General features: G+C 36.7%; 1 protein-coding gene across 2 annotated transcripts; it reads right to left on the minus strand.

Annotated features, from left to right (window-relative positions):
* Positions 1–529: 529 nt before the first annotated feature.
* LOC148657404 (coagulation factor XIII A chain-like) lies at positions 530–58,124 on the minus strand. Of its 2 annotated transcripts, none has more exons than XM_088643644.1 (15): positions 57,984–58,124; positions 49,794–49,978; positions 46,094–46,282; positions 38,578–38,829; positions 33,302–33,420; positions 30,571–30,678; positions 29,211–29,385; positions 23,074–23,212; positions 21,497–21,600; positions 19,691–19,779; positions 18,717–18,870; positions 11,183–11,458; positions 9,192–9,352; positions 5,834–5,970; positions 530–2,402 (listed from the first exon to the last, which is right to left on the minus strand). In XM_088643644.1, exons 2-15 carry the CDS (start codon positions 49,942–49,944, stop codon positions 2,261–2,263), a joined length of 2,196 nt encoding a protein of 731 aa, XP_088499770.1. In that variant the 5' UTR covers positions 49,945–49,978; positions 57,984–58,124; the 3' UTR covers positions 530–2,260. The 2 variants fall into 2 exon arrangements, with proteins under 2 accessions (XP_088499770.1, XP_088499771.1); XM_088643645.1 differs by having other exon boundaries at positions 11,183–11,454; positions 18,713–18,870.
* Between the last annotated feature and the right edge of the window lie 13,965 nt (positions 58,125–72,089).

Genomic DNA, 72,089 nt, shown 5'->3' on the forward strand with positions numbered 1-72,089 from the left:
ATGGCAGTGTGTGTCGGACCGTTTGGTGATTGGGGATTTGTGAGGCATAATAAGTTAATTTATAAGAGCCTTTGATCACTTTTGCTTGAGCAAAGAAAAAAAATAAAAAACTTAAAATTAAATAAATAACTCCTTTAACTCTAGGCTCTAGGAAATGTAACATCCATCCATTTTCTAACTGCTTTATCCAATACTGAGATATGGTGGAGCCAGAGCCTAACCAGGCAAGCAATGGGCACAAGATAGGATACAGCCTGGACACGAGTCCATCGCTCAGGGCAGGAAATGTAACATGTAACACCAAGAATCATTTTCTGTTAACTGACATTTTGAATAGTTTACCTTGTTGTATCTTAGTGGTACTGATAAAATGAACACATTTTATTAATACATAAATATGATTAAATCATATTGTATCGTATCACTTTAGAATTCCAAATAAAACTTAAGAGTTAATGTTCCAATATCCAATATACAGTATATGTTCCACATATGAAAACCACTTCAAACAATAATACAAAAAACAGTGTCATTTGAAAGTTTATGATTTATTCTATTTTGTTTTACAAATAACAGTCAAAAGCAGTTAATTGAATATGTTCTGCACTTTCAGTAATAAATTCTAAGGTTAAAAATTAGCTGTGTAAGTCTTGAGGAAAACATTCCTAGACAATTTATCAAGCATTAGTCGACTAAAATAAAATTGCTAAATATGTTATGTCTGCTGATTGTATTGTGGAAATTATCACTTCTAGATCCTCAGGTATGATTTCCCCTATTTTCTTCCTTTGTAGGACTAAGCAGAATGTCAGAGCACATGTTGAATTTTGCCTGATCAACTCACATCATTGTACTGTATGTAATGTCAAAACTACCGTATTAAAAGATTTCAAGTGGGATGGGTGTGGGACATTTATGATAATGGAAGTGCTATAAACTAGCAATTGAAAGTAAAAACAATCCACAAATTAAACATGACCTAATTTCAGCAATCATTTATACTGTATACAGTATTTCTCACTACAGGTAAAAATGAACAATATATGCTGTATTTTTTAATTTTCTTAAAGACATAAAGACAAATATAAGAATATGTTCATGGAAAAACAATAGAGAATAACTCTTCATTGGAGGCTCTTACATCTTCTGAGCAGAAAACTTTTTGTGTTCAGAGACATCAATGCGTGCTATGTAAGTATGTACCCAAAGTTGATTCATCAGGAAAAACACATTCTTTAAACCTGCAGAGCTTTAAAGGAGAGGAGACCATATTGAACTGCCTTACTCTCATGGGAGGACCTCTTCATCAATATCATGTATTTTAAAAAGCATACAACCATCTGCTTGTGAATAGTGAGGAATATTGGGACTCGGGGTGATAAATATATTACCCATTCTTACTCTCCTAGAATTCTGAAGATAATTTGTTGATTCTAAGCATTTAACCTATATTATATATCAAATAAAATGACTTTCCCCATTCTTGAAACCATAACTTCTATTACATATTTGTTATCATTCTCATCGTTCACAACAGTTCTGAAAGATATGGTTGATAAAGGACTGTACTTAAATCTCACAACAGTGTTGCTTTCTCTTAGCTACTGTATGATAGTTTACTCCTCTTCATTCCTGGTTTATAATGAAATACTGCAGGAAATACCATGGATTATATTTAGCACTGAGCTCAATTCCCAATGCTAATACAAAAGCATAATTCACAATTCACTTTAAGGCATACAAAATGATATGATTTGTTGTGTTTCTGTAACTGCCACTTTGTCCATATTTACCGTTGCACACTAGCAGAGAACTGTACAGGAATTGCAAAACATTATTCAAAAGCTGTAACAAAATACAGTACATACAGTATATTGTGAAAGATGTAAAGGGGAAATTTGGATATACTGTATGTTTTCTAGGACAAATTGAAGCATTCATTACGATTCACTCATCATTATTTGTTGTTATAGGCTTTAAGATTGAAAAGTTATTCAGTGACTGTTTTGGATATGACATGAATAATGTTATTTAACATGATACATCATTACTTTACTCATTTAATATGAAGAACTACAGTATATGAGAAGTAAAACAACAACATTTTGTTTTTACTAATGATTGGCAGTATTCCTAAAAAATTATGTTTTTCTTATAATTTCTTATCATTGTTTTCTATGGTATAAAATCAAGAGGGAATGAATCACTTTTTTAAAAAAAGAGCTAAATCTTTTTCGTATAGGTTCATTGTGTATTATCTTCAGGGATCAATGCTGAGTTCAGCTTGCCCATACACTTGACGAAGAGTATTACAATCCAGGCTAACGATAATCTTGCTTCGGCCTGGTCTGCTTGGAACGAAGGACTCTGTCCACGTCAGTGAGGAATTTGGAGGGATTATGCTGAAAACAAAAAACATTCTTATTACTTAAATAATGCACTGACATACTGTTCTTAAATATTGTGATATCTTCTTTTTTCTAAACCTGTTTTGCTACAATGAAATCAACTTACATACAGTAAAGGACATACAGTATAGCAGAAGTGCAGCATAGTTTCTTATTTGATATAACTTGGATCTTTATGTTTTTGTCTTATCTGCGGGGATTGCATTGACTTTCAAAAAATGTGAAGCATATTTCCACTAAAGCAAAAAGCTTTATAAATAAAGTGCCCAGTTTAATATGCATATGTATTTTCCACACAATTGTATTATAATGAAATACCTGTGACATTAATCATTATCACTATATAGATGTCCTGTCTGCATTGTGGTTCTTACAGTAATAACTGCAGCAAGCAGAGCAGCGAGAAAAAGGATCAGTGTGTAAATTCCTCAAAAAAGACAAAAAAACAATAACAGAAACCTCTGCACAGAAGAGGTCTTATATTTGAAATATAAATACTTTTAATCAAGAAACAAGATATGAACAGGTTACTTGTATTTAGTCTTTGTGGTACCCAGTCATGTTATTGAAGCTGATACCCCGGAGTCTATTCAATTACATGTGCAATTTTATGTTCCTAATATGACATGGCAAGCAAAAACACTGTTTTATTGTCTCAGGTACGTGTTCATAAAAATTGAAAAGTTAAATGTCCACACCTCTCAAATTGTTCCTTTATTTGGCACAGATTTTCTTTGCTTTTAGATTTTGCACTGTGTGCTCACTGATTTACATTTTAGAGCTTTTTATTGATTCTGAAATATGCAAATGAATGTTTTCCAGTACCCTCTTGGAAAACAGCAAAACCCTGGACTAAGTGTTACTTTTTCTTTATCTCAATATAAGGTTGTCTCAGTTGGAGTAGGGAAACATCAAGATTTTCTGCATTACAGGATGAGGGAGATTCGAGAGACATTTAAAATATGGTTTGCATTTTTCTAAATCTTTCAGATAGCTGAAAAACAAGAACAACGCAATCATGCTAAAATCCTTAGTTCTTATTGCAAGTTTTATTGCTTATAAAGAGAGGTCAAAGGTTACAAGGAAGGTTTCCACTTATTTTCCATAGCAAAAGTGACCCTATTTGCACTCATCATGGATTTCTAAGGGCAATGAGCAAATCATGTGATCACTGTCAGCATTGCTTTCTATAGTCATGGACTATAATTCCTGTAGGCCTTACATTCCTCTGTTATTATTTAGGAGCCTAATTTAGAGTCATTAAGTATCATTCAGTATCTGCTCAATCCATGATTCTCTCTTCTTTAACTCACTTGCCATTTTTCATGTTATTGCTAATACCCCTAATTTTGTATCTTCTGCAAATCAAACTAGTTTGCTAACTATATCAGAATTCGAACCAGTGATATAGATCAGGAAAAGCAATGAGCCAAAAACAGTTCCCTGCAGTACACCAGTAGTTACAATTGTCGAAGTAAAGGTTATGATCATTAAAATGATATGCAACGGTTAAAAAGTTCTTAGTCCAGTTTCCTGGTTCATTTTTTCAGTTTATTTAGTATTTTCACGTCTCCAATATGTAGGTACAGTTCTCATCATGAGTGAAAAATGAAATATCATTAGAGCTCTATGGTTAACATGCTTCATTTGTTTAAATAAAGATGCTTCTATAGTCATGAAGCAGCTTGTGTAACGAGACAAAGTTATTGACATATTCTATTATGAAATGTGTGCAATATTTGTTCAGCATATTTCATATTTTTACCTTCTTTTTATCTATTAATCCTTTATTATCTCCTAAACTACTTACTTCAGTGTTTGCAATTCCCTTATGTTGTAGTGCTGAAACTTACTGTACGCTTTGCAGTATTTTTGTCTCTGTTGCAATATTCTTTTCCATCTATCTCTTGGTGATTCTAATATCTTTTTTTGACTGTGCTTGTACTGTAGCTCAATATCCTCTTTGATTACCTTTGTTTCATGGGGCCTTTTATAGTCAGTGAAGTGCTGTCCACCTTCTGATTTTTTAATGGTCCTATTAAACCATTTAGGCCATATTTTCCTAAACCTGGAATTACTTGTTTTGGGGATACATTTGTTTTGAGGCTTTAACATTGTATAGTACAACCAGTGTAGTTCACATTGAGCAGTTGTGATTTTGAAGATTCCAATTGTGAATTTAATATTTCTAAGTGAAAAGCTTGGTTTCTTCTCATCCAACTGAAGTTGCTTTCATAACTGTCAAATCTCTTATAATAGTAGAAAACAGTACTCTGGAGGCACTGAATAATTTGTTGATACTGTTACCACACATTTTCTAACTCTACATTACACGGAACTGATCTTGCCTAGGATGTCTGGGACATTTTGTGTATAGATAAGGTGTTGAGTCACAATATGCTCATGTTTACCTCTAAGTAACTGCTAAATAAATAAAAAAACAGAAAGGACTGGGCTGATAATAGATACTGTATCATCAGATTTCTTCAGCATCAGCAAGCATTCTGTTGTTGTAACACTCTTGGTGCAACTGGTGTAATTCAGTAAGATTGTAGCACAGATACTGCATCCCAACATGGCTATTATACATTCTGTATGTTTTCCTTTTGTTTTTTTTTTCTGGAGATGGCTGAGTCCCTGACAAAATGAATACATAGCATAAGCATGCAATAACCTCTCAATTTAATAAGAGGTAAGTCTGGGGTGTTAGAGACCGTAGACAGAGCAAGAGATCATCTAGAAACGGCTGTTTTAAGAAGTATTGCTTTACTTAAGAAAGCTATATCTTCTGTATCTTGCTTGCTGCATCGCTGCATCACTGTTTCGAACTACAGTAATTCCTTGGTTTAACACAGAAATGGGGGAAGGGGTGTCTTTTATTGCTGAATGTCGGTTAAATCATGACTCACAAAATCATGAAACATGTTTTTTAAGCCCAAACATATAACATGAGAAAAATATACATATTATATGTTTGTTTTCTGGAACTCATAGCTTATTTTTTAACTAACTGCAATTAACACAATCAATTACTATTGTTTTTGTGCCTTTTTTAACATAAATAATTGAGCTCTTTATTTCATCTGTCGAAATAATACAGTCTGAAATTTCCTAAAGTGTACAAAACACAAACAACTCCCATAGTAAGGAATTGACATAACCCAACAGGAAACCATTGACATCCCTGAATTTTAAACCTGTATAGTGTGAAGTTATTTTTACCTTGTTTTATTATTTGTGATAACATTTCCCCCTTATTGCTGGGAATTGCTGTATTTCTGATTTTACACACAAAATTCCCCTTAAGCAGATTTTGTCCATGAAATCCAAATTCTGTTAAACCAACTGGACAGAATCCTTGAATTATCCCTCGAACCCATTTATAAACAGTCATATTATTATTATTAGACTTTTTTATTTCCTACCTGTAGTTCTTCACTTTGGTTCTCAGAAGTCCGGCTCCCTCCATGCGCATATTCACATTGTCCAAGTTGAACTTCACGGGATTTGTGAATTCCACAGTGACAAACATCTGCTCATTCACTCTGGGTATGCCAGATACCTTTGAAATTAGTAGGATACTCATTAGTTAAAGCACATATTGGAAGAAGTAAATGAAAGTAAGTATGAATATGGTAAAAGCATTTCATGTGTCCCTGGCAAAACTTGGCCCAGATGGGAAATTTACAATGCAGGCTGGTAAAGACATAACACATTACACAATACATTTACCTGATAAATATTATATGAAAGGAAATAAATGTACTGTACCTGGATAAAGTTAATAAATAGTTAAGAAAAAAATAAATAGAATGATAAAAGATGATAGTTCTATTGCTCTTGAATCTAGGCAGTCTAAATCAACGCCCAGATGTAAAGAGGACACATTCACTGTGCAAGGGGTGGTCATGATAGTCAATGATTATATTTTCCTTCCACGTTGCTTGATCGACGTAGATGCCTAAAAGCTGTAGTTATTTTGCTCCAATAATTGTTCTAGGTGCCTTCAGAATCCTGCTCAGTCTGTTTTAATAGTGTGTATTAAGGTTACCAAAACAGGCTAACACAGTGAATGTAAGGACTGATTCAATGAAAGTTCTATAAAATAAAGTCATTGTTTTAACACACAAATTAAAAGAGTGGAATTTTCTTAGGAAGACCAATTGCTTTTGGCTCTTCACAGATACGGCATTTGTATTTTCTTCAATGGTTTGTTATCAACAACATTGCCAAGATATTCATAACTGTCCAAAAATTCAATTTCGTGCTCCTCAGTGACTGTTAATTGTGCAGCTGGTGGTTGCTTTCTATAATCAGTGATCAAGATTTGTGATACATTAGGCTGAAGGAAGGAGTTGTTACACAAAGCAATCCACTACAGGCCCATGATTAGTGTCTACACCTCTGAGGAGACTGACGACAGTCATCAACAAGCTTAATGATGTGTCTTGTCTTCAAAAGGGCTTCTACAGCTGTCTGTATGCAGAATATATAGGATGAAGGACTGTACACAGCCCTTAGGAGACCCAGTGGAAGAACAAAGCAGCTCTGCTGTAAGACTGTTTACCCCCATACTTTATCTGTTGATCTGTTGGTCAAGAAATCTAACATCCAGCCTATAATATAAAAATCCAGATTAATATTTGAGAGTAATCTCTCCACTAATAAGTGCAGTTGAATGCTGCTAAAGGCTGATGAGAAATGTAAAAATAATATATATGTAATATAATATATGAGATTCAGTAGTGCAAGGGTAGCATCTCTGACTCCTCTTTTAGCCCTGTAGGCAAACTGCAAGGAATCCAGTAGGTGTTCTACTTGGTGAAGCACAAGCCTGTTAACATTTTTTCTCAGATGAATTCATAACTAAAGAAGTCCATGCCGCTGGTCCGAAATCATTTAGTATCGTGTGGGATTTGTGTTTTGCAATTGGTATGATTGTTGCCTGTTTCCAAATTCTAGGTATGTTCTGCTGATTCAGAGACATGTTGAAAACATAATGAAGTATAGAACCAAGCTGCCCAGCACATGCCCTCAGTACCTGCCCACTGATGTTATCAGGTCATCAGAAATCCTGACTTGTTTTCTTGAAAATGTTTGAAACACTTTGTGTATCAAATTCAGCTTGGTGAGAGCAGTGAGCTTTTCTTTAAGTTCCCTGATTTTTCCACTAAAATCGTGCTTGTCAAATCTAAAGTAAAAATGATTAAGCTAATCAGACAGTTCTTTGTTAGTGTTAAACCCATCAATATTCACTGTGTTTTTGGAGAGATTACTTTTATCCTGATGCCCCACCATACTGTAGTTTGCATTCCGATTCATGCAATTCTAAAATTATTAGAATGAAGCTCACCTTCGATTTTTTCCTTGTACTTCAATTTTGCCTTTCTAATTTTCATTCTAAGTTCAGATCTGATTTAGCTCTTAATAGATGTGTGGCCCTAATGTGAAGTTTATCGGAATAAACTTTAACAGGTGTCAGGGGAGTCAGCATTTCTTCACAGAAATATACTGTATATAACTGCAAACCACATCCGCGAGTTTGTCTGAATTGTCAGAAACGTCTAAAAAGACAGACCAGTCTGTGCAATCAAAACAGCCCTGCAGGCTCTGTGTGCTGTCTTCTGACCAGACCTTTCCTTGCTGCTCTTGAACTCTCTCCCTCTTCAGTGCAGTCTTGTAGGTTGGCATTGAGAACACAGTGCTGTGTTCGGATTAACCAAGTGGAAGTAACCTTCTGCACCTCTCTGATCAATCCACAGCACAGTTCCAGGGTTCTACTGTATGTTGCAAATTGGGCAGTCAACTAATTGGTAGAAACTGTTCAAAGACTTTCTCGGGCTGCAGTGGTTAAAATCGCCTTAAATCAAATTAGGTGCACTAGGAGATAGGGATTGCAGAGAGTGAATGACATTACAAATGCTGTTTACTGCAATTGTTTCATGTGTGTGGCAGAATGGAAAAGAGAATCAAGAGTGTGAGAGTAATGAATAGTGATGACGAGATATGAATTCTTGATTAGTAAGAAGACTGTAAAGAGAAAGAGAATTGGGCAGCTTGATATAATATGAATTTGAATACTCCTATGCCTAACAACGGGTTAGTGATTTTAGAGAAAGCGTGATTAGTTAGCAGAAGGATCTGTGAGAGACAACACCAGGGAAGATCTGAAGGTGCAAGGGTCTGCTCAATTGTTACTGGAAGGGGAACCTCATTACAGAGCTTGGATTCTGGAGGACCAAAAGCATAGTGTGCAGGGACAGGTCACTTAAAACACATTTAATATGTCATTTGACATGCCAGAGGTGAATAGGAAATGTCTTACACTTCAGACAAATTAAAGACTGGCGATGTGACACTATATGATCAACTAATCCCCCTAAGGCTACATACTTTCTAATTCTAATATGGATACAAATTCTGAAATTTTAACACAAATGGTTTTAACTGATACTTACATTTTCTTAGCATGTAGGTTTTTTCCTGTTTGGTGATGTTTATTTTAAAAAGCTTTCAATGACTGAACACAGAATGATCTAATCCCCGTTTTTAATTCAGGATGTTGGCTGCTTGAGCGAAAACATTTTTGTGCAAAGGTATTTTTCAAACAGAATTGAATGCAAAAATGCAAGCAGGTTTTTTGGTATTTAAGTTTTAAGTTCCAAAGATGCCAAAGAAAATATAAGAGAGTATATGCATTCATTCCAGTTTCATTCTGTACTGAAAAGCATCAAAGTTTTATTGCTTTAAATGGTCATGAAAGTAATAGTAAAGAAGCCAGACCTTAACTGTCAATTTGGGAACCTGCAGAGTGAGGACACGCTGGGCTGTAAGAATCTGGTTGGTCTCATTGACGCGGCCTGTGATGAAGAAGTTCAGCATGGCTTGTTCTACCAAGTGGCTGAGATATTCCTGTGATTTCACCTCCACATCCACTGTCTTTGCTGAAACACAGGGCAGAAAAACCAAAAACAGTAAAATAAGAGGAATAGCATTAATAAAACAAGTACAGTATAGACTTGCCCTAAGCACATTATGCAATAATTACGTACTGTAGAGAGGTGTACTGTTTAAACCCAACTGTACTGTGCTTAGTGAGTTTGAAAATTAAAATGTCGTCAAACTTGTGATACTCCCATCATTGTCCACCCCACATTTACCGAGAGTGCCATTTTTTTATTTGGCTGCTGCACCTCTTTGGATTTTAGTTCCTGGTTCTTTCAAGAAAAGGATGTTTCAGCAACAAAGCTAAATAAAAGTAAAAGTGTACGTTCTACAAATTTCTAAGAATTCTGTTATTTTGATTGACTGTTTTGACAGGTTTTTACCTACTGTAGATATTTTTGGTTGTTTTTTTTTCTCAGTTTGATTTACTGCTTCCACTTTTTTAACTTCATTCAAGGCATATTTTTTGTTCTTGCTTTTCAACATGCTCTTGGTCATTTGCTGGTGTTTGTTATTTCTATATCCAATCTCTCCTAATTTCATATTACTATTGTTTTATTTTTCAAAAGGAATACAAGACAATTCAATGTTTCAATAGGAAGACATTTTCTTTTCTCAGAAGAATTCATAGAACAGAAAAGAACACTCTGTACGGTTACATTAAGATGCAGGGGATTGTTTCTGCATGTTTAGATTTATGTCGTTTTTGGAAACTGAGTTATACAGGTTGCTTTGTGTCACAGATTGAAAAATAAAGCATGAGGACCTCAAATAATAGTGTGTTGATGTTCTAAATGTTTGGTAATTATTATTGCTCTGGCAACACTGTCATTCATTGGTAATACCAATAAAGTTTTCTGTGATTAAGAAAGACAACTATAAGCGCTCCACATCCAAAGTAAGGGAAGCTATTGTATGAAACAAGATGCTCTGGGCTAGTAGAAGAGGGATCCCTCATGGTTCATTGCAAGCCCAGATCTGAATGTGTCTTTCAACATGACTACTATACATCACATTGCATACCAAACTGTAAACTCATTTGAACAGATCTGTCTTTCCTAACATAGAGCCAGGATCTGATCCTACAATATCCAATCCTTATCATACCCCTATGTGGAGGCCTAAAGATTAAATGAATACACTGTAACTAGTGGCCCTATTATATCCTGAAGAATATTCAGATTTTTGCTAACAATGATCTCTAAATCACTTAGTTGAACACAGTACACAATATGTTTCATTGATCATTGTTAAATTGACCTTTAGTAATCAATGAAGAAAAGGTTGCAGGTTTAATAAGTGGAGACCCCTATTTGAGCTTTTCTTCAGCTACAACTCACTAGCTAAACACCCTGAAGCCTAGTCTTTTCAGGTCTCAGAACCTAAGCAAGGATGGGCCTGATCATGACATGAAAGGGAGATGTCAAAGAATGCGGGTGCATGCAGTGATGCTGGCGGGCCACTAGGTGGCGCTTTCCCCTCCAACCTGGGTTTTAAAACCTTTGTCCCAGCACATTGATAGGGGGCTGTGTTGCAGAAGCTACCCTCTTTGGGATGAAACTCATGTCCTTCTGTCATGACCTTAATGTTTTTTACATAGAGCTGTCACTGTTATGGAAAAATCCCAAAATAGGTTAAAATGTCTGCGCCATCTATTCTACTGGTGCTTATCTGGGGTTAAAAGTCTGTTTCCTAAGTTCCAGGTCCCCAACTCTCCACTAAAAATGTGATCTTCGCATCCATGGGACGTTTGTTGAACACCATTTCTCAACCAAAATTTCTTCACCAGCCACGTTAAAATTGTAAAGAAGGAACTGATTCTAACTTACTTTCCCCAGGCTTCACAGTCACCTGCTTTGTCAGAGACTTGAATTCAGCATGGGTGACTCCAGTGTAGTACACAATGTTGCCGCTGACGTGGATGACCATGGTACGGGGATGTGGAGTTTTATTTTTGAATTCTAGAGCGAGAATGAAGTCACTGCCAAGCTGCACATCCTGCACGTTCACGGCAATGTCCACCTCTGTCACTGGGGCTTCGATTTCCGCTTTTTTTAAGCCGTATGCCACAGCAGCTTCTGTGGCCAGCCTCTCCTCTTCACTTCCTGTTAAAGCACAAAACAAAAAAAGTAAAGTACATTATGATATAGTTATTAATTACTCTAAAGATTAAAACATTGCCAATTGGTTATCTTGATGCAAAGGGGTTTTAGCTTTTAAGAAACAGAGAACCTGTTGTGGGCATTAAAATTCCTTCTGCCAACCAAGTTCTGTCAATGACTCAGTTCAGCTTCGGTGGCATAAAAAAATGACAAATATTACATCATTTCCTTATGCTCATTTACTGCAGCTGGGGGACGTTAAAAAAAGCTCAATTTTGAAAATGTGGTAGAGCTTTGTCCTTAAATGTTTAAGGACCTTAAAGGTTTCTTAGCTATGTTTAACACTAAAAGCTGGCACTAGCACTCAAGCACAAACTATTGGAAACAGGTTTATTTCTGTTGAAGAAAGTCAACCAGGAGAGAAGTCATATTGTGTTGGTCAAGGAAAGCATTGATTGTTTAATATTTGCTTTTTTCCTACTGTACATAGGCTAAGTAAATAGAATTATTGATCCCTTAAGACCTGCTTATTAAGAAATTTAAAACGTGATGGCTGTCGAGTGCTGTTGTAAAGAAAATAAAAGAATCTGGCCAGTCACACTGGACTATGGATATTCTGAAAGCATCTCAAAAAGTAGGCTCTAAAAGAATGAGCTCAGTCCAGATAAAGGGTTGACCTTGAGTAGCTCATGTTGCGAGATTTACATAGCTAAAATCGCTACACTCAGCAAGATACCTCGTTGAGTATTCATGAGCTCTGAATTAAAGAAAAGCCTTATAGTATTTTTACAGCCAATCAATTCCATTCTTATTTAACATATCTGGCCTATGTCAATAGAAAATCTGATTACAATGCTTTTCTTTGTGTAGTTATCTGTCTCTACCTGGCTATTATTATTATTATTATTATTATTATTATTATTGGAAGCATAGTCTTAGATTGGGGAAGACAAAATGTTTTTTCAGAATTCGTTCTGTTGCTGCCATTATTAGTTACATCATCAATAAGGTCATGACATTACCACCACCATGCTTCACAGAAGAGTTTATGTTACTTGGATCATTACCATCTGCAATTCCTGAACACATTAATCTTTCATTTCTTTGAGAAAGATTTATCTAGATCTCTTCTAACCATAAAAGCACCCTGGCTCTGCACTACAGAGATGGTTGCTGAATTCACTGACAGTTCTGGGATTTTCCTTGACAGTTCTAATGTTTTTTCTTTTCTGTATATGGCGATAATATTCTAGGAAACAGTCCACTGTGATTTAGATAAGACAGCTCTTGCCCGACTAACTTGTCCAGCCAAAGTACTTTTAATGCACAATAGCAGTAACGAATACACACCGAGTACATCATAGGGCCTATGTAAATTTTCCGAAGGCTTTTGATAATGTTTCTCAAGAACTATTGTGGCAGTGCTTGGGTTATTGGGCTGTGTTATTGCCCAGAATTTTCGTCTAATATCTCTGAAGGAGATAGACCGACAGTGCAAAATCACTTCATTGTAGGTTCTTTATTATCAGAGTTCAAGGGCGAGCGATAAGGCTCTGTAAAAGATGTATTCTCTCTTATGCACAGAAAGGGTGTTCCTAAGATGAGAACTCTTGGGTGAACAGCTGAGCGGCCGCATGAGCGTTTAGTTGAGTCCTCTCAATTTAGGCAACAGGTGTTAGTAGTGAGACATACTGTATCACCTTCTGCCAACAAAGTTCTGTCAACACGACTGCCAGAGAAGAGCGAGAGGGCCAATTTTCTTGTCTCTGGGGCTCTCGGGAGATCAAACTTTTCTCCGCCGTGTCACACGGCCATTTCAAATGACAGGACATAGGCATTCAGGGAAATGTGCGTGCTGGACCGAGTATTGGTTAATAAATAGCAAACAGAGACTACAGAATAAATACTGTAGGTGAATATTCAAACTGGGGATGATGTGATTGGTGGAGTACCACTGGGATCTGTATTAGGACAACTGCTCTTCCTAACTCAATAATCAATAATCTAGATTTTGCTATAGTTAGTAAACTAGCAGTTATATTTTCAAATAATACCATAAGGAAGATGACTAAATACTATAGAAGCAGCAAATTAAATTCAGAATGATTTAGAAGAAACTCAAACCCGTGCAAATACATGACAGGTAACATTAAATGTAGACAATGATCCATTTCTAAGGGCCTATAACTATTTAACCATGAAAAACTTACTTATAAAAAATGAATCTTGTATTTTTTCATAACAGACATTCAAGTTTGACATGTAGGTTATATGATTTGTATATCAACTATTTACATTTTTAAGGCAACAATGCTAACCAATTGAATGATAAAGTACAGCCTGTGATTCCTGATTCAACTGAAGTAACCAAACTGTTTTCTAAGATAAGAACTGTATTGCCCTGAAATTGAAATGTTATAAAGGTTATTATGTTAATGATAAACTTAATTAGTTTTTTTATGTTTTTATTGAATGTACCACCCTCGACTCAACAGGGTTCAACAAAAGACAAATATCCATTCATACATTTTCTAACTGCTTTATCCATAAGGGGGTTCCTGGGGAGCCAGATGGAAGGCGGGATACACCCTGGACAGGACACCAGTCCATCCTAAGGCACACACACAATCACACCCAGCCAATTTTCCTCCGAAGCCTATTAACCTACCAGTATCTCTTTTTACTGTGGGAAGAAAGCCACGTGAACACGGGGAGAACATACAAACTCCATGTGAACAGCACCCAGATCCACAACTGAACCCACAGCCCCAGTGCTGCCAGGCTACAATGTGAACCACTATGCCACCATGCCTCCTAGAAGGCAAATACTGTATGCTCTTTACTATTAAAGCTGAGGCATACCACCTGAGGATTTCCACTCTCAGAAATAGTGATTCCTGTTTCCCAAGCCATATCCTTTAAAATAAGCAAACTCGGCTAATGAAAGCCCAAACACATAAAGATATTTATTTATATTAACGTCACTGCGAATTATGCACATTTAAAGCAGTTTAAAAGGACAATAAATGTATGCTGTTTCCTTTCTGCCATATAGACAATTATGTTTAATTTTAAGTTCCACCCAACAGAATTAAAACTAGGTCTTACAGAGTTACTGTACTTCAGAGGCATGTACAGTAGCAGCCAGATACAAATTATGCAATGTCCCAAAAGAAATACAAAACATAAATCAAGGAGAAACCGGCATGCTCACAAAAGAGAAGTGGCGTTAAAGTTTCACCGCTGTGATCTTAAAGCTCCATCATTCATATGTGAAATCACACAGAATCTTATTTATCTCACAAGAATTTTTTCTTCCCCATCAATAAAAGCTGGTCTTGCTACTTGTAACAGTCTTTTCTTAATAATAAATGTAAGTTAAAATAACCCTTATTATATAATGGCATTATATAAATGCAAATAATAATAATTATTTGAATCTATGCAGTGCCTAACACCCTAAATTATCCCAAAGCACTTTATATACAGGTGATGTTTCAAGTTCACTGCACAGCTGCCACCCTGACAGCCAGCCAACAAGCATCCATTTCCAATTCATTCTCTTTCTCTCACCCACACTACTGTCCTGCTTGTGAAGTCCTGTAATGCCCTCCTCTTCACTTACTGTACTTGTCGATCAATGGTCATATCTGTTACAATGTATCAGGACACATATCAATAAGTACCTTGCGAAAATAATGATATTTTTTTTTCAAATGAGAAAATCACACCAAAGTATTTGCAATCCTGCAACATCCAAAACTATAATAGAAGTTAGAAATAATTACAGAAACAAAATGTGCAAGAGAACAGACATCTGGATCCTTCATTAAATATCTTGTCCTAATACAAAGATCCTGGTGCACAAGCCCTATTCTGTGCCTTTGAAAAATATTCACCCCCTTCCAATGATGTCTCATTTTGCTAAGTTACAATGATGTAAATAACTGGAATAATCTGTGACAGGAAAATTCCTAGAAAGTTAAAGTGTAAAATCTACAAGACTGTGATTAGAACTGTACTACTATATGGAGCTGAATACTTGGCAGTTGGAAAGAGGGAACTTGATGAGAAGAACTGAAATGAGGATGTTGAGATGGATTCTGCAGATTTCAATGAAGGATAAGATCAGAAATGAAGAAATCCGTAGAAGATGTAGGGTGGTGGATGTGGTTGAGAAGATGCGAGAGGCGAGGTTACGGTGGTATGGACATATCATGAGGAGGGACGTTGAGGAAGTAACAAAGAGGGTAATGGAATTTGAGGTGGAAGGTAACAGAGGAAGAGGCAGGCCTAGAAAGAGATGGATAGATTGTGTGAGAAAAGATATGGAGGTATGTGAAGTGAGTGAGGAAGATGTGCTCGACAGAGACAAGTGGAGAAGAGCAACCAAAGCAGCTGACCCCAGGACAGTCTGGGACTGAGGCTGTGAATAATAATAAGAAGAAGACAATGATGTAAATACATTTTTTAGGGTAGTATTTTTGTTCACCATGTTAATGCTCAGGGTGATGCAGAAGTTAAGACCTGGGGCCCTGGAATTCATTCTGGACCTGCTGTGCTATCTGTGTGGAATTTGTGTGTGCTTCCTGGGTTAATGTGGGTTTCCTTCAGGAGTTTGACTTTCCTTGCACAACCTGAAGACATACCGTACAGTTAGGTTAACTGGCTTCTGAGAAAATTGGCCCTGGTGGGAACGCGTACTGTACATGTTTGTGTGTGTGTGCCCTGCAATGGAACTGGCATCCTGTCCAGGGTGTACCCTTCCTTGTGCCCATTGCTTGCCAGGTTAGGCTGTGGCTCCCTAGCAACCCTTAATTGGAAGAACCGGTTCACAGATGAATGGATGATAAAACAGCTCAAACTGAACTGTTACCGGTGAAAGACATTAAATGTCAGCAGGGGGTCCAAAGAGAACCAAACTAAATTTTGTTAAATTGTTCCATAAAACAGTGTTCAACCCACTGAATCGATTCTTAATAGAAGCAGCTTCTGTAGCAATTACAACTGCAGGTCTTTTGGGATGAGTTTTTACTAGCTTTGCACACCAGGATGTTGCTATTTGTGCAGGTTCTTCTTTGAAAAAGTGCTCAAGACATATTGGTTGGGGATTGTCAATATACAGCAATTTGCAAGTCTTTCACTCCACAAACATTCTATCGTATGAAAGGCAGGGCTTTGTCTGAACCACTCAAGAACATTCACTTTCTTGTTGTTACTCGGTTAGTTTTGGGCTTGTATTCGGGACATGCTAACCAACAAATAAGCTTGATTTTTGTGTTTTGTGGAGATGAGAGAGTGGTGGTAAATATTTGTTCTACATTGCTACATTATAAAAGACTAACTTTACATTAAAATGGAAATTTGTGGATACCACAATCTTTAAACCAATTCCTAATCCATTGGTTTTGAAAGGGAAAAATAAACACTCCTTCCCTACCAGTTTAATAAGAAAGAATAGAAGAATAGTTAAATTTGCTCATTAATACTCTACACCTGAGGTTTCCAAACCTGGTGCTGAAGGTTGTGAAAATGGTTCAAATGTTTTATTTGGGATACATTTATTAATTTACTATCAATTTTTAAAAGGTCAAATGGGATCTCAACCCTGAAGTAATTGGTGATCTTCAGAAATGCCCTCATTGTGGTTTGCTGTCTGAAATCAATTGGACTTCTGCGGAAGGAAAACAAATTTTGTTCTCTGATACAATTGTTCCTACCTGTGATGGTCTGTCACAAATTAGGAAGATCTGAAATAACGGCAACCGTGCAAATTGCTGAATGCTGAAGTGACAGGAAGCAGTAGAAGCAGGGAACAGCAGAATTACGGATGGGCATATTTGACAATCAGGATTAACATGGGATTAAGAGTTTAGCTGGAATGAAAACCAGCAGACACAGTGTTCCTCCAGGACCCCAGTTGGGAACCACTACTCTAAACACTTCCCTGAGACTTCACTAAGACAACACTGCTTACTACACTCTGTGTAATGTCATATCAGTCTATTGCAGCTCATAGGGCTGTTGCCTAACCTGTTTATTATTAAAGAATTATTAAGCTCTTTACAGGGTTTCTTAGTGTTCACAGTGCTACAGTAGCAAAACATTTAATGGTTTGCAGTCTCATTCATTTTCCAGAATTAAGGGACACTTCAGTGTGAATGAATGGATAATAAGATCAGTCAGACAGTACAGTATGTGATTAATATGCTCTAGGCTTATGAAAAAACAAAAAGCTTACTCTATATACAGCTAATGTTTACCTTATTTTGTGCATTGTATTGTTTTAAATGTTGACACTGTACAATTATTTGTATAAACTAGTATTTTAATAGTTTCCTTCTTTGCGTTCATCATTGTATTGCATGAAATGTATTTTTCTATTATATCTTGCCCTGGATTTAAGCACTGACTAGATTAATAATAATTGTAATAAACAAAAGGAAAAATATCGATGCTATTTTTAAATATTTGGTGTGAGGATCCCACCTAAAGAAATGCCATGAAAAATCGAATAAGTTATGATCTATGAGCTGTGATCTACAGTATGCTCACAGTTAGAAACTGTATATACACAGTTCTTTTGTCAGAAATGTTAGTGTACTGTTCGCCTTATTGCAGCTGGTCAGTCCTTGGCAGATCCTAATAACAACCATTCATGGGAAAGTGGTTTGAAGTTTTGATAACCAGAGGCAAATTCACAACTTGCTACTTGAAATATCAGCAGATTTATACAGTAAGTCATAATAGAAAGATCAAATGATTTGTTATTTAGTGGCAGCAAGATGACAGTATTTTATATCATTGGCTATATTATTTTGAAGAGGACATAATGTATTCTATAAAATATATGATAAAATAATGATAAGATAGTAAAAAACAACAACAATAAAATAGAGCTATACACAAAAACTACATTGTTGCTAAGAGATCAAATATAGCAATCTACAGGCTGTCTATGTGTGAAATGTGCTTTTTGTAACTAGGCACCTCGGTACACTTGATGTTTGTGGGTAGGCACTATTCAGTTGTTTAAGAAAATTCTATAAACTGTCTTATTGAATTCAGTGATGATAAAAATGCAAACTGCTCTCATAAATAGCAAAAAGGCATTAAAAATTTAGAAGGTTTGACTAATTCCCCAGTGCAAGTGAAATGTTTTTTTTTTTTCTGTCAGGAATCAGATATGTATTAAAGTGTTTGTTTTCCAGAACACGTCTCACACCCCATTGCTTAATAGATTAATCTATTTCCTACTGGCCTTCAGGGAATTTGTACAGATCAGTAACGTCTTTGCTCTCATCTTGGCCAACTTCCTTGGTCAATATCATCTTTCCCATGTGATGTGGGTCCACTTTTACAATTTCCTGAGTCCCATCCTTCTTCCTTTTCCAATAAACAACATCACTGTTAACCTGTAAAAGATTGACAGAGTCACTGTGCAGAAAAGACGCATTATACATCTTGAATTTAAAAATCAGGATTAAGTATGATTTATCTGAGTAACTGCTCTGGGCTGGATTATGGCTTTTGCACGTATGCTGCCTGAACACTTTTTAGTCTTCATTCTAAAGACTAAAGTAAACTATCTCAGGAAAATACTGTAGGTTAACACCTGATCTGGGAAAGACATTGATTTCAAATGGGTTTTTTTTCCCAAGTGATTTATTCACATGATACCAAATAAAGAAATTAATTTTCCAAATATCTGAGTTTCTGTTATGTAACAAAGTGTCAAGGTGGGACTACACCAGTATATCTCAGGGCACATAAAACAGGGGTTATTCAGAGACACCAATTCATGTAGCCAGCATGGTCTTTGATAGGAAACCAGATGCAAATATAAAACCAATGAGACCTTAGTCTGGCATCAAGCCCAGGACGAAGAGCTACAGTATGAGAAAACAGCACTAGTTACTATGCTGCCCATATTTAAACACAATAAAAGAATATTAAATTCGCATTTTTAGATGATAGAATTACAGGTTGTTGTCTAATTTTCTGGTGTTATTATATTTGTAATTATACTGTGATCTTCAACCCTTTAACTCACCAACCAGTTATCAATCACAAATGTTAAGATTGATGATAACTTTCCATTTGATAGATACTAACCAAAATAACACATTGGTAAGCACTCTGGATACAGACTGCTAAGAATCAGCCTCATTTGCAAAGAGCTCAATGAATGCAGTATTAACAATAAAACATCACTGTTCATACAAAACAACATACCTCAGCAAAAACAAATGGTGTATCAAAAGGAAGGTATACTCTTCCTTGTTTGATAGCATGGACAGAAGCTGGACCACATCTGTACATCCCTGCATGAGAAAAGAAGTGTTTAGTGAGCCAATTTTGATTTTAGCTTTTCAAGAGGTTAACAAACCTTGTGTTGGCTTAATCCAGTGTGATTATTTGATGGACTAGGATGAGTTTTACTAGTCAATGAATTAACCACCTGGGGAAGAAATCTGCCATTTAGAAAGAGATTGGATTTCATTCCTGTGCGCAGGAGTCTGCAGTTTGAGCTCAAGTTACATTTCCAGTGAAATCAATGACTAAATGAATTCCAGTCATAACATGAAAGTCTGACACATAAACAAGGCTCAGGGGGAAAAACAAAATGTGAAATAGTAATTTCTTCCAAGTGTCCTCTTCAGAAAAAATGAAACATTGTTTTGATAATCAATATTTCACCAAATTACAACAGCTCCTCAGATGTGGATCCTCTTGTGGATTGAAGGAGTGAAGGGTTTTCTATACAATTTGCTTTAAAAAGGAACTCCTGCCAAAAGCACACTTCCTTGAGTTTTCTTTTATTCACAAACGACATCTTTTACTAGATCTTTTTTTTTTCATTTATTTAGACGGTTATTTTTCTTGTTATGTCCCTGTTTAGGGATTTGGAATCTTTTCAGCTCACCACCTCAAACTTTGATTCAGGAGAGATGTTATATTCATAAGCCTTTGAAACAATGCAGCCGCATACAGCAGGTGCCCAGCAAGACATAGGGACAAATGTTTCATGTTAAGTTGAAGACTTGCTGCTTGACTTTAAGCTCTGGCAACACGTGGCCAACAGTAAGCCGAGAGTCATAGGTAGTGCTGTTTTAGTTCAAACCCTGGCAAAACTTGACCAACAGTAAGCAGCCAGTCACAGCTAGCTAATTAAATAGCTCTGATTCAGAGGAGTAATTCTTGAATTCTTTTTGGTAAGTTAAATTTACTACACTTACATTCAAGATATTGGGAGAGTGATCTGCTCTGCCGCAAACATTTTTTAAAATTCTGTTCACAGGATCAAAACTATAATTAGGTTCTCCAAGCTGAAAATACAGTGCCACTGCTCCAGTTTAACCTCAACAGCTACCTAAAATGAAGTTAAGGATTTCATGGAATGTTTAGTTTGAATCCTGCATTTTTTAATTTCATACATTATGGAGAACAAGTCACAAAACAGTCAAAAACAAGTTATCTTGAAAAGATTGATATAAGCTTTACTTTGAGAAAACATGCCCTAAATAATATTTGATAATGTATACTTGACAGACACGCTGTGATTTAGAAGTAGTACTTCCTATTCAAAGGAATATTTTAGACACTGTACATTATATTACACATAATTACACAGTTAACTATGATCTGGTACATGCAAACCACAATTATATTTTTTTAATAATAATTATGATGCATTTTGATGAAGATTGATGATTGATTGTAGCTTCCATTATGTCAAAACAAATTACCTTGGTTTTAATGTACCACAGATAAATGCTGAACTGAGGAAGAGGTCAGCCTTCAAAATGGTGATGTACATGTAGCATTCTAGGAGATTCCTTTCTCTGTGCTTGTGATATATGTCATTCTTTATAGCATTTCTAAGTACTGAGACCTGTGTGTTCCCTTATGCTGATTTAACTAAATGTTGCACTGAAAAACTGTCTAAGAACAGGCTTCTTCCTTGAGCAACAGTTATTTCCACTTTACTAAAATATTTCCCCAAACATACAAGAAGAAAAAGTCTTCTTCTAGTCTTACCATCACTTGTTTCCTGGGGCGTTGCATCCACAGCCTGCCAGCCTCCAAAACCTTCTGGAAGGTCTGATCTGGTCATCCAGCACTCATTCCAACAGTGATAGTTCCTGTAGGGAAGTTTGTAAAACACCTCATGCTCTGTATAGTTCTCCTCAGTACAGAATCACATCATTTCTTCCAAGCTGCATTAAGTTTACTATACAAGTGGACATTTCAACATGTGTGGCCACTGTTAGAAGCCATGCAAGCTGTAAATTTGCCATCTGTGCTTTGCACAAGGCTTGTGATGCTGGTGGGATTCCATCCCTGTCTTCTTGTAGAGTCTGTGTTCACTGGTCTCTGCCTTAGATGCCACACGTTGTCCCATCTTATCCCAAAGATGTTCCATGGGGCTCAAGTAGTGAGGAGGGATCCAGCATATCTCATTCTCCTCTGGCTTGAAAGCCACTGTTACATGAGCAGCATGAGGAAGTGTGCCTTCCTGCTGGGATGTTGTCATATACTGACATTCCTGCCCAGAACGTCACACTTGAACCTCCCCATTGATCTCTCTTGTATGCTCAACAGCTCTGCACATCTGCACTACACTTGCAGGCACCCACCAGGGTGATTGGTTGACACAAAACCTTGATTCTTGGTTCAAGAGAACTTGGCTCTTTAAGTGGATGGGTGGGAGGAAGCATGGCATTGAGAAAGTAGTACCACACTTTCTAACACCAAGTAGTACATTTAATACAATAGTCTTTTTCATGATCTTGTTGAAGTTTTTACTTCCAGTGCCATTGTACAACAATCCAGACCATTACCAAGTACTAGGACAGTCAGGTCATTGGCTTATTGTCTTATTCACAGGGTGGTATCCCTACACCACAGCAACTCCAGTCACTATACAAGGAAATTAGTTATACAAGGCTTGTGTAGAGGGAAGATTTTCAGATAACAGTTCCAATGACACAATTCATAATAACAAGCTGTTTCTAGTTGTCTCCCATCTCTGTAAAGACTAGGCCCAGCCTTGCTTAACTTCTGAGAGCTCAAGAGATCAGGATACGAGGTGGTAATACAGTAGTAAAACTGCAGTAAGTGAAACTGAAAATTGCATTGCTTTGAAAATAATTGGAATAAAATGTTTGCTGACAGTAAGGAATGACACTATGATTCATATTTATTTTCATTGTTATGCAACACTACTCTTACATTCACTGAATATTTTTTCTAGCACTGTGGCCCAGCTGCATTGGATCAGCAGCCCTTTTGCTGTCCAGAAATATGTGGATTTGTTCTGAGCAGCTGCCCTTTATCATTCACGGTGTGGGTGCTGAGGTCAGAAATGGAGAAAATGGAAATAAAAATGGCGACTCTGGAGGAGATGAGTGTGCAATGAAAATATTTGACGACTGTAAAATTACAAAAAGATAACTACTGCTGTTTTGTTACATTCTGAAATAGTATTGAGAAGGTTAGTCTGTTGGTATGATCATTCACAAACTCTGGGAGGTGATGATAAACTCCATGATTTTACCATTGAAAATTCTCTTGGTGTGTGTGTGTGTCAGAGGAAATAAAATAAAACAACTTACCAAACAGAATCCTTAGTTAGATTTCTGTCTAGTTTCCCATCTTCATCCACAATGACGTCCGTTTTTAAATTCCCGTCGTTGTCGTGAGCTGAGAAGAAGTTGGTTACAACCCGCGCAGGTATCCCAAGGCAGCGCAGGACTAGGAACGATCAAAAGGGCAGCATTTCATAGCAAAGCATCACTGTGGGAAAATCCAATTTACAATCCAAGATGCTTATACTTGTAATCTCAGAATTAAAGAAGGCTCAGGGAGACAGTTTCTTTGCATATACGTTTCTTATTACACATCTTTCATGATGTCAAACTTTAAACTCAGCATGGTTCTGTTATATAGAGAAACTTCAGAAGTATATAGATTTTTCTTTTTCTTGATAGTATGATGTTTAGTTAAATTGTACGAAATTTGGGCTTGCCTGAACAAAGTAAATGCCAGAGGGCAGTGTTTAGTCAAAGACCTTTTTTATAAGTTCAGGCCTTGCTAAGTTAGGGCAAATTTATAGGCTAAGCCTTTGCTGGACTGTTTCATACTAGAAGCAACTTTTGGCTGCTATTTGCCTTTTTTGGTATCCTCAGCTGTCTGCAGAGGGGTTTACAGTGAGAAGCTGCATTATGATTTATAGTTTTTGTTTTAGAGGCGTATGCACAACATACAGTCTTTTTTTATGAAATAGCTACAACTATCTTTTTTTTGCCTCAACACCCAAAACTCTAAACTTCCTTTAATCTGTTAGGAGTAGGGCAGACCACATGTTACAAAGACTTTGCGCCTGGATGATAGGCTTTCCAGTGATTTACTTAACAGATTGCTCTGCACAGAGAAAAGGTCAGGAAGAATTCCAATTAAAGTAAAAAATATACAGTATATAACCTGTAATATGTGACATAAAGTAAAATACATTTATCAGTAATGAAAATTTAGTGAATACAGCTACATCTAGCAGTTATAAGAATATACCATTAATTCCCTATTTCATTTAAAGTTCTTGTTTATCTATATGAAAAGCATTTGTTTTCAAATATCCCCTTGCCTTTCTCCAGGATCTAATATCCATGTAATTGTTTTCTTAATGACTTCTACCCTTGGGGTTTTTTTGTTTTCTAATGTAATCACTTATATTAATGTAATAACCATACATTACATTAAGCAACAGCAAGTCATATAAAGGGACTGGAACTTGCAAGCGGGCAAAAAAAAGGAGCCACTCACAGGCACAATGTCAAGAAAGAATCTCTCCTCACTTTCTGTCCTTCTCCAAATTCGGCTTAGACTAGTGGAGCTTTCAGTTGAGCAAAATATAGTTTTCTCTCCCATTTCCACTCTAGGGTCCATTTCAGATGTGTGCACAGAAGGTAAATGACTAATACTTTAGTTGCAGCTTATTGCTAGGCTCTGTGCCATCGCTCTACACTATCCAAAGTTTAACTTTGCAGCTGAATAACAGAAATAACAGTAATAGAATAGTATCAAAATGTTCTCTTATCTTCTTTTTTTAACCTCTTTATCTAATACGGAGTCAAGGAGGAACTGGAGTCTATCCCAACAAGCAACAGGCACAAGGCAGGATACACCCTGGACAGGAGGCCAGTTCATCCCAGGGTAGACAGACACAGATACACTCATACCTAGGGCCAATTTTCCCAGAAGTCAATTAACCGTACCAGTATGTCTATGGACTGCGGGAGAAAAACCCTTACGAATAAGGGGAGAACATGCAAACTCCGTGAAGACAATCCCAGGAACTGAACCCAGGGCTCCAGTGCTGTTAGGCAGCAATGCTAAATACCGTGCTACAGTGTCATCCCCCATTATGTGCTTTGTTCTGTAATTTGTTTTGTTGCAGCATAAACAGCACATATTTAGAAAGGGACACTTTGCAGAATTGTAAGACTGTGTTAATTACTCAGTTAACAATATACAGTACATTCATGAATAGCAATTGTGCTGTACAAGTCAGGTTGTGAGTTTGACTTTCCCAATCAAAAAGTTTCACATGGCAGAAACGGATTTCCGCATTGGTTATTTAGAAGGTAAAAATCATATTTCAAGAAAAAGAAAACATATTATTGAAAGCTTTGAGACTGAACTGTCACATTGTCGTACACACCTGGAGGAATACAAGATGAAACAAGATTTTGACCCTTGGAATAATATGGGAAAATGGATAGCGCCTCGCTCAAGGTAAGCACAGGGCAGTTCAATGTTCAAATTCTTCATGACACAGACCACGTACAAAGTAGGAAGTGTGCTTCTGTTTACTGTTATTTTGTATTATGTTCAGTACAAAATGAACTTTCAATTCCATTTGATTCTAGTCGTGCTGAACAGCTTGCATCCTGTCCAAAATGAGCAGTCATACTATAAATATCTGAAATGATTGTACGTGTACAATTACGCATCCAATCTCTTTGTATTTTTATCCTAAAACCAGGAATTAAGGCAACGCAAGCCAAAAATAGTCTGTGCATGAGTAGGAAACTCTGGTATCAAATACAATGACATCTGCAGATTTGATTCACTCCCTTGTGTAAGTGAAGGGGATACGTGCCATCTGACCTAAAATACTGCACAATATGGTGATATGAAGCAATGGTGAAATTGAAATCAAGACTCTTTGAAAACTGAGCAAAACCCTTTTCATTACTCTACCTCTACAAAAACATTTATAAATCCTATTAAGGAAATATTAGGGAAATCAATCATATTAGGGAAATAAATTATACTGTCGGTGCCTCCCTTTTTTACAAAGACAATTGAATTAAGCATTTGGAATAAGCTCCCTGAATACAATGTGGATGCTGATTCACTGAGATCCTTCAAAAAGCTTTTGACAAAATCTTGGGATCATAAGCTACAACAAACCACATGCCAACAAAGTATTACGAGAAGTGCTGGGACCACAAAGCCAAAACTGTTACTTTTGCTTTAGAAAAATCTGTATTTGTGATAATGAGGTTAGCTATTGATGTACCCACTAGAAATACAATGACTGTACAAATGTTGTTGGGCTTGGGTATAACCTTTGTTTTACAGCCTTCATAGATTTGCAGAAGTGCATGTAATGGGGACAAAAGGGTGTTGAAAAGGAGTCCTACCACCTGTCCTTACTTCTTTCACAAAACTTTTCTGACATTCGTTTGTTTATCTGTTAATCCCTAACAGAAAATCTCCTTAAGGATACTATAACCAGTTAAAGACCTATTTTTTCTGGCTAAAGTTCTATAACAAATGGTGGTCTCAGTTGCCACGCAATTTGTCCAATGATGACATCAGAACCCCATTAATCATCACTCAGCCCTAAACATGGCAAGGAGACTTGTTAGTCAAAGATGCCAATGACTGATTAATACCTGCAGATTGTGGCCCAGCTGCTATACTTGTACTACTTGATCAGAGGAAAACTGCTCATCTAATCTAATAGATATTTCCTGCACTGATCTGTGAGTTTTTTTGAGTTATCTTAGTAACATGACTCACTTTGTATTTTTCTGTATTTTTTTCAAATATCATAATCAAGTATTATTTTAATTATTTCCCATTGGTTACCTTTGGACTAGGTCAGGCACAGGATACTGGCAATAACGTTTCTGATGATCACAAATCTGATTAAATTCAGATTTTTTTTTAGGCAAGTGCTGGTACTAAAATGACTTTCAGTCCTGGGTAGAGGAGTTTATTGCCATATGTACATGTACACTGGAAGTTTTATTCGGGCTCGTCTCCGGACATGCACAGTGCAGCAGATGACACAGTACAACAGACAACACAACACACTGTAGACAGTACATTACAAAACAGAACATAATAAATAGTGATTAAATGATCTGCAACCATGTTATTATCCTATAAAATATATACATTTCTCAAAGGAGCATTTTAATGAGGTAATCATGGTGTTCTTTGTTTGCCTACATAATCCAACCCCAAAAAACGTTCTCTCTCTTTACCTGGAATACTAAACCATACTTTACCATGATTCCAGAGCTGACTGGGCATGTAATGACATGGACATTATGTTGAAATCTCTTATCAATGAACAGATTAGATTTAAGTATGTAAAGAACTCTACTACTACAGTACTATTCAGATCCTTATCAAATTCGAGGCCTATTCAAGGCTGTTTAATTTTTGCTTTGTTTCACTGTGTTAACTGTTCTAAAAATTTAAAACTCAAGTCTAAGAATTAATTTTTACCTGCAAATAAGTGAATGACTCTCTGTGTTTCAAATTAAACCAGCTACTATCAATGGTGTGGCGGTTCACTCACACTCAGCCTTCAATTCAGTTCAGTTTATTGTCATATGCACAAGTGCAATTAAATGCTTATTTGCATGTATGCTCCAATACAAAGACATTAGAGGAAAGAAAGGAAGACTCAAACACACTGTACTGTATGCCCTGTATCAGTTTGTGAGGTAAATTTAAGACTGGTCAATCTGCCTGTCCACTAAGGCTGTGATAAGCCCTCCTCACAAAATTTTAAAAAGGTTTTGCCATTATAAGAAAGTTTCAGAAACATATTGACTTAACACAAATAAGTGTTGACTGTCATACTGAGAACATATGTAGGGAGCGTCTTACAAAGTCTAAGCATTTTATCTTAACATTCAAGTGCTCTAACAATTACCATACTGTATATCATTACATGATTTCCAATTTCAGTCACCAAAAAGTGTTTTTTTTTTTAATTTGTATTCTTCACGTCTTCTTTTGTTACATCTCAAATGTTAAGTAAATCTGGAACTGATCAGTCCTGGTATAGGTCACCTCAAAAGAAAACAAGGCTACTGCTGGGTGGACCAGTAGGTGGCACTCTCCCGTCTGGACCAGAATTTCCAAACTAATGCCCCAATATGGGGAGAGTAGACACTGCTGCAGGGGGTGTCATCTTTCTAATGAGATTTTAAACTGAGGTTCTGATAGTTGTTCGTTAAGATCTCATGCTATTTTTCATAAGAATAAGGGTATCAACCTCAGTGCCCTCCTATAATCTATTTCGGGAGTGCACAAATTGGATCACTAAATTTCCCCTTAAAGGATCATTAAACCACATGGTTTAAATGGTTATGAAACGACAATTTCCAGATTTTAGGAACAAGTTAAGGTTTATTCCATCCTGATAAGAGAAGAAAAGAAACACAATGTTTTGGCTGTGGAACCTTCTACCTGAAGAAGTTGGACACCTGAAAAAGGCTCCACAGCTGAAACATTGTGTTTGTTTTCTCTGATGCAGCTACCTGCTTGAACATTTCCATTTTGGTTTGGTTTTCCAAATGATATGGAACAGCCTAGAGGTGTATCTTATGCACCACATTTTTAGAACATAACATGCATCTACTGTCCTACACTTGGTATCCATAAATTCCCCAACTCTTTCCCCACAGCTTTCTTGGAAAATGTGTTTGAAGCAAGAGTCTCAATTTTTCCCTCCTCCTGCCATTCTGCAACCAAGGAGCTTTGGCAACCAAGGTCAGCCAAAGCCATAAGACCCTTCTATGCACTTGAAACTCCTGTTTAAGTGTTTATTTACAGTGTGGTAAGTGCTGTTACATCCCAGTGCTACTGCACTGTTTAAGGAAGTGGATGTTGCCTTCAAAAAGCCATGAAATATTCAGTAGCTATTTTGTCAAGAGAATTTCAGGCACTCAGACTATTCAGAATCCCATTTATCAAAGTGGTGGATCTACATGTCTTCCTAACAAACTTTGTGAGTCAAATTTAATCAGTCAGAGCTTCTCAGAATCAGGCAGAAGTTCAACAGTAATCTATTCTATTAAAATAAAACCTTTGTGGTTATGAACATAATTAACTATGGAGAACCAAACAAATGGACCAGTGTTAATTCCAACAAAAATGTAATGAAACTCTACCTTTTTAACTTTAATTTCACGTATTTCCATGCACAAACGCCAGTAGTAATGCAATTCACTAATATTTCAATATGCTCACTTCTAAATTTAGTAAAAACAATTCAAAAGACCAATAACTCACCATGTACCTTCTTTATAACTTAAGTTCCTCTATTTTTATATACAAAAATATGGAGAATATATGAGGATTATAACACAAGCAGAATCTATCATCCCTTGTAATGTACAAAATAAACCAATGAGAACATTTATGATAAAATGGCTCTTACATGTATTGAAGACTGCAGCGAAGACCCAACACTGTCCATAGCACACTGGCATACCACCACTGGCATAGTTTAGCAGAATTTCCACACTGCCTGTCCAGGCTGTTGGGGCAACGCCATAGAGGTAGTCTCCACTCCAGTTACCCACAATAACTCCATCATCATCTTTTGCGTTCACCTGCGACAATACATAACACACAAGCATTAAACCACAATTTCCCATTTTTAGGAACAAGTAAAGGCTTATTCCATCCTGAAAAGAGAAGTAAAGAAACATAAAATTTAGTCTGTGGAGCCTTCTTCTACCTGAAGAAGGTGGACAGCCGAAGAAGGCTCCACAGATGAAATGTTGTCCTCTGTCAGGCGATGGAATTTTTTAATAAAATAAGTAATATAACTCTCCTTTCTGATTCTCTGTAAAAGGCTCACACAAGTGCCTCCAAAAGTTTTATCGATGGTTTTGGTCCTCTTTGAGAGTGTTGTTTACTACACTGTTGAGCACTGGGACTTTTCTCTCTTCAGACACCTCAGTGCTTTGATTCTCCAATGTAGTTGTTCCAGAACTACATTATTTGAATTATTCTAAACTTTATTTAGCAGTGTGGTTGAAGCTTTCATCCCAAATTTATACAGCAGGGCATTTTACTGATACAATCTCAGTGATGCACTTTACGTCAGAAGCTGCCCATGCAACAGAAGAACCCCACCTAGCTTGTGGACCCACAAACCTCCAGTTACAAGTCCAAGACCTCACTCACTACACTCGCAACAGCTGGGCAGCTATGCAAATCATTACTTGCTCAGTTTAAGCTGTAACGATGTGTACTTTGTAACATCTTTTGTGCTTACTTTACCCATTTGCTGTACACAGCAAATAAAAGTATGGTTTGTTGGTTCTATAAAGAAAGGCAAACTAGATAGCAGACACATTTAATTTGTAGTGTAGAAGGCATAGGGAGGCATGGAGCTACAGTGGTTAACATTGCTGCCTCACAGCGTGGGGGCCCTGGTTTCGATTCCAGATCTGGGGTGCTCTCTGCATGAGGTTTGTATGTTCTCCCAATGTTCATATAGTTTCTCCGGTTTCCTGCCACCGTCCAAAAACATACTGTTAGGCTAATCGACTTGGCCTTTGTGGGCGTGTGTCTGCCCTGCAATGCACTGGTGTCCTGTCCATGATGTATCCTGCCTTGTGCCGGGTGCTTGGCTGAGGAGCCAATCATGTGAAGCTACCATCTGTGGGATTCTGATCAAGTGCCTCTTTGTCAAAATCCCCCCAAAAGGGCCCCCCAATGACCCTGAATTGGAACAAGTGGTTAAAAAATGAATGAATGTAGAAAGTATATTTGAATGGCCTACTTACCATTGCAGAGGCTACCCGGCTGACTTTGACAGGGTTCCCCCTTCCAGTGAGAGGCATCTGAGCTTTGTCCATTATGAAGAGACAGGCATCCAGAACTCCATATTCAAACTGCGAATGGAAGGAGAAGATGGTGCATTCAATACTATACTGTACTGTCACTGTATTAGCAAACCATTTTTATTTATATGTAATATTTACATTAGAGGGTCTCACTGTCTCTGTCTGTCAACCAGGCTTTGCATAGCCTCTACTTACATCAGGAGAAGGTCAACATTGAAGTTTGACCCCAAAATTTTAGTTGGGAAAGGTACCTTATTGAGAGTCTGAACAACTGCCTTGATTGAACCATGCATTCTGAATATGTGACTACCACTACAGATCTGTGTGGAAGTCAATGCCTGAGGTCAAAGCTACTTTGATGTTGTTACAATTTTTTTTGGTGAGAGGCAACTGTATATTTAGAACTGAGTAGACAGCAACAAGACCATTTATTGTACCTGCACTCACAGATCACAAAAACACACACTTATTTTGCTGTCCGATGAAGTCATATTACTCCGGGTTACATGAAATGGACAAGGAGAGAGCATATAGACCATACTCAGACAGACAGAAAGAAGTTCCCTGACCACACACACAAAATACCATTTGACAGAATTGAATGGGTAAATAGCCCAGTAGGATATATATATATATTTTTTTTTTTTTAAAGGAGTTGCATGGTTGCACCACAAAAACTGTATGATCAAACAGCAGTATCATATACTACTTTATAATTTTTAACACTCAACTCAGGATCAATTTATTTAAAATCATTTTAAAAAAGGGAACAAATTAATGTTTTTCTTTTAACAGCATTTTGAAATTTCTGTTCTCAATTCAACTCTGCATACAAAAAGGTAATGTAATTCAGTCAAACATATATTCATAAGAAACAACCTGCAGGATTTCTAAAGGGGAATGCTGCTTTCTTATTCTTGGGAAGCCAAGAGTTAAAACAGATGCTTCAGAATGTCTTGTAATCTCTATTATAAAACAATCCAGAAGTAATTATTTCTCAGCAGCTGTTTCTCACTATCCTTCATTTCAAAGATACAGGGGTCAACAAACTTAGTATCTTAATTATTTCTTTATGCTATTACTACTTGAAAGTGTTCAGTTATTGGAGTGGTAGAGAAGGATCAAGCAACCACTGAAACAGAGAAATAATTGGCCACTAATTAGAAGCACACTATCTTCAAAGTGAACAGAGACCTCAAAGATAGCATGGTATCCTCATCTGCTAATGAAGGCTGTACACAGTTCTGGTCTGCTAGATAATAAGCAAACCATTAGTGTTTCTAATACATAATCGAATAATTAGGCCAGTGTCTCCTTGATCAGATATACTAAAAAGCTATAATGGGAAAACCAACCATGCTAATAACTATTGCTTTTATTTATTTTTTTGAATTATCTACTCTCATAGAATATCTGTTAGGGGAACATAAAGGGTAGTCCACGAAGCTATAGCAATTCATGCGTAAGTATCCTGAAACTGCCATGGGTTAGGATATTTTGGGGAGGTTTCTATGACTTCCTTAAAGTGCCTTTTTAAATACAGCACATTTAAATTAATACAAACCTGCAGAGCACAAAGACTCCAATATTATACATATAACCAATATAGACCAAAGATAATAGAGTTCCTGATATCACAGCAGCAAACACTTTGCAGATAACATGCAACCAAGTTCAGGGTGTTGCAAGCAGGTACAAATAAAATCGTAGCTAAAGAGAGCGGTTACATTACTTTCTTCTCAGGAATTTGTCTCGTGCTACTTCACAAGACAAATTCATATATCAACCGCTGCACTTTAAGGAATTTAAAAACTGTGTACTGTATATTCATATTCAGCTGTGAAGTGTCTTTTTATCTCTCTGCCTTCTTAGCATGAAGAAGGTGCTTTTTCTTACACAGACATTTTCTTTTAAATACTGCATTTACAAATCAATAACTAAACAGTAATATCTCAAGCTGTAGGACTGAAAAAAGAAGCTGGCTGCTGGCAAGTCAAATGAAAAAGAACTAAAAGGGGCTAAGTAATAAGGTGACCCGGCTTTTTTTAATATTCTAAAGACCATTTTGGTGTGAAAGGTACACGAAGGCCTGACGTTGTAGATGCCCCCACACAGAGGAGCAGACCTCCTCGTTTGACAGCACACAAAACATTTAATCAGGTACGATAGATTTTATTTCCTGTGAACAAAAATGGTTTGGCTAAACAAAAGAATGAAAAAGAGTTGTGATTTTCTTTACAGGTTGTATAAATTGCAGGAATACCTATTAATCTAGAGCAGCAATAAGTGTTTTTACTGATCAAGAAGAAGGGAGCATTTTCAATTATCTGATTGGTTTCAGACTACATTCCTGATGGAAGAATGAATAAAGGTTCATAGAAGAATCACATTTGTTTTGGATGTCACAACTTGATTAGAGTAACATGCTTTTCACAACATTCACTGGAGCTCTGAAGCATAAAAGGGCTTCACTGCAAACATTTAACAACTGTAAGTAAAATGGAAGCAACAAAGAAAAAAATATAAATCCTGAAAAAAATGAAAAAGCAATATTTGGAGCAGTGTACATCAAAATGAAATTATTTGTCTGTTGTTTCAGTTGAAAATCCAGTTTTTGTTCCTTTACAGTGTGAATGATTACATGTTTAGCTCTGTGAAATTCTAGAATTACCTGTCCAAAATTCCAAGGCCTGGTCTCCACCTCACTGGCTTCCCCAAAGTAAATAATGCCCGCTTCATTCAGGACATATTCTTCAATTTCCCCGTCTTTGCCCATATACACTGAATCATCTATGAGAGAAGAGTCATGTGTTTAGGTGCACAGCATAATACTTTCCTGTGAGAGACTAGCCACAACCTCATCAACTCCATGTCAAAGTGATTCTTCAATTGCAGTTTACCACACCTTGAATTATGAATGAAAAGAAAAGGCACAGTCATAACTGACAACACTTATTCAGACCAAGGCTCACTTGTAAGATTTGTGAGATGACAAAGCTCGAATGAGTTTCTAATCAGCATCAGAGCATTCTACATCTTAATCATGAACCTCCTGGTTTAGTTTGGCAAGTATCCTACTACTTGTATTTCTAAGAATTTCTCCATAATCTTTGCTTCCAAATCTCTTTTTTTTTCTCTGGAGGCTGAATGCAGGTCCATCGAAATCAATCTTATTCCTGAGCGGCTTGTTATTGTAATGAGACATCTTAAACCAAATTTCAAGATGTAAAATAGAAAATGATTTCTACATCTCAAAAGATAAGGATTTTATACTACTACCATTCCTATTAATAATAAATAGCAGAAGGTAGAGCTCATCAGGGTCCAAAGAGACATCTCTTTTCATGGACAAGGGTATTATTTTCTGCTAGAGCATTTATGGTTTCCTATAATACTGCACGTTACAGTATAGCCCTCTCCTCTGTCTTTAAATACTGTACCTGTAAGTCAGTTTTGCATTCCACTTTAATAAGGAGTCAAAGGTTATGAGCAAGGTTATTTCTGAACAGAGAATTTATGGGTGCCTATCTGTCTTCCACAGTAACAATAAATTTAGCTACTTTTAAAGATAAATAACAACACAGTTTTGCATTTGACATTTAAGAGAGGTCAGAGGTCACAAGCAAGGCCTTTAATTATAGCTAGATATGGTTTACTACACATGTTCCATGAGAAGATTTAACTTTTAAGAAAAGTCAAAAGTCATGGGAAGGGTCAGTTTGTTATAGAGTTTTTGTTCCTGTTAGTGTTTCTATTTTGTGCTACCTTGTGTTCTATAGCAACCTTCATCCTATCTGCACTCATTATGGAGCTATTAGCTAATTTTTTATTTGACCAGATAAACGTACAGTACTAAGGCCAAAGCTTCCAAATTATGTCACCATTCAGCTTGTCATGAAAACAGTTTTACCATGGGCATAGACTAACACATGTTAAGATGTTCCATTTCAGAGAACAATCAAATTTTGAGGAAACTCCAATGTGGTGTTAAAACATATGGCCTGATGGCACAACTTTACTCTGACACAACTTAGCAAGGGGCCAAATGTTTTGAGTTTTTTATCAGGTGTCGACTTCACAAGTATTTGAAACTCCACAAATATTTGCAATATCTTTAATTGCAAAATAACAGGGGCATGAAAAATAATAATCTGAAATCTTTCCAGCAAAGATTTTCCTTTGTCCCCTAATAATTATGCAATTTAATATTTGACAGCTTACACATGAAAAAAGTAGATCTGTCAGCACAAAGGCAAAACTTTGTGTTAAATTACCTTTCAAAGCAAACATGGAAAGACGCTTGGTCAACAGCCAAAACTATTACTTTACAGCATGTCTCATCCCTTTTTCCCAGAATCCAGTACATTTATCAAAAGCACAATGACAGATAAAGTCAAAGCATAATGTTTTTTTTTCTTTCAACCTGGAATACTATGAGCTTGTGTCCAAACTCCTTGATCCCCTCAAAAAAGTGTTTTCCCCAGGTGGTCAGCTGAGTGTCAGAGCAACTTCAGAAGTATACTGTACTGTAATTCCTGGCATGTTCTTGTAGCTCAATCGGAAAACTAGACCAGACCACACAGACTTTACACAAATTACCAAGTCCTTCGGATATGATAACTGCAGCCGCACTTCATCATAGCCCATGAATTCTAGGTTATGTTTGATCATTTATTCTTTATTTGCCCTTGAAAAACACAGCAGATTTAAAGGTAGCCTCCCAAAGAAAAGCCACATAAGAAGCAACACACTGACTGCCAAATGTGGGTGAATTGATGATACAGAGCAACTGCTATGCATATTCTGTTTTAGAAAGAACTGATTGAGGATGATGTGTTTCTGCACTTGAGCCAAAATGAATGAGAACTAGCTCATAAATGTGTAAACAAAGCAGATGATGCATTTCTGCACTTGAGTAGTTTGGGAAAGTGGCTTAGACAGAAGTGCAGATGGATCAGTAAAAGTCCCTTTCACAACAAGTGCAGCCAATCTACGCAAAAGTTTATCATTTATAAAAAATGCTTTTAAAAGAGTCAGGAAGGGTTAGACTCTATCTTTAATGTCAGACAAAAGAAACTAGTATTCCCGTCAATAATCATACATATCTCTCTGGTTCTCAGTCCCGAATATTTGGGCCAATATGGACAGATGCCTTAAAAATTGAAAAGGAACCATTCTTAAGGAACCTGAAGAAGGCTTCACAGCTGAAACGTTGTGTTTTCTCTCTTCTTTTTTCAGCATGGAATAAACCCATTACTTGTTCCTTTGCAGACTACACATGCTGACGCAGCTACCCACCAGACCTTAAAAATATGAATGATGTCTTAGACAGGTCGCTGTTAACAGCCCTCAACAATCAAGGCCTGTCCTAGATTTTATCCAGGTGTTCAAAATTCCTAAAAGTGAGTTGAAACATCAGTGACTAATTTAAACTAAAGAAAAGCAAACAAATATAAATATAACAAAGAAAAGATGTGGGGATTGAATGAAAATTTGGGAGGGCAGTTAAGAGACAGGAGACAAAAGGACTGCAGGCACATTAGATGCCACCTCACAGGCCTCCTTCAACAAATAGTGAGGATTGACTGTGATGAAAGACACACACTGCTCTGAAGTAAATGCAAATCATAATCTACTGGCTAATAAAACTGCCACTAGAGTTAAAAGAAAAAAATTGCTGGAGGTATCATTCATTTAAACAACAAAGACTTTTAAGAGAAGTCTTTACTCATTCCAGTGGAAGCTGACGTTTTCAAAAAGATTGTGTTTCATTTATGAAAATCAATCTGAAGATATCCAAGATAGATCCTGAAACATTTTAGAAACATATTAACATTCCTAATTATTATGCAACTCGAATCAACTATGTCAGTATGACATTATAAAAGACTGTAGTGTGCCTAAGGGAAGAATTAAACTTAAATTCCTCGTTATTTCTTAGGTATGACATGCCAAAGTGTGGTAATACACTCTTAGGAAGTAGTGTGTGCTTATGACTCTGCTCATGCAAAGGTGACAAGTTATGTGCTTGCGCCCTTGAGGGGCATGTGGATATTGTGCATTTAACTTTCATATACTGCATCTATGGAACTGGACACAAATATACATTAACTGGATAGAGTAGTTAGAAATGAGACTAGGAAGTAGTTTTCTACACAAATGGTTATGGTTGTATGGAATAAACTGTCCATCCATATTGTTAAAGATGTCAAAGACTCCCCGTTAATCTTATTTATTCTAAATTACACTTTCAGACATCCAATTCAATTAGGAAAATTGTGTGAGATTTCCAAAATTCCTCCTTTACCCTGTCTTTCTTTTGCAGAGGCACATGTAGTTATCAGTATATGCTGCCATTGAAAAGGGTTCATGAAGTATTGTACACAACATGTGAACTATTGTCCCATCTCTCTGGTTTATTGAGATGTCAAATTGTATTGATATAGATATTGATAAAGATGCCAACAGACCACCTATAATTGCAAAAATTGGTACATTAAAGAGTGCCTCATATTAACAAGAATATTCTTGGATCTATAGACATTGCTTCTCCCTGTTCCATTCTTTCCTTTAGTCTTTAAAAATATAACACAAATTTTTCACTCACATTTTCACCTCACTGTGAAGACAATCCAAATATTCATGATTCTTAAATTGCTGAAATGTGTTGCTATACATGGTGAAGGCTGATCTTTTAGCTTTATTTGAGTCTGCATACCTTAATTTATTATAGCTCATATTAGACTGAATATTCATGATTGTGCAGTGTTCTTTCTCCGGATTGCAACCAAAGGGAAAGAACGATTTGTTCAAATTTTCATAATTACATTTTTTAATTATTTTCACAGGAGTCGTACATTTTTAGCAATGTAGCAATTTTAAACATAAATATAATTAAATATGAAAGATTTAAGGATTTAAACTGGGACTTTTTGTGGAAAAAAGTACAAAACATTTCTATCTGTCACCATCAGAAGTACCTCAATGGTAATTTCCATGCTGAAACTACTGTATGTTTGAATGTTTAGCATGTTTCACGTGTGAGACAGAGCAGATTAGCAGGAATATGAAGCACAGGAAAATAAAGGACAGAGCTGGTGAGAATGGACACACAGGTGAGAAAGTGTAAAAACAAAGCTTCCAGTAGAAACAGATACATTTCTGCTGGTGCCTTGTAGTTTTTATCAAGGCAGAACTATTGACTAATTCCCTGTGATTCTACCTGCTGATTTCTCCAGTTGATTCTCCCCCAGTTGTTTTCTTCTCAGGTGAGCACCAAACACACTATTTGTAAAGCAGTTGACTAATTACTCTCTGAACGAGACGGCTGTTCCACATTAAACCAATCATTTGATTCAAACACCGGCTCTCAGTGGATTCATTAGCCAACCTCGGTGGTTCAGAGGATATTATTTATCAATTAGTCAAGCCTACAGTATGGCGAGATAAATATGTGTGGTTGCACATATATGTGGAAATTGCTACAATGGGAAGGAATGGAAGATTCTACCTATCCCATTCACTTCCCTTGTTACATCTGTGACTCAAACGCCATATTGACCTGAGGCCGAAACACTAATTAACTCCCTCCTCCATATACACAAACATTCAACATAATGAACCACATTCAGACAAAATAAAATTCTCAACAGTATAAGAAAGAATGAAAAGAGTTCGCGCCTACAAATGGTGAAAGCAAATATGAAACAAAAAATTAAACGTCAACTAGATCTCAGTTCCCAATAACTGCCCCAACACAGAACTAACACCTCTCAATCAACCAAAAGTCCATTTCTCACATACAGGACACAGATCCCCTGACAGAGAAAGAAAAGCAATACCCCTAATTTCTTCTCCATCGAAGGCAAGCAGGTGCCTTCAGATCACATGAGTTCCTGGACTGAGTATTTCTATTATGTCAAATTTGTTTCTTCAAAACACAAATACCTGGAGCCCATGGATTGAATAAGATGTAGGTATCTGTTTGTGGATCCCTTCTCGTTCTTCGGATGCCATACGGGGTCATAACTGCAACATACAGTCTGAACTTCCCCACAATGCAATCTGGAGCTGGGGTGATGCCCAGAGTAACAATGCTGCCTTCACTCCCCAGCACTCTTGCTCCCCATTGTCCATCACTTTGATCTTGGTTTGGGGAGACGGCGACATAGGTGCCTTTGTTTCCTTGTGGATAACGACCTAAGGCAAAGAAACACAGAGAAAAACATTTCGATTTTCAACTGCATAAGAAATTGGACAGACCCTGTTTTAAGTATTATTTATTGTCAATCATTGATCATCAAGGATTATTTAACATTCTCCAATCCAAACATTTACTTCAGGGATTTTCAATTTGTTCATGAGTGAAATCCACAAATGTAGCCCTCCAAAGGACTAAAAGATCCCAGCAGTCCTTATTTAATCTTGAATACCACAATATTTCACTAAATGTGGTCCATGATGGTACTATTGGCCCTTTTGGAAAATAAATCATTAACAAAAGCCTCAAGTCAATAACATTGAAAAACTATAGTGGTTTTAAGAAAGCTGTCCCTCTCAAAAGCCACTGTTAATTGCCGAAGGGGCTTTTGTTTACCAGAGTGACACAGGTGTACCTAGTGTGTATAGAGCTATGCTTTCAGAAAAATATTATCTTTGGTGTCTTTTCTCCATCTGTCATTAGTGGAGGTTTCCTCAGCTGAACACTGTTAGCCTTCTTCATAAAGTATTCATCATAACCAGAACCTCAAAATTCTTACGTTTACTGAAAATAAATTGAAAGAAGTTAAAGACATTTGCATATATACTGTGTGACAAGTGTACAATGTGTCCAGGAACTCTAATAAGTTTAAACTAGCAATGTTATACTCATAATGAGATGGTATTATAACTCCTCAGAACCATTAACCTTCTACAGTCAGTGAGTGTATTCTGTGAAGCATTTCCAACATCAGTACCTGGGCAAACGAGGGAGACACCTTGGGCCAATAAATTATAACAATGCCTATTGGGGAATCATTTAACGAGATTCTTAGTTTCTCTCACTAGTGGGCAGACTGGTAACTGGGTGCTAGTGTACAGATCCAGTAACATTCTTCACACTGTTACAAGGAAATTAAGAAAATTGAAATATTGCTAAGTGAACACTAAAAAACTAAAACACTGAAACATTACTTAATACTACTACTACTTACATGTTTTCTTTGTTGATGGGACATTCAAGGATGCATATGTGTATGTATACATACTTTGATTTACTGCTTGTTTCCCAGATGTCTTGATGGTATTTTGTATAAATTGTATTAATTGCTTTGGACAACATCAACATCATCCTGCTAATTGGGATCAGTAACTGTTTCTGCGCTGATACCTCTAGGTCTGAGAATGTTTCACAGTGAGAAATTACATATCGGATGTGCAAACTGTACTTTAGTAGAGTAAACATTTCATTTCCTGTGATAAAACTATTTGCTAACCTCATCATATAATGTAAAAGCTAAACTTCTTTTTCACCATTTGTTAGCACAACCATGGCTTTCATTAAGTTTATAATTGAAAAACGTCATTCATAACAAAGGTGGGAGAATGACAGAAGTTTGAGTGCACAAGCTTACGTACATAAGAGAACATTCACACAGATGTGACGTAATTAGACTATGATGGGAAACATTTTTCATTCTCTGTTGCAGTTTCTCAGATTACAGCACTTAAGTGCCAGGTAATTTTACTTTCTCTCCTAGAGTGAACTTTCTGTTTATTGCATCATTATCAACCATTTAGAAAGACTACTCAATCAGACTGTACTTGCTCTCCCTGTACACATCCTCACCAATAAAACTATCATGAATTCTGTTGTTGGGCTGCAGATTGACTTCAAATCAATTGCTCTTACAATCATCATTAGAATACATTCTAGGCTTAGTCTCATAGTTTGTATTTTGAAACAGCATCTGGTTTTTGAACAGAAAAAAAAATCTGTCTGCAATTTATTTTGTCCTGTTTTTGTCTTTCACATTAGGGTCCATGCTGTTTTCATTTTTATATTTAAAGTGCCTGTGTGCTTAAAATGTTTTTAATGTAATTCAGATTTAAAGGCAAATTCAAACAGCTGAATCATTTTCAAGTGTTCTGGAAGTATGAGGCTATATCAGGAATCTTCTATATGCAAGCAGATATTAATAGACATTTTGCCTAATAGCATACTGTAATGAGCTTCAAATAAAATAGTTCTGTAATATGTACTAATTTGCTTTTTTCCTTAGTCACACCGAACCAGGACTATTTTAGCTACACAGACAGCTTGTCCATCTTGGGAATTTGATGACCCAGATTCAGTTTCTATAATACACTGCATCCTGACACCCACAGGATTTAGCTGTAATTAATTTCTCTGTCTGTATCTCAATATTCTGCTTACTATTGCCTGTGGCCTGTTTTCAAGGGAGGCACTAACTTGAAACATACAGTAATCAGTTCCCTAGGGCAGGTTGGGTGATCCCCTTCATGTGTATGTCAATTCCCAGAAGGAGCTGATCCTTCATCGCCCTTTTTCTTCGCTTTCCAGGTGAGATTACACAGTTGGCTTTTTGTAAACAGATTTACTCTCTCTTTTAAGTGGCGCACTTTGAATTAAGTTAAAAGATAAAGGGATTTTTCCTTCTTATGGGTGTCTGCCAGTAAGGGAATTTTGGATTTAGGTAGGCTTCACAAAGTGTTTCATTCTCTTTTCACCTTTTGCACTTAGTACATGTTTTCTTTGTTGATGGGACAATCATGGATACATATGTGTTTCTTCTCTCTTGGACTATTACATATAATATTTTAAACACAGAGACTATGAAAGAAAGACAGTACTGGAAACCTGAGGTTAGTCCTTCCTTGAGGGTGGTCATAACATATATTATGTACGTATGAGTCTTTGTTGTTTATCTTGTAGAGCCCAAACTCTTTCAGCCACACATAGCAGCCTGCCCAACTTTGGACCTGATGACTTCGGATTGGCTACCCTTAATGGACGTTAAGGATAATAATATAGATTTCTCCCAGCATCAAAACCCCAAGTGCTTAGTGAGCTTCTAGCTCTTTCATGACCTTAATTCTTCGGGAACAATTTTGTACAGGACAGCTAAACCTATATTAGAGTCAGTAAAGTAACTACTTGGTTTTGGAGCACAGTGCTGCTCCTACATCACAGAGGATAAAGACTGAGAATTACTGCATGTTCATGGTTGAACAGATGAAGGATACTAACAAGTTCTGACATCCTAAGCAGAGGAGGTTAGCATTGCTCCTGATATTTATCCTATAACTGATATGCTGTAAAAATGATGCTGACCGTAACACATGAGTTATAACACTGATGACAAGAAACTTGCATATCTGCAAGCTGCTGGATTTCTTAGGCCTTCTCTGTGTATCAGCTGTTCTTCAGGTTATCCGTTGAACCTCTAGCTTTGAATGTTGGTGGCAAGTTTCCTCTGAATTTTGGGTCACTGTGCAATACATTTCTGTCAGCTCAGTACTGGTGTGACATTTAGCTCAACTATGGCATAATAAGTTGTCTATCTTCTCTTCCCAAGTCATCCTTTCTGTTGCTCCAAGTTTACCCTGGACTTAACAAATGATTGTAATCAGTATTTGTTGAGGTCAATGCTGTGATTAATCACAACAATAACAATGTAATGTCTCCATTTTTCATTTAGCAAATAAACAGAAATTAGTTTATGTTTGCATCTTTAAATGCACGTTTAAATTGATTTCTTGTAGTCTTGCTGTGCATTTTAAATGGGTTTATCAAGTTTCTGAAGGAATTGCATTATTTATCTTGCACTTGGTGTTCAAATGCTTGTTGTAAGAAAGACAAACTTTTTTGCAGTTAAATGCAAGTTTCATTAGATGTTAAGAGAGGGAGGCTATGTGAATATTATTTTTAAAAACAGTATGCTGTTGTTGTGCAATAAATTAAGAAAATATTTGTTTCAATGCTAGAACAGATCTAAGACTGAAATGAGAAACAAATGGCTGAGGTGGTATTGTTCTTGACTGAGGTTCTAAAGCTGGCTATCTCCTTGTTGTTGAGAAGGACAGAAGATGCAAGACTTGTCAAGTAAATCAACAGATAAGATGCATGACATGTGTTCATGTCTCCTTGGTAATTGTGGGGTGGCAGGGGCGTTTACAGAATAATAACTGATTACTCCAAAGAAAACTTGAGAAAGGTGTAAATTGATCATTCTAATTTCGGGACAGAAATGTGGCAGTCTAAAGGCAGAATAAAATGAAATGTGCCAACTACTGTATGTCCCATATCATCATTCCAAAATTGTAAAATGATACAGTGAAGTGCATTGATTTGTTTGGTATATTTAATTCCAAAATTATAATATGTTCTGTACCTGCACATTCTGTTGAAACAGATAAGACAAATAAAGATGTGATTAGCCCCTAGATAAGATAAGATCTTAAATTAGATCTTAGGTAAGATCTTTAATAGTTTTGGCAATCAGCTTTAGAATAAAATTGGTCTCCCTTCTATTAATAAGACAAATCAGGCAACCAAACTGAAAGCCACATTTTAAGAGATGGCCTCTGCTTTGGAATAATTCCACCTATTCAAGTTTTGAATTCTGCAAATTCAGCACATTGTTATTTATTGCTCACTGAACATTCCTGTAGCTTCCAGCACAGGGCTATATATTCAGACCAAGACAATGCCATTCCAGGGAACAGGAAAAAAGACTTGTGTTTGAGAAGCATAGGGAATCTCATTCCTTAAATTGAAAGTGATTTGGAAGAGCCTAGAATTCCTAATACCAATATATCATCAATGAGATGTTCATTACATTCTTAATCGAAAAGCTGAACCTCACAGCAGTTTAAGTGATATGGTTTATCAGCTCACGATGTAATTTCCTGTCAGGTGCAACACTTTAACATCAGGCGGTGTACCAACATGTCTGATATATCATAGAACAATACAGATTAAACTGATGGATGACTACATCAGCAGCATACAACTATGGACTCCGAAGCCAATTGACACCCTCAGGAATCGAGTTCTTTTTATCTTTAGCTGCTCATTTAATGTATTCGATTATTTTTATAATGGAGGGCGAATGTTTAAACGATATCTATGAAAGTCTTCTAAATGTTCCAAAATGGAGCAGAGTCAATAATGTAATTATCTTTTAGGAAAGATTTTGTTTTGGGCACAGAGAGATAATTTTGAGAGTTGTGATAGAGTGACAATGATATCCCATTACTTATATGAATTTATTGCTGTAACAGTTTAGGTACACTTCCAGAAAAAATAGACATTAATCTTTAATTACTTTTAAAATGCTCTGACCTCTCTTATTCTAAGAATAAATAATGAAAGGGAACAGAACAAAAAGGAATGATAGAATTAAGCAGTGCATTGTGATCTGAAAATGATTATTTCATTGTAGTACATCTTAACACTTTTAGGAAATATTTTACAGCTTCCTTTGCCTAGTGAATTCTGTAGAAAACATTCTGAATCGGCATATGGATATATGGACTGGAATAAAAGGTTAAACTCAAGGTTTTCTTGTGTCTTCTTTCTACTTTTCAGCACGAAATTAACCTCTACTTGTTTTTTTTTTATTTGACCAGATAGTGATCTGCCAAGTTTACAGAGAATGAATGGAGTGTATGCTTTATACATACAATAAATATACTGTACCTAACATATCCTTACAGGGTGAATATGACAGTACATATGGTGTTTCTACAAGGTTTTGCTGTAGGTTATTTCGATGGAACTCGTGTTTGGTTTAATATAGTTGTTTTGCTTGTTAACAGCTTGGAAGACTGAAAGTTTTTTGATCAAGGTGTTAAGTACCACCCCTAATGTTTGGCACTCGTTATTAATACAAGGCTCACACATTCTGCATGTTACCTCTTGTTACAATGTTTCCTCCTCTTAATTACACCACTTCCTTTATAGCAGCTTGTGGAACTCCCTTACAATATAACAGTGTCAATCTATGGTATAGTTAGGAAGTGGACAAACCAAGTACATAATACAAGGGACCTTAAAATGGTTAAACATCAAATCTCCAGGAGCCTCCATACCAACTTACAAGTCTATTCAAGTAGTGATCTCAGTGATCAGTAAACATGCGTTATGTACATTATAATACTTTAAACAGCACTTTAAGAGTACAATTCAGTGATCTCCAAACTATCATATGCAGGCTGTTTTTGACTGTGAAATGGTATATTCTGAATGAATCTAAGAATCCTATCAATTTGTACCTTTAAAGATTCCAATAAAATCAGCTCCAACAACACACTGCTGCTCTGGTAAAGTATTGATGACTCTGACAACTCTTTGTGTAAACAAATGCTTCCTATTTTCATTTCTGTTTAGGATTGAGCTTACAGTAGCCCTTTGGTTTGACTTTGTCAACATTTCTGGTGTGACTGCCATGACCTCTGTGCAGACAACATTCCTTTGTGAGTGAGAATTATTGTGGTTGCCCCTCTCTCAACTCTTTCAGAGAACGGAAATATATTTTGTCTATTGTGGTGGCAAAAATGTGAAAATATTTGAAAGAACCTTGGAAATGAGGCCTAACAAGTAAAATGTAAACATTGATTTGATTCAAATACTCACATTCCTTTAGAAAACATTAACTCAAGGAACTACCTCAAAATGAAGAACAATGCTGATTCACTGGGGTCTTCTAGGAAATGTATATAGGGCATCTGTGGATCAATTAGCTAGGCAGCTGTATCTGCCTTTCTTGCCTGTGATTTTTATTGTGTTCTGATGTTCAAAGTTTACATAGGGAGATGATTGCAATTGACATACAGTATCTGTTTTACATTACAAAATGGAGGAAAATGTGACAATTGTTAAATGAATTATTCTCTTCAGCGTGTATAGGAAAACAATTGGAAGCTTGATTTAATTCCAACATACAGCCTGATTAGTGATCCCACCCTATTTATTGTAATTCTGTGTGTTCTAATGGAAGTAATGTTCAATTTGTGGGAGCTGATCTGGGTCTGGTTTAATGGGCTTTCCATAAACCTGAGATACACAAAGGGGCATTTGAGAAACTTTGCATGCAACAACCAGTGACAATTCTGGTGACTCTCCTTTTACTATCATTCTGTTGGCAGTGGATAGTCTATATCTCATTACATTGTATTATTAAAGGGTATGTATGTTACACTCTAACAATGTTGAATCAGTTGTATAATATTGCATAATCATTAGATAAAAATGGAATTTAACTCTCCTTCTTCGTGGTCAGGGAGATTATTTATTGACTACTCATTAAAACTGAGTAGGGTCTTTCCTACTGTCTCCAGTTTATCCTAATATTTTTATCTTTGGCCTATTACTGAAACAAGGTGAGTCAACTAGATGCCACAATTCAGCAATCGGGTGTTTTGTTACAGTAGATAGAATCAAAAAGAGAAAACTCACCAATAAGAAACTCAACCCAAAACTTATCCTTTGCAGGGTTGTATTCGCGGTTGAATGTTAGCTTGATCTGGAACTGCTGGCCTCGCCGCACAATCAGGTTGTCATTATTATACAAGTGTGTCCGGTGTTCTTTTTTGTTGATCTCATCTCTTGTTTTCAGCATGTTCATGTCCCACACATCCAGGAAATCTGCCAAGGAAATGAAGGGAAATCTGTACTACCACTACTTTGTAAAAACAGAAAATGCCTTGAGAATACCCTGTCTTTAGGAAAAAACATTAGCTTGCCATTCACAAAGTTAAGATTCACTTATTGTTGATTCAACACAACATTTTAGATAAATAATAAAGATTAAAATCATTGCACATGCACACGTGGTTTAAATCTGTGCATTTTAGTTCAGATTCATAGTAGTTCAATCGATGAGCATTGACAGAGAATGACTTCTGAAAGAAGCAATTAAAAGGTAATTTAGGATAGGTAAGAAATCATTTGCACTCCCCTGAGAAAAGATCAGATCATAAGAATGGATTGTTGCTGGTGTCTTCCTAAGTTAAAGAGATGCTGTAGTGTAACAGTTAAACTATTTACAAAAAAACAGCTTTGAAGTCTGAGTTTTGAAGGAAGCAGAAATATAAACTCTTTTCACACATAAGAAAGAGATACAAATGTCATTATGTTTCTCTCCTTAGCTAGATTACTGCCCAGTATTCATGGGCATTATCTTCAAAGCTATTGATATTTCTTATGAACCATTGAGCATATATTGAAATTCTGCTGACATTGGTTTGAAAAGATTTTACTACATTTTGTAATCACATGTCAGTATTGCCATCTGCTGGGAATATAAGGTAATACATGATAGAATTTTTAAATAGGTGAAACAGAGTATATACTGTACTATATACAGGGATTCACTTTCAGGGTTGCAATGTTACTTTTACTGAAAGTAACTGAAAATAAGTAAAATAAAACTTGTGATTGATTTTAACTGAAAGTAACTGAAAAATAAGTAAAATTAAACTTGTGATTGATCTATAGTTTCAATATTTTCAATATTTTTTCAATACGTACTGTCGATATTAAGTCTTAAATGGATGTTGGTCGAACTGGCAAATAGCTAGGTCAATAGTGAAGTACCCAAAGACTCAAAGACTGAATTTGGAACAAATTCAGAGTCAAAAAGAGTTCCATTGGTAAGAGCTAGACATAGTACAGAAAAAATTGCATTCTAATTACAATTTACAGCTTACCTTATAGGTAGGACTAGGCATTTCATTATTAAATGTAATACAAGCAAAGTTATACAAATAAACAGTAATGCCATACATCATGTAAGAAATATCATGTAACATATTACTAGAATTGGCAAAAACATACTAAAGTACCTCCAACTGACACATTAATACCATCATAACTCCCAGTGTCAATGGATCAATTTTCCAGATTCATTCTCATTTTTCTTCCTTGCTCTTTCTGTATATTTAACAAATTTGGCTCAAATATCACATAGAGATGCCAAAAGCAAAAGTGACCTGGAACAAACAAATTTGATTATACTGTTCTGAACTTAGTGTTGCCATCCAAGGCTATCAGCTACTGACACATTCAATTTTTGTTTGGGAGAGTCCTAATGAAATTGGCAGTGTGGAGACTTACATAAGAGCCAAAACACTAAAAACTTTGTCACAGCATTTTAGTTTTAAAATCCCAGTTTTTCTTAAGGGTGCAGTGCATTTTTTAAGCCACAGGAAAGATAACAAAAGTCAAAGTTAAAGTTTCGCAGATTGGTCATGATAAACCAACATCATGAGGCAGCTCAAATGACAAGGGTTCACTGTAGAACAAAGTGCATCCTTCCCTTCTTGTAAGATATATTAAAAAACAACAAAATACAGTAATTGCCTGAACTATAACTTTTAGAAATAGATTTGCAGACAAGCAAGATTTGACACAATGGCCAGAACTACTGTATATGCTTGGTATTTGTTTCTCAAATACATGTAAGATTTTTTGTGTAGCTGTGTTCTTTAACTTTAGTATAATCAATGTCAATATACAGTATATTGTTTTTGTATTTCCACATTTTAACAGCACCTTATGATTTTCATACTCAAAGAACTAAGAACATGTCTTCTGCATCACTCTAAATTAGAAACTGAATGAACAAAGTATAAAGCAGTACTAAAATATTGAAAAGTTTATGTAATTATATAAATCTTATCTTGTTTTTAATATGTGATCAAGCTCATCCGTTTAGACTTCAGTTTCAAAATGATAAACCAGTGTATCAAAAAAAGAAAAGCTATTCCAAATACACATTTTGCTTATATTTAAAAAGTGTTCGTTTTGTTGTAAAATATAGTAAATGTGGATTTAACTAGCAAAAATACTCTTAAAAGGCCACAAAAATCCCAATTTAAGAAACCTCTTTAAAGTGCCAAATGTGTTAGTGAACCCCCTAACATAATTAGGAGGATGTTATTGAACCCACTAAAATAATTATGGGAATTTCAATTTCTTAATATATTTTCCTTGATTAATCAAAATAGGCTCTTTTAAATAACCAAAAGTGCATATATTTTGCTGCATTTTGTATGACAGGTAATACATGAGCTTTGACCTCATCTTACTGGTTAGTAGAAACACATCATTTCACGATTAAAAGAGAATTCAGAAGATCTCGGAAAAATAGTTTTTGATGATCATCTGTCTAGATGTAGTTACAAAACCATTTCTACAGATACCATCCATCTACTTTTTAGTGAATTTTCATCTTCAGACTGCGATAAATGAAAAATATTGAAGAGGAAGTCAGCCACAGAGTACCTGGAAACATATTGTCTGGATAGACAAGTCAAAATCTGAACTGGCCGTTTGATAAATGTTTTACGAGGCAAAAACCAAACACTGCCTTCCAACGGAAGAACCTTCGCCCCGCCATCAATCATAGTGGGAAGAGTATCATGGCTGCTTTGCTGTCTCAGCAAATGGACAAATTGCCATCATTGACAAAACCATGAATTTGGTGTTGGATCAGCATGTCAGGCCATCCATTTGTCAGCTGAAGCTGAGCCAAAAGTGGGTCGTGCAGCAAGACAATGATATTAAACACACAACCAAATTTACAACAGAACAGCTGAAGAAATTGCCCATTTTGAATGGGTGAGACAAAGTCCAAACCTAAACCCGTTTTGGATGTCATGGCAGGACCTGTTAAAGCAAGAAAATCCTCAAACCTCACTGATCTGAAGAAGTTGTGCATGGAAGAATGGACCAAATGTCATAAAAGCTGATGCAAGAGACTAATAAACAGTTACAGGAAACATCTAGTTGAAGTCATTGCTGCACAAGGAGTTGCCACATATTTATTCATACAAGGATATTTATGTTGGATTATTTCCTAGGCAGATCCAGATAATGTAATCTAATGTCTTTCCATTATACGTTTACTCAGGTTATCTTCACCTTTTTATTAAGATTTTAATGAAAATCGAAATATGTTCAGTTTAAAATATTCAAGAATACAAACCAGCCTGGGGGGGGGGGTGTCACTCTTTTTTTCTCATCACTGTATAACATAGTCCTTCAGAAGGTTATGGAAAAATTGGTTGATTATGGGGAAAAAAGATGAGATGCAGTATTTACTGTAAATAAAAATCAATTTGACAAAAGAAAAATACTATAAATCTCGACTTACCTCTGAGATTAGGCCGTCCCCGAGGATGAAGCCCAAAAGGTTCAAACTCTGGGATGTCTTCGCCTTCAGCATTGGAGCTCACAGAAGGAATGTTGCTGCGTCCCGTGTGAGTGGCTTGAGAGTGCTGGGGTCTAGTCTCAGGAGTAGACATGGCTCTTACTGGCTTGTAGAACTGCACACAATGTCTAGAAAGCAAACAATAAATAAACCATGAAATCAGGACTTTAAGATAAACAACTTTAATGTCATTAAGATAAAAGCATAAAAATATGAATTTCCTTTTTGCATTTCATATGGTTCCATATGGTTGAAATGAGAATATACCATTTTAAGACTGGTACTCTGAGCAATGTTTTTGTTTATCGCCACTCATTGGGAACAAAATGAAAAAGGCACAACAGCACCTGCACTTTCTGTGGTGCTTAAAGAAATGCTGTATGGGGAAGCAGCTACTCAGGAACTTTTACATAAGCACCATAGAAAGTGTCCTCACTTGTGGTATCACTGTGTGGTACAGCAAAACGCACAGACGCACAAGCAAAGGATTGTGGCAACGTCACAGTGGATTTTAGGGCGTCATTTACAATCAATCAGTGAGATCCACACCATCCGCTGTCGCAATAAAGCACAATCCATCATTCAAGATCCCAACCATCCCGGCCACAGACTGTTCTCCCCCTGCACTCTGGCAAGCGGTACCGCACTATTAAAGCACGGACCACTAGAATTAAGAACAGTTTCTACCATACTGCAGTACACACATCCTCAACAGCTAACTGCAATGCCTCAGACTCAAGGCACGTTTGCACTTTGCACTTTTTGCATGGTCTATTATGTTTGTTTTTTCTTTCACTATTACATATTTACTGTTCTCCACAACATATTTATTGCTCTGGTTGTACTATTTATTATGTTGCAATGTACTGTCTACATTGCATGGGGCTGTCTGTTGTACTGTGTCGTCAGCAGTATGGCAGTACAGTGGCAGCTTCTTCACATCATCATGATACGCGTAAGGTAACATGGAAGTCTGGTCCATGTAAACTATAAAAATGGTCCATGATTTTGGTCCATATTTCAGTCTTCTATGGGTTCTATCCCAAGGTTGCCAACAACCTCGTCAACCCCCCCTAATGCAGCAGCTCCTAAATCATGATGATGGAGATTCAGACTGCCTAGTCCTTCTGGCCTTGCCTATATTTCTCCAACCAAGGGGATTAAGTCAAATTCTGGTAATGCTGATGTTTCTGAACCATCCTGAATCAATCATCACCCATCCATTTTCTAACCGCTATATCCGACACAGGGGCGTGGGGGAGCCAGAGCCTATCCCAACATGCAATGGATTCAAGGGGGGATACACCCTAGATGGGTCCATCGCAAATATCACCATTGTATTGCTATTTATAATTGAGTTCAACTGTTTTTTTCCATATAAAGCTTTCCTCCTCTCTACATTTTAAGTTTTCTGCATCTAACCTGTCATCTTGTGTGTTATTGTGATATGCTGAAACCTTAAGGTACTGGTCTGGGCTCAGTCAGTGATGCCTGCCTTATCTAGAAACCTTCAATTGCCATGTTCATTGACAAATACTTTGCTGCTTTATTGATGAAAGCAGAGTTTGTCAGTACAGTTGATTAAAGGGGAAGTGCAATCCCAATTTCTCGGACAGGTTATTAAATCTCGGTAACAAAATAGATTCATTGACGTTATAGAAACATTTGATAAACTTTGAACTTTGTGAAAGTACTGTAAGTCACGCTGCCACAAACTCCTGGTCTCGCCTCGGGTGAGAGCAACAGTTCCTAAGAATTTTGACGTGATGCGGCCCTTCCTGCTCGCTTGTCGCTGTAATGGCTAATGTAACGTGATGTACGGGTGAATAAGTACAGGTTGTGCAGCAGACCTAACACCTCAGAAATGTACCAACATGATCTGCATGTAGTTGAGGATCAAACATGTATTTACCTTATTACACTAGTTTGCTTTTACTGTGTATATAATTTACTAACTATCCTGCTAGAATAATGGAAAATTACAAACTGCAACTTAAGTGTGAGCTGGCTACTTGCCTGAAACATGAAGGGCAGAGCCAGCTCCGGGCAGCCTGACCAGAACTGAGAGTGCCTGATATCTGCTTAAGCCACAATTAACAAAATCTAGAAGTACATAATATCTGCTTAAACAACGATTAAAGGAACCCAAGGAGGTTCTTACATTTCTTATAGTTTATCACATACCAAGGCTAGCAGCCTTGGCTTTACACCATACTGTATATGGCATGGAACTGTACTGAAACTGTTCAGGTTTTCTGTTTGTGATTTTGTATAAAAAGCATCCTTTTGTATCAATGAGTTGAGTCAATGCTTCATCGGCTTTGATCCCCGTATGCATACGTAATAAAATAAATTCCTGCTTCATACACACCTGGATCGTGTCTCCTTTAGTTGGATACAATAAATAGTATTTGTAGGCAAAACCATCTCAAAATCGAGAGCAATACTTCTATTGGATTAAAAGTGATGAAGTCGCAAGCCTGCTTCTTTACAATCTAAGGCACACTTTACATCATGAATTTTTATTCCCTAGCTCTGAATCACAGAACATTGAGCTGTGCATACCTGGGAATTCTGAGCATTTTGTGATGTAAATTGGAGGTTTTACAAGTTACTGTCTACATTTGACTTTTATTGAGGTTTGAAATGCACTCATAAATGCTGATTCTTTCTAACCCTGAAATATGAAAATAGCATTGCAGTTCCCCTTAAAATATTGAAAATGTAATACTGCTCTTAATGTCATTAGACCTCATAACAAATTTCCTCCTAGTCTTCCATTAACTGCTTGTGCTGTTATTTCCTAGTTCAACTTCTACCACAGAGAGCCAGTGCTTATTGGAGGCACCCCTAGTTTTCAGCCTGAAACCCGATATTGTCAAGTCAAATCAAATCAGGTATCTGATTAAAAGCAGTCAGGCATCTAATTAAGTGATCCGTAGCTCACCTGGAGGTGAACTGTGAAATATCCATTAATGAAGACATTTATAGCCAAAAATAATGGTGGTGTGGATTTAGATGTGTCATGAATTCACATCCTGATAATGGTAAAATACCCAAACTCATTCTAGAAAGGAGTAATCATGATAACTAATGTTACTGTTGTCCACAAGCATGGTTTAAACTATAAAAACTTTAATAAAAATGATAATTTGTGTTCATATTTACTTCACCTTTTTAAAGAAAAAATGTAGCCATTTCTAAAATATTCTTCATTACCGGCTAGAGATACTTAAAAGAATGGAATGCTAAAAATGATGTTAAACTTAATTACTACAACTGAAAAGCTGCAGGACCCTGACATCTGAAGACGACTAATACTTCATAACTAAAAATCTTCAAAGGAAATACAGCAATAGATATCATTACAGATGCTAAGTCATATAAAAGCATGAGAACATAAGAATAGCTGCAAATGAGAGCAGATTATACAGCTCATCACATTTAGCTTAGGATGTAAATTAAATTTCTGACTGCCACAATCTTTATATGCAGTGGTAGTTTGAAAAGTCTATCATTTTAGAGCACAATCTTTTTTTTAACCATCAAATTTGAAATCGTCAAGTGAAGTTTACAACAGAAGTTCAGTATAAATGAAAGATCTTTGTCGCCTTCTTATATGAGTCTCGCAGCCAGCTCTTCCCTCTTCTATTTCACTTGCATTCCCTCCCACCTCCCCATCTACAACCGTTCAGTAGCTCCCTAGCTCGTTCCTCGCAATAATGAGGGGGTATTGGGAAGCCTTATACTCACAGCTGGGCTGCCAATCCTTCTGTTAGACGAGTCACACCAAACACTCCATGCACATAAGTCACTCTGTTATATTCATTAGGATCTAACCAAATAATTTAAAAGTCTGAAGCCTCCATCAACAATGCTAAAGACATCCAGGAAAAAATGAGGTCCTGTGAGATGCCCACCTACATTCTCCATTTGACACAGGGCAAGCTCCACGGCACCTGACAGGAGGAGCTCGGTGGCTCTCGGTGGACAGTGCAGGCTTGGAGGTTCCCAGCAAGTTGCACAGGGGTGTGTAGTGAACAATCTTTAGTTAACAAATCCATCCATCCATTTCCTAACTGTTTCATCCAATTCATGGTAGCAGGGGAGACAGAACCTGTCTCAGCAAGCAACGGGCACAAGGTGGGGTACACCCTGGATGGGACACCAGTCCATACAGGACACAGGCAGACACACACACCAGGGTGAATTGTCGATTGTCCCGAAAGCCAATTAACTTACCAGTATGTCTCTGGACGGTGGGAGGAAACCAGAAGACCTGGAGGAAAGGGATGCCATCCTAAGAACTACATTATGAACCATTTTATGAGTGTGAGCTTCACTCCAAAATTGTTTTAAATATCAACATTTTTGCTGGGGCCTACACTGTCAGGGTGCTTTTCCAGGAGTAAAATTGATTGTGAAAGGGTATCTTTGTTTCCTTGGAAAGGTAAGCTGTGAACATTTTGAAGAACCATCATATTTACTATATACGTCTCCATTGCACTCAAGGTGTGACTTGTGCAAACAAAATTGAAGGGTTAGATGTGGATGAGCACATTTTTATATGTAAGTGATTTAGATTTAGATTTTGTTTTGGTATTCCTTTTGAAACTTTGACTATTCTGAGATATATGTAAGGACTCATATGTTTTGTTTCTTACCAGCAACAATTCGGTGTATTGTATAATCATTATTTCAAGAAGTGTTGTGTCACAGTGATTTATTAATTGCAATTAAAACAGTGCAATACGACAGAGTAAGCAGATATTCTAATGGAAATGTCCCTTCTGTTAATTTTGTGAATCTCTTTGTTTTTTTTTTTAACCACACAAAAACTATTGAATGTATTTTCTTGATGTAGCCCTTGGGAAGCAAGCAGCCGATAAAGCATTTTCTTTTTTATTTATTCCGGCAAAGCATTGGCTTCATCTGAATGCTATTTTCCATTTAAGGCACACCAACCAGATGCAGCCTCTGCAACAGACAACTCTCCTGCAGTGAAAGGAGAAAGGGATCAATTTTCAGAACATGAACTGCAGCAACAGCTGGAAATTGTGAAGAAAGCTGGCAAGTCTGAAAAGGCTTTTATTTTCTGCATCTTAGTAGCACATACACATACATTCTCCACTGGTAGTTAGGTACTTCTGACACTCGGACGGGGCCTGTTTTAGTATATTCTATGAAAAATAAAATTCTCAAGTCACTTGAATTCTTAATCTTAAATTTAATGCTTCTCTGTGCAAACAGGCCCACACTGGTTGCAGGAACATATAGCCTACTGTACATATCACAAGGAAATTGACAGAGGAAGCTATGCACAAAAAGGACCTAGGTGTTAATGCAGGTTCTTGTAAAAGGATATCTAGTAAAAGGCATGGAATTTAAATCCATGCTATGGAATCTTACAATGCACTAGCAAAACATGAGTTGCAAACTATACACCATACCACAAAAAGAATGATATAACTTTAGGAGAGTTACAAGAATTATTGGTGTTCTCAGGGACTTTTCATATTTAGACATTTTAAGGGATTTTAATCTTTTAGAGATTTATTGTCTGGAACAAAGGACACTGACAGATTTGATTCAAGCAGGCTGTTAAGTGTATATACTGTATATATAGCATTAATCCAGGGGACTATTTTACACTCAGTGGTGAAACAGGGATACTTGAACACAATTGGAAATAAAAGGAACTTAAAAGGAAATTGAACAGTATTCTTTGGCTTGGCAAAGCGGTTTGACTCTGAATCTTAAGACAATGAATTGTGGATGTCATTTGAAATTCATTAACACCCTGTGCCTGCTTTATGTTAATATTCATCCAGAATCATTTCAAGTCTGGACAGAAGTAAAAAAAAGAGTATATCATTGCCCTAAATCTATTTTCAAATATGTTACTACCATTTGATTACAGAATAGTTCTGTACTGGACCTGAGCTGACTCACTGGATAGAAAGCAATTTTATTTTTTGTCTGATAACTCTAGTAAAACAATTCTAATGCTGCAGTGTGTGCCTTGACAGAAATGGATCTCCAGACAATGACTCATCATATTTACAGAAGGATATGAGAAGGTGATTCTTTCACTTAATATTCAGAATATAAAAATTCTCCTTCAGGAAACTCTAAATGCAGAACCATCAATTTAGTTTCATAAATACAGGGATACAGGGTGTATCCTGTATTGTGCCCATTGCTTGCCAGGATAGGCCCTGGGTCCCCCACAACCCTGAATTGGATAAAACGGAGAGTGAATGGATGGAGGAATGGAAGTGCAAAAAAATTTGGAATTCATTCAAACTAAATTTTATCACCAAGAGGAAGATTATTTTAATTTATTAAAACATTCTCCAAGAGGTGGGGAGCAGGCATTGTTGAAATATAATTATGTTTCTTGGAAAACTCTGTGACAGTCCTTCAATAAACCTGAAGTTAATGAACTATAATGATCATAATAAGTATGCAAATAGTATACTGTCTAAGGAGTTGCATGAGACAAAAACACCAAAAATAATTATGCTGCTAAATATATTTGCATTCATAAAATGCAGAGCTAGAATTCCTCTTCTTGCATTCTTCAGGGTTAGCCCTAGGGTAACTAACATAAATTTCATTTTAAGTCTTCTACAGTGCTACAATAAATGTTTACCTGTATTTATATGTTATACATACTTGTTACAATACGTATCTTACAACTAAATTGGAACAAGCTCTTCTTTGCATAATTTCTTACTAGACATATCAAATCGAAAGTAGTATTCTCAATATATTCTATATTATTTGTATATTTCTTCAAGAGAAATGAGACTTGTTGCAAAGAGGTATACTTTATGTGGAGTTATATAAGATTTTAAATTAATGGAATGTTCACATAATAAAAAGTGTTTACAACAATGACACACATCAATACAAAATGTACCGGAGGGCATAAAAAGAAATTGGGGGGAAGTGAACTTAAAACTGAGAAAAAGGAGACACTATTTTACACAAAGGGTTTTGGGACTCTGGAAGAAGCTACTCAGCAATGCTGTAAAAGTTGACACCGTGGCTTCTTTCAAGAAAAGATCAAGATGAGATCCTGGAGTCACTGACCATCTAAAAACCAAGTGAACTAATAATAACATCACTTTATTAACCCTATACAATTTCTTGCATTAGGAATGATCTTTTCACATACCCCAGCTTGCTCTCCGTGAGACACACAGACAGGAAGAGAGCCTGGGGTCAGAGTGCAGGGTCTGCCATTGTACAGCACCCCTGGAGCAGTTGGGGTAAAGGGCCTTGCTCAGGGGCCCAACAGAGTAGGATTTGCCAGCTGTGGGATTTGAACCAGCAACCTTCTAGCCACAGGCACAGATCCTTAGCCACAGAGCTACCACTCCGCCCCTGTACTGTATCTGAGCTTAAAAGCCTCCTCCTGTTTGCAAATTTACAATCTTAAACTCTTTGTTCATTTCTGTCCTTTTGACTGTATTTTATGAGGAATCTCTCATTTTACATTGTGATTTACCATAAAATTCAGAACTTAAACATACAACAATGCATTTAGCATATCTGTAGTTTCAAGTAGCATATCAGAGTTTCCTGAATCTCTTTTAACTCTTTTACTGTCGTTTCTAAGTTGTAAACTAAAGGCTAAAACAGATTTTTTTTACTGTTCTTTAAGTACTTTTAGAATTTGTTTCAAGTAACCAATATCCTGAACTGCATAAAATGTATATGATTATTTTAGTTTTTGCATCATAGTATTTTTCACATCACATTATTTTTCCTGGAATCATATTACTTGCACCAAAAACATAATGGTAAGCAGTGCATTTATATTTCTGCAAAAACCTCAGAATTTTTTTTTTTACTTCCCTAGATAGATAAAACCATTCAGTCAGACAGAAGACGAAATAAACCTGCACAGCTTTGTCAGTTTTTCAAAGCTGTCTCAACCTGTAATTGAGGTGAGCTGGAAAACAGTTTTTGAAGAAATATCAAAAGCCATCATTAAAGATTCCTTAAGTAAAGGTTTTGTTAAAACATAGTGAGCAGAGGCAGCTGAGAACACAAGTGTCTTAACACTTGTTATGAAAATAAATATTTGGCAAAGTTCAAAACAGAAGGGAAGGTTTACTCTACCTATCCAGGAGAACACCGCCCTTTTCCTCTGAGCTGCTGAGGAGGCTGAACAACTCAGTGTATGTGAAGGTAAAATCAGCTTCCACTTATATACTGAGGGAGACTCATGGGCAGGGGAAGAGTTTCCACAGCCTGCACACATCACCAACTGAAAGGAGAGGGGGAAGGGGAAGACAGGGTCAGGAAACATTTATTAGTGTTGTGAAGAATGTGCCTCTTCTGTGATTGACTGCTTTTAAAATTTACAGCAGTTGAGGGGGTGTTTTCAGAGAAACATGGTAGTTATTATGTAAAATATTAAATTGGAGGTCTACTTCACTGGATTGCTAATAAGATTCTGCTGCTTATTTAAGACTTACAGCTCTGCTTTGTTGCCTGTGTATAACAAGACACTTTTACAAGAAATGTACAGATGTTACACCAGGCAGTCACAGCCTGCCAAACCCAGAAAGCACTCTATTGGGCTTAGTTTCTGCTAGCTTTGTTTATGTAGCTATAAAAACCGGTTACCACAAAGGCTATGGTAAATACCTCAGAGGAGGGATACACTAACAGTCCCACACTGACATCACTTTTATCTGGATAGATTTTGAAAACTGTGTACTTCGTTTTATTTTATTGGTTATTTGTGTAAATTCTATAAACCATGAGGAGTATAAGAAAAAGTAGTCACTTCAGTAGTACCTCCTCAAACTGGAAACTGGAAATTCCAATCAACAAGCCCCAAAATACAGCTAACATTTTTCTTTTTCATTTCGCCTATATGCCCTTTTCAAGTGAAGATGTTTTCAAGAACACATTTGTCTGTATTAAAAATCTGTATTGCAAGAACATTTTAGAAGAGCACGTCACATTTCATCATTTACATTTTAATAGTTCTCTCATCTGGAATAAAGATTTTAAACATGATATCTAAGTAAAGGCTGAACAAATGCAAACTAATCAAAAATGTTAATTGTCCCATTTGTCACTACACTGGATTAGACTTGTAGCTATGAAGAAGTACAATTATAGTACTGCTCAGTGGGATGCAATCAAAAGCTTTAACAAGGACCATTCTTACACTATTTGCTTCACAGCTGCATTAATCTCAACTAAGTAAATTTATTAATTTGGGAAACCAATTTGGCTTTTCTAAAACATGCTCAATGCTTACTCTTTGATACTGTACTGGAAATCGACCATAATGACAAACGTAATTAAAGTTGCTGCTTAAACTGGGCTGGATTCCTAATACAGTACGTATGTTAACAGCAGTTGACTCAGTAGAGCATCAGCTATCAGACTTTATTGCAAGAAAGTTTGTAAATGAGAGGAGGCCATTTGACTCACCTACGTTGTTTGGTTGTGAATAACTAATTGATCTGATGATCAAGATGAATGATCTAGGACTCAACAACATGGCTGGTAGTTTGTCCCAGATTCCCACAACAATTTATGTAAATAAATGCTTTCTGTTCTCAAGCTTGCACAGTTTCACAATTTCCATTTGAATGCTTTGTTTCACTGTTGTGTGTCACTGAATTGTGTTTCACTGTTCTTTCTAAAGAAGTTCAATGGGGGGGAGGACTCTGTCTGCACTTTTTTAAAAGTTTTTAAATACTTGAATCATATCAATTTTCTGTAGTCTTCTCTATTCAGTTTAGTTTTTTTATCTAGAACAGGACAGTCCTTCGCCTGGAAATGTATCAGGTCATTTGTTTCTTATGAGATTCCAGAGAAGCAATATCTTTTTTGTGGTGACCAAAATACCACCCTATATTCCAAATGAGGACTTGCTAGTATATTGTTGAATTTCACATGACCTTCCTAGATTTGTACACTTCAACTATGTATTGTAATACATATTGGAGATGTTGAGAAAATTCATTAAATAAAATGAGAGTTAGAAATTCAGTCCTACCACCAGCTTTCCTTGCACCTTATTGTCAGGAATAATTTAGGAATTATTCTTCCTATGCAAAATAATGCACCAAGATAGAATAGATACAACCTCCTTTTGCCTGGTGGAAACCAGATATGTTAATTATTCCCACAATCACACAATCCCAGCCCCCTTTCCTACAATGTAAAATGTATCTCTTCAGCACACATGCCCGAAAGGTCTCTTTCCAGCAGCGAGAAATGAATGGGAAAGCTCAAAACTTTGCAAAAAAAGGCCTACTCACATTGATGCTGTTCTGCTTTCTGGGCAAGAGAAAAGAGTAAAACAGAACCTTCTCTTAATAAACAGAGAATATCTGTCGGCCTGGTCCCTCACCTTTAGGAGATTTTCACAGGTCCTCCTCATAAAAGAATGGCTTTGTGACCTCTTGCCTGCAAGTGGCCTGGTAATATTCTGGAGTCCCGTGACCTTGAGCAGACCTCCTAGAGCCAAACCCAGCAGGTTTCCATTTCTACCATCTCCTCATGTTTAATTTGTCTGGCCTGTCTAAAACATGCTTGTATTGAGCCAACTGGTGATCAGCCTGTTCATTGGCTCTACTGGAATCTATACATGTATCAATACACTTGTAACACTTGAAATAGCATAAGCATAGGCCATGTCTGCTACCTATACTTAACACTCTGCACTGCAGAGGTGTTTGGACTTGAGGTGCTTGTATTCCTGTCTGAACTAAGGAAGGAGCAGGATATAAAAAGTCCCCTGATATCATTCTTTGTGCATTTTGATATTTTACTACCAGTTTGGTCCCCTGCTCTTTACTAATGACTAAGGATGCCTTTTATATGTATACGTTTCATTTCCATACCTGATCTATTGACTGTTTTTGATGATTGCAGCATATCCTCAATGTATAAAATTGTGGTGGAGGAAGCTGGCCAACTTGGGACTCTGCTGTTTAGCGAAACACCTAAAATACTAAGTATTGAGATATATTCCTCTTTACATGCTATCTGTTACAATGCGTTGGTCAGGACCCTCTGCAGATGGTATAATCCGGAAGTATGTGAAATGGACACGGGGAGGAGATAACGAGGAACTGGGCAGGTTGACGAACAGTGGGAGTGACGACTGTGCACTGGTGCTTGGGGGGGGTCCTGGCGTACAAGTCCAAGGGAGTCCAAGGGAGTCCAAGGGGAAATCCAGGGTGAAGTCCAAAAGTCCAGAGCTGGGTAATCCAAACGAGACAAGACAAGGTTTAAAAACCGGAACGGGATCCGGTGCAGGGACAGGGAATAAAAACAAGATCACAAGGCCAGGTGCTCTGAGCCCCGGACTCAGCAGGTTCAGGACGCCGACAGGAGGCCTGTGCCCTCAAGCCGCGGACGTAGGGCGACTTGGTGGTAGGCGGGCCTCCGGGCGTCCATCTTCCACTGCAGAGCCCAGAGTAGTGTGAGCGTCTGGCTTATATACGGAGGGGCTGGATAGGAGGCAGGTGCATAAAATCAACTAAAATGTGAAAGAGACGGAGTGCCCTTAAGAGGACTTAGAATCGGACACTATCACGGTAAACAACATTAATGATTGTTTTTAATGTGGTTACAGACCTAAGTTTCCACACTCCCAATTCTTTTCCAGTTTTCTTCTCTTAGGACATTGGGACAGACTGTACACTAAAATTTCTAAATTCAAATGGAAAGGGAAGAGACTTCTTATTAAATTCCGAAGCCTGCAGTGTGAATGCTTTGCCAGGGGCTCTGTGCTGCCAAATTATAAATTTAACTTTTACTGCTTTGTTTTTTGTGTTCACTGACTATTTGTATAACCCTTATACTTCTGTATATTAGCATCCACTTGAGAATATTCTGGTCTTTCCAGATTTTAAGACATGTCATATATTTTAAATTCTCTTACACACTGTAGAATGCTCTTTTATCCTGTAGTTGTGGCCTTAAGTACAACATGGCATTACTGGAAAAGCAGAAAACATAGTAGTCCTAATTTTCTGATGTCCATAATAGTAACCACTTTACAGGCAATTTTTCTTTTTATTATTGGAGGATCAAATTTCACATAGATGTTTTTGACGATAGCCTCCAGGATTTTCACTCTAACAAATTTTTCTTTGTCTCTTCTTTGTATTTTTAATATTCACACCTACATTTTCAATGCTTGGCCATGGCATCCTCATTGTGCAACATTGGCGATTACGGAGTACATAATCTTTACCTGTGATCTACAAGACCTGCAAAACCTCCACTCATGTCTTTTTCAAGAGACTTCATACAAACCTTCAGAAGCTGTTACTACAGTATATAGAATATGGATGTCAATAATCTCAATGAAGGAATTTCCAAGCAAAATATTTAATGCCTTCTCTGACATGTATAAACATTATTCATGAGATGCTTTCACAAGCTTTCTCAATTTTGTATCTAATTTGTTTGAAAATTAAAAAAAAAAAATTCTTCCACAAATAAATATGGCACTTTACTGGGAAAGCAGGCTTCTACCCAGTTCTGTATAAGAAAAATAGATGTCTTACATGCTAAGGATACTCATATTCATGCAACCAGAGTTACAGTGCCCAAAGCAAAACTCATCCAGAGAGTGGCAAGGTTTTGGAGAGAAAACTAACTGAGTCTTCAGTAACTCAGTAAGTCTCTGTTGTGCTTTGCAGGAAAATGCCTGTGCTACTTCAATGCTGATTAGGTGATTAGGGAAAACTGCACAAATGTTTGAAAATTGGCTGAAACCCAGCTCTTGTCCAATAAAAAGCCTAGAGCCATGATCACTGCATTCCAGCTGTATGTTATTTTTGGAGTATCACTATTAGAATGGTAATTTCTTGTTATAGCTACATTGCCTATTGAATATGTTTAGTTTCACAGTCTATGTTACATGTGTTGAGTAATGTATTACTATGTATATAAGTAACTAATAAAGAAAATTGCACTTTTAATTTATCAATAATGTGCATATACAGTATATTTGTATTCAGTGCTGTACCCATTTTTATTGTTCAATTTTATTTTTGTCTGCATTCTTCAAGGGCTGATAGAAGCATTTTTTAAATTTTATTCACCAAATATCATGTTGTGTTAGTACACATTCCCAGTGCATTACTGACAGGGGGAAAGCGATACAAACAAATTGTGTGCTCATTGCATCACAATACTCAAGAGGTCTGTAAGCATTTCAAAATGTTGGGCAGATAATGACTTTTTTTTAAAAGTGTGATGAAAGTCGAACAGTGCTGACCACAGTCAATAGGAAATGTTAAAAAAACATCCCCTCAGCATATTCTTTCAGATGTTTCTTCCATCAGCTGGCACATGCTGTTATGTCCTCTCCTACTAATGTCATTAAGGATAAAAAAATGAAGCTGTAAAGGAGACATTTTTGCAGATTGTTGTAAGAAGACAGTAGGTACAGACAAGATGGAGTCTTGTCTGGAACCACAGTACAATCCCCATAAAACAATGGGGATTGACCTGCCATCCTCAGTCACCTGAGCACTTGGGGAAGACAGTTAGTTGGGTGACACTTAAATTCAGGAAGCAGAGGTTTTTTATTAGCAGTCATCTTTCTATGCGCTGCACAGAAGGAAAAGGGAGCAGAAAAAAGAAAGCAACTGACAATTCAGTGGATATGTGCAAGTGTTCCATTACTCCAAAAAGAGTTGGACAGTGACAGTTTGTCATACAGCTACTGTCCTGGTTAACATTTAAGGGCTTATGTTGAATAATAGAGGTGAAGAGGTAGGAGTTGTCTGAAAGCAGTTGAATTGACTTCTGGCTGGGAGGCGAGAAAAGGTTAGAATCGAGGATGATCCCTAGGGACCCAAGGAAGAAAATTGATGTTCTTTTCTGACCTGAAGAAAGTCCAGACATCCGGAAATTCCAGAGTAAAGGTTAAAAGGGCTCTAGCTGGGGGAGCATCAATGGGAGAAAGCCATCTGAAAAAGAGCTAAATGAAGGAGAATTTGGAAAGGAAAAAAGTCCAGCAGAGAGCTTCTGAAAGTGTCAAATAGCTATGAGACAAACTAGCTTTGTCTACATTTTTATCAGTGTATGGTTTGTCTTTCTGGACAACTTTGTGTCCTTGGTAAAACACAATGATAATAAGCAATAAATATAAGACATAGTTAGAATATCTGGCCATGGCATGTTGTTGGTTAGATGAATAAGCTAAGGCAGTGAAGCACATTTCAGTTTATCAGCCTGGAATATATAAATATCAAAGGAAACCACATGACTACACCAGGTCTAAGCGACACTGGAAGGCCAAAGATACTGTAGCACTTCGCCAATATTTAAAAATATATTTTTAATCAAGTACTGCCTGGTGTAGTTTATTGCTAGATAGAAATACTCAGTAATACCATGCTACAAGGGCAAGGGTTTTGACATGTTCTAAAATTTATAGAGGATGTTGTGTGGCTTTATTTAGACTTTAAGCTAAAAAATAGTACCACAATTACAGGCTTCACCTTACACAAGCATTTTGAATGAAAGATTGAATGAGACAGATATCCTTTGTCCAGTTAAATGAACGAAATCAATAAGGTGCAACAGGAATAGCACCTAGATCACAACATATGGATCTAGTATTAGATCCAAAAATATATCGATACTGTTGAAGATGTTAAGATACAGACTTATGCAATTTTAATGATCAAAACCAAGGTTGTCTGCTTGAGCCCTATGAATATGAAATGAAATACCTTTTAGGCCAGATTCTCACAGTATCTGCACCCTATTTACAGTGATTATAGGATTCTGTAAGGCCGCAATAAATCTGTGACAACAAAAGAAAAAAGGAAAGGATGATGCTTTAATTTTTAATACTTTAAAAAAAAACTTCCTTTCAGTATTAAAATCAATATATACCGAAAACTTTACTATACAAACAGGGAACAAATAAATGTTTTGTTATAAGGAATATCATGTAATCAAAGTCATTGTGCCCTTATAAAAATTCACATCCATGAGACAGCGATATGACAGTCAGAAGGTATTTAGACAAGGCACCATCAAGTCATTGGCTTCTAAAAAGTGTTCAGTATCTAGCTTGACCACCATTAGCACAGCCAAACGTGTGTAGATGACCTGACTTTGGCAGGCAGGGATGACATGTATGAATCAAAGGAATATTTCTCCACTTCTCCTTTAAAATCAGGCACTGTAGGTAGATGCTGCTTGCCTATGGCTTCACAAATCCTTCCACAGACATTCATTTGTTTTCATAACTAGAGGTAATTCTGGCCTGTGCATAACATGAATCTCAGATTTATGATGAGCAAACTGCAGACATGTTCCAGTTTCATTGGTTTAGGATGTTACCATTGCTCGGACACCAGCTTCACTATCTGAAACTACAAAGATTGACAGATTACAGTAATTGCATTGATAGCTCTACATTGGATTCCATGGTTAATCTTACTGTCATGATGTTCAGTAGCATTGTAACCCTGGTGGTAACTCATGGTATAAAAGTGGACAACATGTCAACAAAACACCTAGGCCTGTGATACACAACCTCAGTCTGAGAGGACTATAGCATGTACACTTTCATCTGACTTCTGCTCTTAATTACATAACTGAGTTGATCATTAGCTGAATTGTACAAGTTCAACAGTTTTCTAAGGTCTTTGACTGTTAATGATTTACAGTATAGAGACCTTGATCTGTGGGATTCTGACTCTCAAGGACTGGAGTTGGGCACCTATGACTTAAACCCTATTTATATTTTCCTCAAGCTCAGAAATATCTCCCTTAAGCTCAGTGCTTCCCATATAAAATTTATAGTTTTTTGCTGCCTGCATGTAACAGTTTGCTTTGTGATTTGTCTGCGTTCGCTGTCATCTCCCAGGTGTTGGCCCAGTCTTCAATTTTGCATAAATCAGTCATAGTCAGCACTGGCACCTGGAATCTATACTACTGCAAGTCTTTGCCTCAGCTAATCTTTAATTATCAAAGCAATCTGCAGCCCCTGATTAATTAACCCCCACAACTGGATTAATTAAGCTGTTATGTATCAAGTTAAAAGTACTTAAGCTATTGAAAGGCTCCAAAGTCAGTAATGGTATGGAATCCAGGTTTCAAAGCTATCTGCTGCTGGTCTAACTTATTTTATTTCATGTGATGAATCTAGAGTGCTTGCTAATCCTCTTTTTGGTTTCATCTGCAAACCTGCCTAGTTTGCTAGTTAGAATATAAATCACTTATATAAATTAGGAAGAGCAGCTATCATAATACCGATCTCTGTGGCACTCCACAAATTACATCACCTTCACTGGAGCACCTCTTTTCTGTATTTTCCATTTTCTACCCATTAACCCATCCTTGACTTTTTACCACCTGCAATTGAATAATAATCTTTAATGTGGAATTTTAACAAATGCCTTTGAAAAACAAAAAATACCAAATCCTAGCCTCTATCGGCAACTTGTTTTCAAATAACTCTAACAAGTAATTTAAGTGAGACATACTTCTAAAGAGCTGTGGTAGCTCAGATGGCAAGGGTGTCTAGCTCCTGACCGGAAGGTCCCATCTTCAATCTCAGGTAGGGGCAAGTGATGTAGCTTGCTCTAATTCCTTCCAGATGACTCCCAGATCCACTCAGCCTGCTTTCCAAATGAGCACTGGAGCTTAATCCTTCCAGGGAGTAATAGGCCAGCCAGAGCGTGATGCTGACCACATCAGCCCTTACTCCCCATTCCCCATGGGCTTTTATGGTATGAAAAGGGACTGACCTGCCTATAACTCTTCTAAATCAATGTTGATTATTATAATCCTATTGTCATGTTGTGGGTAATCCTCTAGATTAGTTGTAATAACCATTTCTATAGCCTCATGTTAAGAATAAAAGAAGTAAGATTAAATAGTATAATTTATTGATTTGATTTTTAATGAATGGGTGCTATAGTAGCATTTTTCCCCAGTCAGATAGTATTACCCAGCCTTTAGAAACTGTCATTTTGTTAAAGGATTTTAGATAACCTCCCCTTGGTTTCTTAACTACAAATGATATTCTGTCAGGGAACCAATTGGTAGAATAGCAGAATCCTTATGCATAAGCATGAATCCCATGGAATGTGGAGTAGCACAGGGACAATCCAAAACATTATCCAGGAGCTGGGTCAGTTGGAGAAGCAATGAGTCCTGTAACCAGGGAAATCCAAAAAGACAATCCAAAAAACAAAATCTAAAAAGCATGGTCAAAAGGCAGGAGCAAAGATTAAGTACCAGAAGATTACTCAAAAGGCTTAGAAACACACACACACACAATAAAGAGCATGCGGTGGTATGTGAGGGAACTGTAAATACTGAAGGGAAAGGGATGTGGTTGGATAATTGGTCCAGGAGTGAGAATTTATGGAATCTGGTGCCTGTGAGAATGTGATGGGTTCAATTAGGAGTGAGATTGTGAAACAGTGGGTTTGGGAATGTAACAGCGTTTGCGATGGAGAGTGTGGGGCGTGACATATTCGTGCTCTAGAGATGTGTTTTTAATACCTGTAACTTATTTTTGCCTCTTTTAAAATTGTTAACACAGAGGTCTAAGATATTATCCTTGGTAAACCACTGAGTCAAAATATCAATACACAAGTCATTTTCTTTTCATAATTAAATAGTTTTCAAAACTTCAGACTGTTGTACCATCAACAAGATATTCCAATTAGCTATTAACATTTCTCTCTTTGTGCACAAAATAAGATGATTCTAAATGTCAAACCAAATCAGTTAAAAAGATCAAGCCATCATGTTTTATTAGGAATCTAGAAAGAAATTTGAAAGACATTAGGAACTAGCTGCAAATCTATGGTTTACTTGCATTTTGACCCTTCTTATGTTTCAAATATACTTATGTTTCAACATTGTCTGCCATTTGTGTTCGATCTTTGAATCCTCAGAGATCTGTAATTGGTTAAGACTTAAGTATATGGTATACTACAGTAGAAAAATGTGATTTAATGTAGAATAATAGTGTAAAATTATTCTAATCAGGGAAGTGATTTATAGATTATTTCAATTCAATAAATAACGTTATGACTCAGACATCATAAACTTTGCAACAGTTTAGCATGAACTGAACATAAATGTACCTCAACCTTCAAGTTGAAAAAATATAATCAACCTTCAAGAATTTAATAAAAGATACACAAAAAGCAGCATATCTTTTTCAAAGCAATTATTCAATTATTATATGTCTTAGATATATTTATAATCTGCAGAAATGTAACATTTATGTGACCTTTATATGTGTCACTTATTTTTATGTGACTTAATTTCCCACTACTTCCCTGTTGGACATGTATTTTATTACAAAATATACTTATGAGGCCCTTCATTAGTGTACAAGAAGACAGCTTATGAGGTAAATGTCCCATTCTGTTTCTGTTAGAAAACAACATTAATATGAGAAAATTACAGAAAATATCAGAAAAGTCAGAATTCTCTTATTGTTAAATATGGTAGTCCTCTCCAATTTTTCCCCTGAAACTTCTGTTCATGGGTAGAAAAGGAAGCAGAGAGAAGCAGATTGCAAGCTCACAAGCTTGTTGCCCTTAATCTATAACAGGTGTGTGCTAGTCTCTGAGTGGGAGATGGAACATAGTGTTCAGTTGGCTATTTCAGGGCTGAAAACATCTTCCTTAACTGGATGATGAACAGAGATGCATACTGTAGTTATCTGCACTGTGTCAATTAACTGCTTTTTAACTAATTTCTTAGGGGCCTTGGCTCTCTTTGGCTCATTATTTGTTTCAGCCAATTTAACCATCCCTCTTTCCTCATCTGATAGTGCAGCTAGCTGTACATCAAATTCAGCAGCTGATTAAAAAAGCAAAAGCATTGACCATTTCTGGAAACGTTTCTTGACCAAACTGAGATTTAAACCTACAGTGCCGTAGAAACATTTTAGGACAGCAAGGAAAAATGTTTTTTGCTTTAACATAATACATCTTATGTTCATTATCATGAGAATAAGTACAATATAATATGCATTTTAGCTTTGGCCAATTTGGAGATTTGAACAGACTAAGATTTTCTGCTTTTTAGGACTCCTTGGTTACACTGGATGTAGGTTTTGGATTACTGTCATGTAGCATGGTGAACTTCTGCCCAAAAAATATGGAAGTATTTTCTTCTACATATGGTGACAGAATATTTCTGTAAGCATTGTTCTGCTGCCATCGTTAGGTTACATTGGCTATGCCTGCCCAGACCATGATATGACCTCCACCATGATTCACCATCGAGGTGATGCTGATGAGAGATTTACAAGTCGCAGTGAGCCTTTGGAATTCTGCTATCTTATGTGAACTGTGAATTTTGATACTTTTATTCCTGCACACTGGATGTTGTCTGTGCATTTACCAACTTTCAGTTGATATCTGAAATATAGAAATTTATCTTATGCCAACGATAGAGGTTATACAGTAGGTCCCAGAAGCACAGCTCTTAACAAATGTATGGATGTACAATTGTGTACTCTAACAAACAATAACCAGAATGGCTTCTTGGAAGGTTGTTTTACTTTTGATAATGTGTGATGTCTTTTCCTAACAGAGATCAGTCCCATCTCCAGTTGACCTGTTGCACAGTGTTTTCTTTATACAGTGTGCAGAAAAGGTGTTTAAATGACTGGAAAACACCTATTTTGGGCTATTCAAATACAGGTATGCTTATATGAAAATATTGGCTATGGCCACATGCTTATTAATGAAATCTGCACCTTTGGTGCCACTAGGACCACAAGTTTAGGCCATTAGACAGCAGTTTAGGATTGCTTCCGGTGACTAATCTAGGTCTCTAATCCTAATGCATGGCTTAACACACTGTAGATGATACTCTTGTGTTTTGTTCCAATATTTCATTACCCATCTTCATTCCCCATGTCAAGGAATGACTATATTCACAAAGAGAATATGTTTGAGCTCTAATCACATTAGTTATCCCATTACAAAATCTTACTTGCAACCACAACACTTAAAGTAAATTAACTCCATCATAACTTGTTTTATTTGTAGAAACAGGCAGCCAAGAGTCTGACTGGTACCATTATAATTTTCCTATGGTGAGTTGGCTATGCCTAATTGTATATTTAATTTTATTAGTACTAGGTTTTCCACTGCGGGTATCTGGGACATGGTTTAATTACAATGCATCAGCTTCAGGGTGCGCAATTAGACTTCAGCATCTTTTGTTTTCTGCTCCCAAACTAAGAACAATTCACTTCAAACATGTCCAGTTATCACTAATTCACTGGATTTATGGAGGAAATGAAGCAATTTCTTGTCACCATCCCAAATGTTCTCCAATTTGGAATAACTTGACTGGTTTTCCCTCCTGTACCTCACCTTGGTCCTTTTAAAATGTCCACCTTTTGGGTGAAATTTTTAAAGATAATGATCCTCATATGTTCCACAAACCTAAATGAATGTTAATGAGCTCTCTTAATTTTTCCAGGACTGAAATTGCTCTTACATGAACTGGACGACTAGAAAAAGTAGGAACAAGTAATAGGCTTATTCCATGCTGAAAAGAGAAGACAGAAAACACAGCATTTCGGCTGTGGAGCCTTCTTCAGGTGTATCACAGGGTAGATACACAGAAATGCCCACGCTCACACCAGGGCCAATTTTCCCAAAAGCCAATTAACCTACCAGTATGTTTTTGAACTGTGGTAGGAAACCAGAGCACCCAGAGGAATCCCACATGAACATGGGGAGAACATACAAACTCCACTCGGATAATACTCATATCTGGTATTGACCCAGGGCTTCAGCAATGCCACTGCACCACTGTGACTCCCAGGTTGGGAAATATACATTATAAACAAAGATCCTCACCATATGATAGAGTTTGCTCAAGGAAGAAGGTTTAAATATGCAGGAAGAATGAAACCATTGCAAAATGTGACTTTATACCATCAAGGTAACAAAAGAGGACGTAATTACTTGAATTGCATCACATTGGTGATATCAAGAAAAAAGGCTATGTTTGTGACAAAAATACATGATAATCTTAAACTCTGACCAATAAGCAAGTCACCTGACAATACCAAATTCAGTTTTTGCTGGAGTAGCAGTGTTTGCTAACAAACTCGTGCAATCCTTCAGCTCTGAAGAAGGAAACGATGAATCAGATTTGTTTCTTTTTGTTCCCCTATGCTAAGATTACAACACTTTTACTTCAAGGCTATTTTAAATGTGATATTGCAGACTTGCAGAAAATGTTTTAACTAAGATCTCTATTAGACCAATGGCAAGCCCTTTTAAATCCTATTTCTAATCACATACATTAATCGAGATCTTAAAATGAGAACATCATTCTCTGCAATCCTCTTTGAATTAAACATAAAAAACATTTTACACTTTTTTACGTTATTTGTAAAAGTTTTATTCACAACATTAGTCAGTCAACAAATTCTTACCCTATAGCCCTGTTTGTCTGTTTTTCTTGAAAAATAAAATTAAAAACTATTTTTTTAGTGTTAACTTCTGCTGAGCTCCATTCATGCACAGGATTTAATATCAGCATTTAAGTCTTTATTTTACATTCTTATTTCCAATATTAAATTATATTAAATGTCTACCATCATATCAATGAAAAGGGCTAAAGAAACATCACAGTTCCCTTTATTGTAGGATGTTATGCAATTCTTTTTCTTGTTTCAGTTTTCTTCATTGAGTTTTATTTCTGGTGCTTTCTTCAAAAGTCAATTTTTCAGTTTGCTTGGTTGTTTTTTAAGACATTCAAACATAGCAGTGCGATTTTTGGTGCTCCATAATTGCAACTACATTCTGTGCCTCTACAGAGTCATCTATTCAGTATATCCAGAGAAACTTTAATGTCATGTAATGAGAATAATATACTTTTGTAATGAGTTCTTATGTTCTTTCAGAAAATAACATAGTAAATGTACTCAAAGAGGTGGCACAGTGGCACAGTGGTTGGTTTTACTGCCTTGCAGTGTTGGGGGTCCTGGGTTTGATTCCTGGGGTTCTATCTGGATGAAGTTTATATGGTCTTCTAGTGTTTATGTGGGTTTCCTCAAGCAGTCCAAACACATATTGTACTAGTAGGTTAATTGGCTTCAGGGAAAATTGACCCTGATGTGAGTGTCTGTGTGCAAGATGTGTTCTGCCTTACTCCCATTGGTTGCTATGGCACGCTCTGGCTCCCCATGACCCTAAAGTGGATAAAGTGGTT

Source organism: Lepisosteus platostomus, chromosome 8 (assembly GCF_059453375.1).
Source record: "Lepisosteus platostomus isolate fLepPlt1 chromosome 8, fLepPlt1.hap1, whole genome shotgun sequence".
In the NCBI taxonomy this organism is placed as follows: domain Eukaryota; kingdom Metazoa; phylum Chordata; class Actinopteri; order Semionotiformes; family Lepisosteidae; genus Lepisosteus; species Lepisosteus platostomus.

Excerpts from the sequence above, each read along its gene's own strand:
- LOC148657404 (XM_088643644.1), bottom strand. The coding sequence starts at position 49,944 with ATGTCTACTCCTGAGACTAGACCCCAGCACTCTCAAGCCACTCACACG. Across the intron at positions 33,421-38,577 it reads ATTCAATCCATGGGCTCCAG|ATGATTCAGTGTATATGGGC; the intron begins GTATTTGTGTTT and ends CTTCTCTCATAG. Across the intron at positions 2,403-5,833 it reads ACCAAAGTGAAGAACTACAG|CATAATCCCTCCAAATTCCT; the intron begins GTAGGAAATAAA and ends TTTTGTTTTCAG.